Source organism: Scyliorhinus canicula, chromosome 27, assembly GCF_902713615.1.
Source record: "Scyliorhinus canicula chromosome 27, sScyCan1.1, whole genome shotgun sequence".
NCBI lineage: Eukaryota > Metazoa > Chordata > Chondrichthyes > Carcharhiniformes > Scyliorhinidae > Scyliorhinus > Scyliorhinus canicula.
In genome coordinates this window covers 7908886-7977197 of record NC_052172.1, presented here as the reverse complement: position 1 = coordinate 7977197, position 68312 = coordinate 7908886, and the positions used below count along the sequence as shown (strand labels likewise).

Sequence of the window (68312 nt, the reverse complement as noted above, 5' to 3'; positions counted from 1 at the left end):
CCCCCCCCCACCCCCCCCCCCCCCCCCCCCCCCCCCCCCCCCCCCCCCCCCCCCCCCCCCCCCCCCCCCCCCCCCCCCCCCACGATCAATGGAGAGCTGAGCCTCTCTCCTTCCCCCAATTGTGAGCTCAGCCGGTGCCGAAAACAGGAAACAGCAGTGGGCCGACGCCAGCAGTTCCTCTCGGCACAAGTTTCCCTTTTGCAGCCTGTGTGCTCTGACAAGATTCAGCCCCCGAATGCATTCTTGGGCCCGTTGCCCTGAGCGATTGCAGATGCCGGGGGGGGGTGACGCACTCAGCGACTAATCCCAAACTTCCTGAGCATCGGACTGAATCGGAGAAATCCAACGGGGGGGGGCCTCCGCTCTGCGGGCCCACCGGCGAGGGGTGTTTAGCACCAAGCCCTTTGCCACCGCTAACCGTGACATTCAACACCGCCTGCTCTCCGGGACGAACAATCCCTCAAGCCTTTTCCACGCTTGTATTTCCCATTCCCACTACCTCGACAAGTCCGGCGTCGCAAGGGTATCCAAGGCGATCGTTAAAAATATGGGGACACACTCGACCAGTATTGGTGTCAACCACAAATCAACAAATCCCAGTCTCCAGATCCCTCCACAACACTGCCGTCAATGCATTATCCATTTTAATCTTAAATACTCCCAGGTCCTTGCTCGAACCCCACAACCTCACACTCTCTGCATCAATACATTACACATGACACTAAAGTGCAAATTCCTCATATTGTTTTTTGTATTGGGGACAACAACAACTGGCGACGTATCTATCAATGTTTTTTCCACATACATCTATAGTCATACCCAATAATCACCCCATGCCAGCCACTTAGTGTGTTTAGGACCCTTACCCCAGTGAGAGTCAGTCTGTGGGACACGTACCCCAGTGAGAGTCAGTGATTGTGGGACACGTACCCCAGTGAGTCACTGTGTGTGGAACCTGTACCACAGTGAGAGTCAGTGTGTGTGGGACCCGTACCCCAGTGAGAGTCAGTGTGTGTGGAACCTGTACCCCAGTGAGAGTCAGTGTGTGTGGGACCCGTACCCCAGTGAGAGTCAGTGTGTGTGGGACACGTACCCCAGTGAGAGTCAGTGTGTGGGACCCATACCCCTGTGAGAGTCAGTGCGTGGGCCCCGTACCCCAGTGAGAGTCAGTGTGTGTGTGACACGTACCCCAGTGAGAGTCAGTGTGTGTGGGACCCGTACCCCAGTGAGAGTCAGTGTGTGTGGGACCCGTACCCCAGTGAGAGTCACTGTGTGTGGAACCCGTACCCCATTGAGAGTCAGTGTGTGTGGGACACATACCCCAGTGAGAGTCAGTGTGTGTGGAACCCGTACTCCAGTGAGAGTGTGTGTGGGACCCGTACCCCAGTGAGAGTCAGTGTGTGTGGGACCCCAGTGAGAGTCAGTGTGTGTGGGACACATACCCCATTGAGAGTCAGTGTGTGTGGGACACATACCCCAGTGAGAGTCACTGTGTGTGGAACCTGTACCCCAGTGAGAGTCAGTGTGTGTGGGACCCATACCCCAGTGAGAGTCAGTGTGTGTGGAACCTTTACCCCAGTGAGAGTCAGTGTGTGTAGGACCCATACCCCAGTGAGAGTCAGTGTGTGCGGAACCCGTACCCCAGTGAGAGTCAGTGTGTGTGGGACCCGTACTCCAGTGAGAGTCAGTGTGTGTGGGACCCGTACCCCAGTGAGAGTCAGTGTATGTGGAACCCTTACCCCAGTGAGAGTCAGTGTGTGCGGAACCCGTACCCCAGTGAGAGTCAGTGTGTGTGGAACCCGTACCCCAGTGAGAGTCAGTGTGTGTGGGACCCGTACCCCAGTGAGAGACAGTGTGTGTGGAACCCGTACCCCAGTGAGAGTCAGTGTGTGTGGAACCCGTACCCCAGTGAGAGTCAGTCTGTTTGGGATCGTACCCCAGTGAGAGTCAGTGTATGTGGGACCTGTACCCCAGTGAGAGTCAGTGTGTGTGGGACCCATACCCCAGTGAGAGTCAGTGTGTGTGGGACCCGTACCCCAGTGAGAGTCAGTGTGTGTGGGACCCGTACCCCAGTGAGAGACAGTGTGTTTGGAACCCGTACCCCAGTGAGAGTCAGTGTGTGTGGGACCCGTACCCCAGTGAGAGTCAGTGTGTGTGGGACCCTTACCCCAGTGAGAGTCAGTGTGTGTGGGATCGTACCCCAGTGAGAGTCAGTGTGTGTGGGATCGTACCCCAGTGAGAGTCAGTGTGTGTGGAACCCGTACCCCAGTGAGAGTCAGTGTGTGTGGAACCCGTACCCCAGTGACAGTCAGTGTGTGTGGAACCCGTACCTCAGTGGGAGTCAGTGTGTGTCGACCCCTGTAGCCATCTCAGATGCCATCTACAAAGGACCATGGGAATTATGGCCAACCCAGGACTCAGACAGACTCAGAGCTTGTGTGTGTATTTGCAACCCAGATAGCTGGACGCGATCGAAACGCCCGCTCATTTGCATTCTAATGGCCCATTTCCCCAGAACAGAAGAACTGTACTCTCGGCGCCACTCCCTTTACTCAGGGAGCCCAAACAGCCAAGGTCAATGACCGCAAAGGACACGCCCAGCCATCAAGGCACCCGCCCCTTTATTGGCCAAAATCGAAGGCAGTGATGGAAGCCTGACGAATTATTGGGTCCAAGTTAAGGACCACCCCAAAGCGTGTGAAATCCCAGAGGGATAAGAAGAGACACAGCCATGTGCTCGGTCTCTCTTGGATCCAGGCCTATGCCAACCCAAGTGCAGCATAACAACCAGACAGACCAGTTCAAAACCAACGATCGCTACCAGACGGATGAGCCCAGCAGATACAGAGTCACTTCTTCCACCCAGCCACACAAGACCCGGACAAAGGCCTTGTCCATCTGCATAGAGCCGGTTGCCTTGAAGTTAAGTATAGGTTATTGTAGTTGTTAGGTGTAGTTTAACTTGTCGTGTTTTGTGTTGCATGTCGAAGTAATCCTTGTGTGTAAATAAACCACCTTTGAACTTGAACTGACTAACTGGTTGTGTGGTCCTTTGATCGATATCCGGTAAAGCCTTGCGGTGGTATCATTTGATACCTGGCGACTCTAAAGAGCGTCATTATTAATTGGCAACGTTATTGGCGACTCCGGTGCCGGTTTGCAACATTATTGGCGACATCTGACGAGACTCGAATTAGAAGTGATTTTGTCACTCCGCGAGAACCCACAAACTGAAATCCAATTGTATGAAAGAGAAAGAACCACAAATGTAAGCCCATATCAACCAAATCACCGAATTTCGGAAGTGTGTACTAACCTGCATGCGTACTAACAGGTAAACTATCGAGGGAATTGTGACCCGGAAAATAGCTTAGGCCATACCCGCAGTTCAAATCTCCGCCTTATCCCCCGTCCCAAATTAACGACAGGAAACAGAGATTAACGGTAGGAAAAGAGATATTGGAAGGAATGGCCACAAAAGCGATGGAATGTTTAATGAACCCACAGGAACCCGACGTCGCAGCGATCAACAGAGCAGAGCAGTGCCCCATATGGGAGGAAGAGTTGAGGAAGTATTTGAAGGGGAAAGGATGTCCCCTTTGGTCCGATTTTTGTTCAAATGAAGAGTCAGGTCCAGGAAGCAAAAGAGAAACTTGGTGGGACAACCTAACCGAGGTGCGTAAGAAAAATGCAGCTGAAAGTGCGAAAGCATTAGTGTCGTGTTTGGGCACTGTTGCGAGGCACAGAGGAGGTCATGAGGACGCTCCGCAGGCAGCTAGTTGAGAAAGAAGAGAAGAATGAGGGAAACAATAGTGAAAGCGAAAAGATTATCGAGCAATGCCGGGATCAGTTGGCAGCTGAAGATAAAGAGACGGCTGATGTGAAACGGGCACACCAATCTTGTTTAGTTCACCTTAGCAGCTTTCAGACCCAGTACGATAAAGCCTACCAAGATACACAGCGCGCAGTCTTGGTACGAGAAGAGACAGAACGGCAGGTTGCACAGTTAACGATTCAATGCGCGGATTTAAAGGCAGCTTTACGAGCGCTCCATAGCTCCACTACAGAACAAAGACAGCACAGTAGACCACGCTAAATGTAGACAGCAAATTGAGAAGAAGTTGCAGTCACTGCTTTCAGTGCAAAATGGATTTGGGTATACTTTCGGACAAAATTTAGATGAGGAAGATGCTCCCAATTGGCAAGAACTAAATGAAACCGCCCAGAGATATGTGGAGGACACAGAAAATCACAATAGAGCCCCCCCATGCCCTGAAAAGGAAAGCACCCGCACCACCGACTGCACAGGCAGCACACACCCCCATGAATCCAGTCACCACACAGCGCAAGTCATTGGATCGGGAGGAGCCCGATTGCGTTTACACCACCCCATTATCCATCACCCAGTTGAGAGATGCCTGCTCTAAAATTGATCCATTCGAATCCACCGCAGACCCGCATAAGAGTACGCCAGCAAAAGGTTATGTACGGTCTAGACGAAAGTGAGGAAGTTAAACTTATAGTAATGAGCCTTGACCAGTCCGTCAGCTCAGCTTTGCCAGAACCCCAGAATGTAGGAGGAGGAACCCTACAGGATGAAAACGGCCATTTTAGACGCAATCGGGTAAAACAAGGGAGACCTGTAGAAGGTTTAAACCACTGTAGGCAAAAGAAGGGAGAGCATCCGACCCTATTTGCAGGTCGCCTTTGGATCCATTTTAAAGCAGTATTTGGGGATTTGAACCGCGCATACTCAGATAGCGAAGACACAACTAAATGGTCCCGCACTTGCATGCCACAGAATCAGGTCAAAAGGCTTGTGTGAATTACGACCCCGCAGACCACACACATAATGAAGTTTGGATTTTAAAGAGACTCTCCATAACATGGGAACAATCCCTACACAGACAGGCAGATCAGGAACAGATAGAAGCAAATATACACCCAGTTATGACTAGTCAGGACCCAGCATGGATAAACGAGGTTAGACATGAAGGACAGCACCCCAGAGCACAGGCACCACGAGGTCGTTACAATTGTGGACACATGGATCATTACCCCCGCGAATGCCGACAGAACCCCCCGAACCAGGAACAATGTTCGGCCCATGCATACTGTTAGCGCCCGTTCAGGCGATTTAGTGGGCAACGCCACAGATTGACGGCGTTCGGACTCCCCAACTTGGGTCTGCGACGCACTCTGGGACAAATCAGGAAGACCAGTAGTTACAGGCACAGTCCTGGTACATCCAGTAGAATTTCTTTGGGACACAGGAGGGTCCCGCACCACTTTAAACTCCTCCACAATGTTCCAGCGTGACAAATGGCCCACCACAGACACCCTTATTGGATTTACCGGACACGTACAGCAGGGATACATCACAGTCCCCATAGATATTCCCGTACCAGCCTCCCCGGACAGGCGCCGGAATGTGGCGACTAGGGGCTTTTCACAGTAACTTCATTGAAGCCTACTCGTGACAATAAGCGATTTTCATTTTCATTTCAGATATTCAGATAGGAACCATAAGAACCAGACACCCCGTTGTTTTAGTCGACTTGCCCCCAACAGCCAAGCACATTCTAGGAATCAATTTTATGAGCTCCCACAACATTTCCTTTGATCCCGTGAATAGATGTGTATGGAAAATGGCCAAAACAGCAGAGAGCCCCGCTACGCTTACAGGAGGGGACTATGGACATAGGATTTGCTCAGTAGGAGACCATTGGTTTGATCCAGAAACAATTAGTACAGACCAGACAATTAGAGAGGTCCTCAGGAAACATAAAGCTTCCTCCGCCCAACACAAACACGATTGTGAGAAGATCCCAGGAATGGTCACAATTTCAGGTCCCGGTCCTGAGCCACAGAAGCAATACGGTTTCCCACAGCAAGCCGAGGGTGAAATTTCTAAAGTCATCAATAGTTCATTAGACCAAGGAGTAATTCGGCCCGTAGCGTCAACAAATAATGCCCCTATTTGGTCCGTAAGAAAGCCCAATGGTTCATGGCGATTAACGATCGACTACCGAGAACTTAACACGGTAACCCCTTTAGCAGCCCCCACAGTTGCCACGAGTCCCGAGACCATGCTCAAGCAGGGAGTACAGGCAAAGTACTTCACAGTGGTGGACATCAGCAATGGCTTTTGGTCCATCCCGTTAGACAAGACCTGTCAATATAAGTTCACGTTCACATTTCAAGGACAGCAGTATATGTGGCAAGCCTGCTCCACCATTCAATATGATCATGGCTGATCTGTGCCAGCCTCAACTCCTTTTCTGTGCCATTTCCCCATCGCCCTCTGTTCCTCGATCTCTGAAATATTTACCCACCCGCAGTTTAAATGCTCCTAACGGTTTAGCCTCCACCACCCCAAGGGGCAGAGAACTGCAAAGATTCACCACCCTGCTGCGAGAAGACGTTTCTACACACCTCAGTTTTAAACGCCCAGCCCTTTATCTTGTCGCTCTGCCCCCTTGTTCGAGACTCTTCCGCTAGTGACAACATCTCACCATCTACCCTGTCAAGCCCCGTCAGGATCTTCCGGACCGGATTCTCCACTGGCGGGATTCTCCGTTGTGCCGGCAGCGCACCCGCGCCCGGGGATTTCCTGACGGTGTGTGGGGCTGCCCCCATTGGCTGGCTGGCAGGATGGAGAATTATGCCCTACACGTTTGAATAAGGTCACCCATCACTCTTCTGAACCCCGAAGAATACAGACCCAGACTATTTAGTCTCTCTTGATAGGACAACCCTCTCATCCCAGGAGTTAGCCTGGTGAATCTCCTTTGGATTTCCTCCAATATTTTTTTTTTTAAATTCCTTCATCAGAGTTACAAAGCCAGAGCTCAGAGTGTGGACAGGGGCAAACCCCTAATCCAGCTCCTCGCCTGCTCCAAAAACCAATTCAAATTGAATCCGATTCATGGTCCCCCCACAAGGGAAAGGCATACCAGATCCAGGCATGAGGGGCTGGTTTAGCTCACTGGGCTAAATCGCTGGCTTTTAAAGCAGACCAAGGCAGGCCAGCAGCACGGTTCGATTCCCGTACCAGCCTCCCCGAACAGGCGCCGAATGTGGCGACTAGGGGCTTTTCACAGTAGCTTCATTGAAGCCTACTCGTGACAATAAGCAATTTTCATTTTCAATACACCCTTTTGATTCTTCCTCCCGAAGTGCATACTGAGCAGTATGGACCATTATCAATATCTGCCACTGCTCATCTACTTACTCAGTTCATCTTAGACAACTCCTCCCTCATACAATTATAATGGCCCTTATTTAAGTTGCAGATTACAACTCACTGCGTAACTTTAAAAAAAAACTTTTTTCAATTAAGGGGCAATTTAGAGTGGCCAGTCGAACTACTCTGCATCTTTTTGCATTGTGGGTCTCACCTGGGTATCGCTGGTTAGCCCAGCATTTACATAAGAACTAGGAGCAGGAGTCGGCCATCTGGCCCCTCGAGCCTGCTCCGCCATTCAATGAGATCATGGCTGATCTTTTGCGGACTCAGCTCCACTTTCCGGCCCGAACACCATAACCCTTAATCCCTTTATTCTTCAAAAAAACTACCTATCTCTATCTTAGATGTGCAGGGTAGGTGGATTGGTCACGCTAAATTGCCTTTTAATTAGAAGAAATTAATGGGGTTCTCTAAATTTAAAAAATAAAATTTTGAAAAAAGTCGCAAAAAGATTTAATGAAGGAGCCTCAACTGCTTCACTGGGCAAGGAATTCTATAGATTCACAACCCTTTGGGTGAAGAAGTTCCTCCTAAACTCAGCTTTAAATCTACTTTCCCTTATTTTGAGGCCATGCCCCCTAGCTCTGCTTTCACCCGCCAGTGGAAACAATCTGCCCGCATCTATCCTTTCTATTCCCTTCATAATTTTATATGTTGCTATAAGATCCCCCCCCCCCCCCCGCATCCTTCTAAATTCCAACGAGTACAGTCCCAGTCCACTCAGTCTCTCCTCGTAATCCAACCCCTTCAACTCTGTGATTAACCTAGTGAATCTCCTCTGCACACCCTCCAGTGCCAGTACGTCCTTTCTCAGGTAAGGAGACCAAAACTGAACACATATCAGTTAAATATGACTAGTTGCCCTTCAGAATGTGGTGGCGAGCCGCCTTCTTGAACCGCTGCAGTCCATGTGGTGTACGTACACCCACAGTGCTGTTAGGGATGGGGTTCCAGGGTTTTGCCCCAGCGACAGCGAAGGAACGGCCGATATATTTCCAAGTCAGGGTGGTGAGTGACTTGGAGGGGAACCTCCAGGTGGTGATATCTGCTGCTTTTGTCCTTCTAGACGGTAGCGGTCGTGGGTTTCGAAGGAATCTTGGTGAGTTACTGCAGTGCATCTTGTAAATGATACACACGGCTGCCACTGTTTGTCAGTGGTGGAGGGACTGCGTTCTCTTTTTCTCATCTTTCGATCAACCTACTCTTTCTCAGCCTGTAGGCCTTTTTGCCTGTAGCTCTCTCATTTCCCACTGCACCCTCCCCCTCCACGCTACACCCATCCCACCAACACCACAGACTCCAACCCACGCTCCCGCCCCTATTCACCAGCACTGCAACCTGCACGATGCCTCAATAATATCTGCTGCAAGATTGAGAATGAATAATCCGGTATGGGAATTGAACCTGCGCTACTGGCCTTGCTCCGCATCAGGAACTAGACATCCAGCCAACTGAGCTAAACCACCTCCCACTGCAAATGTTCGGTCATTAAGTATGTTCAAGGCTGGAGGTGGAGGAGTCGTCAGTGGAGGAGCTGAAGGCTAAATGGGAGGAGGAACTCGGGGAGCAGATAGAGGACGGGACTTGGGCGGAGGCCTTGGAGAGAGTCAACTCCTCCTCCTCATGTGCGAGGCTTAGTCTCATCCAATTTAAGGTGCTGCACCGGGCCCACATGTCCGGGACTAGGGTGAGTAGGTTCTTCTGGGGTGAGGACAGGTGCACCAGATGTTCGGGGAGTCCTGCGAACCACACCCATATGTTCTGGGCATGCCCAGCACTGGAAGAATTCTGGAAGGGGGTGGCGGGGACGGTGTCGAGGGTGGTTGGATCCAGGGTCAAACCAGGGTGGGGACTCGCGATTTTTGGAGTTGCGGTAGAGCCGGGAGTGCAGGAGGCGAAAGAGGCCGGTGTCCTGGCCTTTGCGTCCCTAGTAGCCCGTTGAAGGATTCTGTTACAATGGAAGGATGCAAGGCCCCCAAGCGTGGAGACCTGGATCAGTGACATGGCGGGATTCATAAAATTGGAAAAGGTCAAATTTGCCCTGAGAGGATCAATACAAGGGTTCTATAAACGATGGCAGCCTTTTCTGGACTTCCTGGCTCAGAGATAGGTAACTGGGTCAATAGCAGCAGCAACCCGGGGGGGGGGGGGGGGGGGGGGGGGGCATTATTGTAGTGTTTATTCTGTAACTTTATAGTCTGTTCATTTGCGTTGTTGTTAAAATGCTGGGTTGTTCATGGGGATGGGGCGAATGTATATGATTGTTAATATTATTGTTATTTTCGGTATTTTACTAAGGTGCGTCAATGTTGTATAAAATCAAAATTTCTCAATAAAAATTATTTAAAAAAAAAAAAGTATGTTCAAGGCTGAGAGAGACAAATTTTTAATCAGTATGAGAATAGGGGGTTTTGGGAAGGTGGGGGGGGGGGGGGGGAGTTGAGTGGAGGATTAGTAAATCAGCCATGAGCACATTGAATGGCAGAGCACACTTGATGGGCCGAGTAGCCTACTTCTGCTCCTATACAAGGCCACACCTGGAATACTGTGAACAGCTTTGGTCCCATCAACTGAGGAAAGATGCTCCGGCATTGGAGGCAGTCCAGAGAAGGTTCACTACGTTGATCCCGGATCGGAGGAATTTTCCAATGAGAAGAGGTTGAGTAGGTTGGGCCTGTGCTCATTGGAGTTTAGAAGAATGAGAGGCGACCTAATTGAGACATATCGGATTCTCAGGGGGTTTGGCAGGGTGGATGCTGAGAGGTTGTTTCCCCTTGTGGGAGAGTCTGGGACCAGATGGCAGAATCTCAGAGTGAGGGGGTCGCCCCATTTCAGACAGAGATGAGGAGGAATTTCTTCTCTCAGAGGGGAGTGAATCTGAGGAAATTTTTACCGCAGAGAGCTGTAGAGGCCGGGGTGTTAAGTATGTTCAAGGCTGAGAAAGGGTTAAGGTGGGAAAGTGGAGTTGAGGATTGTCAGATCAGTCATGATCTCATTGAATGGCGGAGTAAACCCAATGGGCCAAATGGCCTACTGCTGCTCCTCCGTCTTATGGTCTTTACTCAATGTAGAGATTTTTAGAATGACAACAGAGCGGGTGATTCATAGCGAGCTGAATGGGTCGCAGCAACCTGGACACCAGCCCTTGAGGCAGGTCCCTAATAGTCCTGGAACTGAGTGTCTCGCTCAACCATGTCAGAGGGGCAGTTAAGAGCCAACCGCATTGGTGTGGGTCTGGAGTCACGTGTCGGCCAGACCTGGTAAGGAAGACAGATTTCCTTCCCGAAAGGGACATTTAGTGAACCAGGTAGGTTTTTACAACAATCGATGATGGTTGTGCGGAGACAAAATAGGTTTAGGATGGATAGCAGGTCAACCTTTACACAGGTAGGTGTGTGTGGTTAGTGGCATTCACGACCAGTGTTAATAGTCAAAGCAGAGAGCACCACAATCCTTAAGAGGCTAGATGGAAGGAGGGGTAGAAGGGTATGAAATGAAAATCGCTTATTGTCACGAGTAGGCTTCAAATGAAGTTACTGTGAAAAGCCCCTAGTCGCCACATTCCGGCGCCTGTTCGAGGGAGGCTGGTACGTGAATTGAACCGTGCTGCTGGCCTGCCTCGGGCTGCTTTAAAAACCAGCTCTTTAGCCCTGTGCTAAACCAGCCCCTGTATGGGAAATGGGAAAAAGGGAGGATTAATGAATCGATTCACAGCTTTGGCAAAGGGAAAATGCCAGCATGGTGTCAAGGGATTTGCAAACGTTTGTTACTGCACTTTGGGAATTGGCACGTCATTTCCCCTCCTCCCATAAGTAAGCATTCCTCCACAGGGCGCGTTCAAATTATAGCATCTAGTCTCTATCTGTGTGCTGGAGGTCTCGTGGTGTAGTGGGCGGCGTCGCGACCTCTGGGCCACAAGGCCTGGGTTCAAGTCGCACCCAAGGACCTGATGGCCACGCAGGTGAATTCAAATGTGGCCAAACAGGCCCATTATCAACCAGTACATCCTTCCAATGGGAGAGTCTCCTGGTCAACTACTGATGTCCCCTCAAGCTACTGGCGACAGATTAGTGACCTGTTCCAGGGGCAAACCTAGCCACGGGAATTGACACAAACAAGTCTTGTCTCTCGTTTTAAGAGAATTGAGAGAAGGACGAAAAATAAACCCCAAAGTTCGGCGGTGTGTCTCAGAGAGCAAGACAGTGCATGTCTGTCTGTAAATCACGTGTGTCTGTCTGTAAATCACATGAGTGTGTGTGTGTGTGCGTAGCTCAGAGAGCAAGAGTGTGTGAGAAGAGAGAGAGAGAATCCACTCTGCTCTTTGCAGACATACTGGAGCAGGGGTTGGGAAAGAAATAACTAGCTATTTTTGTAGCATTACTCAGCTGATAATAACTGAAAACACATTTACTGGAAGACTGGAACGGAGTTAGTAATGTGCTGGGAACGCATTGACTCATTGTTTTTCTTTAAAACTTACATTTGATCCAACACAAATGATGCAATCATTTTGGTTGCAAAATAAAAAAGAACATTTGAAACATGTGTGGCTCAAATGTCAGCTTCTCCTTGGGGATTGCTAAAAATGCAGCGCACTGAAGCACAGAGAGCAAGATTGGGATATTAAACTCCTCTGTACCTCCCACGCGATCCAAGTCTCTAAATAGCCACCGACGCCATTCCTCCCCCACCCCCAAAAAGTCTGGGCGTGACCCTTGCACACAAGACTTCCTTGTTTTAACTCTGGGCACTTTGCCAGAGTGCAGAATACTGTGCTTGTGAAACAGTTGGGGGTGGGGGGGGGGGGGGGGTTAAACTGTACCAGCAGAGGATAGACACGCAACAAACACACGTCGCCACAGACCCGGAGGAGAGGGGGCTGACTGGTGGCGATTTAACCCGAGGGTCACCACACCTCAGGCGAGGGGCAAGGTTGAGAGGGCGGGGCCTTCACGAATAACCTCAGCCGGTACGGGGAATTGAACCCGCGCAGTTGGCATCGCTCCGCATCACGGACCAGCCGTCTGGTCAACCGAGCTCCACCGACCTCCTCCCCTTCCCCCCACACGAGGACTGGCAGGTGAGAATGCCTACCAGCAAGTTAAAGCTTTACCCCTCTCTTGCCACCCACCCCAAAACACAAGTGGTTCAGGTAACCTGCATATGGCACAGGGCTGTATTTGCACCAAGCTAGCAGGATGTTGTGCACCTTGTACCATAGTTAATTATTAGTTAACAACAAGTGATGACGGAGAGTTTCCATAGCTACCCGACTGTGCGTAGCACTCAAGGTAATACATATATATATATATATATATATATATAAAAAACCACAAATGGCTGGGTGCAGGGGTAAAGTTCAACTGACTAGAATTATCGCTGGACGCACACACGCTCAAATATTTCCAAAACTAGAGAGACCATAAATCTTCTGTTTCACTTGTGAGATCAGAAAAAAAAGCACCGGCAACATTTTAAACAGATAAGAAAAGGTCAGAACCTTTCCATTTATTTATTTTTTATAAAGATCATAAATTATCTAATAAAATATATATCGCTATATCATTAAATATACAAAACATTCCAAAAAATCTTCAATAAATAATTTAAATAAAATCTATATTGTGCAGTAAACGCTTAGAAAGTTGTTTTTTTTTTAAAAAAAATACTTGGTACAAGTAGATGTATATATATAATATTGAAAATGGGGTGTTTCTCCCTGACTGCACTTGGATCACAAGAGAGTTTCCAACCTGTGCATTTTTAAGAAGGTGATTCACAGTTTTTGCTACAACAATATCCCATCCTGCAGGAATCCAGACCCCTCCACCCCCCCCCCCCCCCCCCCCCGCCCTTCCCCTCCCGTCACCAGCAAAAGGTAGTCAGTGGAATATAGGGGGCAGGTCCTTCACCCCTTAACGCCTGCCCCACATTTCGATAGGGTCGCAACTGGTCTGGTTGTGGTCTCAAACCTCCACTTTCCCCTCTGTCCCTCCCAACGCCCTCGACTATCGAAAAACCTGCCTCGAATGAAGACCCAGGGAAAGACAACTGTAACCAGTTCTTGGCTTATGAGGTGAAACTGGAGGAAGGGGCAGCGCCCACTTTGCCAGTCTCCAAGCAGAATTCAAACAGAAACACCAAACGAAAATTGTCCCCCAGGCACACTTTTTCACTCGTCTGACACGGAGATCCTGCTGAAGATGGGGAGGCGTCTGTTCGGGTCGAAGATGGGAGATTCGGAGCCACTGCTGCTGTAGTCCTCTTGGTCAGAGAGAGAGTCTGCGTAGGGGCTCCTGAAGGAGCTGTCTGCTTGAGGCTGGGCCGCAGGCTTCAGGTCCTTGTGGCAGCTGGAGCAGGTGAGCTTCATGACCCGGGCGAATTCCTGGCTGACGGCCTCTCGCAGCGAGCCCCAGTCGGGGAGGTCAGAGCAGGGCGGCGGCGAGAGGGAGAGGGAGCCTCGGGAGCCCGGGCAGAGCCCCGCCAGGCGGTCTGAAGAGGAGAAGCCCGAGAAGCTGGTGCTCTGACGGAGGCGGGGGCGGGCTGGCAGCGGGCGGGATGCCCGCTCTTCCTCCGGGTTGTGAACGAAATGGCAGCGGGCGCCGTAGGGGCAAATGCCGCAGGAGTGGAAGGTGCGGCAGAGCTCGGTCTTGTACTTGGGGTGGCGGCTGAGAATCCGGAGCTCCCCCAGGCCGTGGGCGAACTGGCACTTGTCCCCGTAGCGGCAGAAGCCGCTCTCCTGGAAGGGCCGGCACAGCTCGGTCTTGTAGCGGGGGCTCGGCTGCTGCTGGGCGGGTTGCCTCATGTCAGGGGCACCCATGGCAGATTTGCCAAATTCCTCCAGCGAGTTCCCGTGACTTAGGCAGCATCCCAGACCCGGGGGGCAGGAGCTGTCGCCTTGGGCAAGGGCTTGGCATCTCCCTGGGGGCACCAAGCTGGTCGAGTGTCGGCGGAATCCAGCTGGGGGCTTGACCGTTCGATAGTCCAGTCTGAGTTGAATGGGGCTCAGGTCATCCGAGTCCAGGAAGCTCAACTAGAAAGAAAGAGAGGAAAGAATCAGAAACAGGGTCCAAAAACACCACCGAGTTTGGGGGGGGGGGGGGGGGAGATAATCCCAAATCTCTGCCTCACTCACCCCTTCTTTGACTCCCTCACTCCCCCTTCCTGGTATCCCCCTCTCCCCAAAAAGTTGTGGATTTGCAATCAGTGTAGAAATGTGGGCAAACAGCAACCCACAAAGTTAACCCACGGAGGGAAAGCCAGACATAAAAAGACCCCAAACACTTTTATCTACCCTCACCTAATCCCGGCAGTGCAGAAGGAGGCCACTCACCCCATCGAGTCTGCATCGACCCTCCGAAAGAGCACCCTCACTGGGCTCAAACCCCCGCCCCTGTAACCCCGCCGAGCCTTTGGCCGCGAAGGGGGAATTTAGCCCGGCCAAATCCACCGAACCGGCCCATCCTTTCCGTCGGAGGAAACCCACGCAGGCACGGGGAGAACGTGCAGACTCCGCACGGACAGTGAGCCAAGCCGGGGAATCGAACCCGGGTCCCTGGCGTTGTGAGGCAGCAGTGCTAACCAGTGCTGGTATGCTTCAAAAGATACATATTTATCTCCCCATTTAATCGCCCCGATTCACATGCAAAGGAAATCTGAAGCAGCGGGCTGTTTGTGGGATCTTGCTGTGCACAGGGGGGCTGGGTCAGTCACTCACCCCGGACACTAGGTCGCACAAATCCTTCAAGCCGCTCATTGCTGCTCCTGTGTTCACACTCAGTTCCTGTGTTCACACTCAGCTCCTGTTCACACTCAGCTCCTGTGTTCACACACTCAGCTCCTGTGTTCACACACTCAGTTCCTCTGTTCACACTCAGTTCCTCTGTTCACACTCAGTTCCTCTGTTCACACTCAGCTCCTCTGTTCCCACTCAGCTCCTGCACACACTCAACTCTGCGCTCTGCTGCGGCGCCCTGCTCGCTCAGCCTTTTATCCCGGGCTGGCGGGGCGGGGCGGGAATCTCGCCGGCAGCCCCGCCCGCTCTGACGCACAACAGCAGCCGGGAACACGGGGCAGTGAGTCACCGGCAGGCAGGCAGCCCGGGAAAGGCCGCCGGAGGGCGGCAGAGGGTCAGCGGCTTGGCCCGGGGAGGGGAGGAGGGGGGGGGGGGGGCACAGCTGGGGGGAGGGGGACACACAGCTGGGGGACACACAGCTGGGGGGGCACACACAGCTGGGGGGGCACACAGCTGGGGGGCACACACAGCTGGGGGGGGCACAGAGCTGGGGGGGCACACACAGCTGGGGGGGGCACAGAGCTGGGGGGGCACAGAGCTGGGGGGGCACAGAGCGGGGGGGGGGACAGAGCTGGGGGGGCACACACAGCTGGGGGGGCACAGAGCTGGGGGGCACACACATCTGGGGGGGCACACAGCTGGGGGGACACACAGCTGGGGGGGCACAGAGCTGGGGGGCACACACAGCTGGGGGGACACAGCTGGGGGGGCACACAGCTGGGGGGGCACAGAGCTGGGGGGCACACACAGCTGGGGGGCACAGAGCTGGGGGGCACACACAGCTGGGGGGCACAGAGCTGGGGGGCACACACAGCTGGGGGGCACACACAGCTGGGGGGCACAGAGCTGGGGGGCACACACAGCTGGGGGGACACACAGCTGGGGGGGACACAGCTGGGGGGCACACACAGCTGGGGGGCACACAGCTGGGGGGCACAGAGCTGGGAGGGGGGCACAGAGCTGGGAGGGGGGGAGAGAGGGACAGTGTGACGGCCCTGGAGAGGGGGCACAGAGTCCGGGGGGGGGGTGGTAGAGGGACTGCGTGACGGCGCGGGAAAGTGGGGGGAGAGGGCGCACAGAGCCGGGCAGGGAGGGCACAGAATCCAGAGGAGTGGGTGGGGGGGCACAGAACCTTGGGGGGGGGCATAGTGCCCAGGGAGGGGAATGGGGGGCACAGAGCCTTGGGGGGGGGCATAGTGCCCAGGGAGGGGAGAGGGGGGCACAGAGCCTTGGGGGGGGGCATAGTGCCCAGGGAGGGGAGAGAGGGGCACAGAGCCTTGGGGGGGGGGGCATAGTGCCCAGGGAGAGGAGGGGGCACAGAGCCTTGGGGGGGCATAGTGCCCAGGGAGGGGAGAGGGGGGCACAGAGCCTGGGGGGGCATAGTGCCCAGGGAGGGGGGCACAGAGCCTTGGGGGGGGCATAGTGCCCAGGGAGGGGAGAGGGGGGCACAGAGCCTTGGGGGGGGGCATAGTGCCCAGGGAGAGGAGGGGGGCACAGAGCTCTCCCCACTCCGTCTCTCTCAGTTCCAATCACTGTGACACTGATCAATGATCAAACACAATAAAATCTCCAAAGTAAACAAGTTGAAACTTACCCAATTAAAATGTTGTCAAATTTGGTTTGTCATCTGTCTCTTCCTTTTGTGTTAGATCATCCCTCTCTCCCTCTCCTCTTCTCCAGGAATGTCTTCCCTCTCTTATGTCTATCCCCATGAGTAAGTTTCTGTGTGTGGATAAATGTGTTCAGTAACTTCACACGGTTATCTCCGCGTGCCTGACTTTGTGTGTCATTATATCTGTTTCTATTTGTGTGTGTGTGTGTGCATGTTCCTGTGTAGGTTTCTCATGTGGTCCTGTCGCTGTGTCCCTCTCTCTGTCTCCATCTCCCCGTTGTGTGAAGCAACTGATGTGTCTGTGGGTCTCTAGCTGTGTGAAGTGATCTCCGGCATCAGAGAGTACAGGAGGAGGTCCAGTCCTGCGTGTCGGATGTGGTTCGAGAGCACTCCGCGGATGGAAGGGAGCCTGGTCTCGAGGGGATGCAGCAGAGAGGGGGGTTAATGTGAGTGGGGCAAAGGGATATCGCAGGGCAGAGCCACGGTCCACACACCTTCAGGCAGAAGTGTCAAGTGGATGATGCTTCTCGGCCTCCTCCTGAAATCTCCACCACCTCACAGAAGCCAGATTTCAAACAATTCGATCCACTCCAGGTGATGTTAAGTAACGGCCGGAGGCAGTGTTACTGCAAAGGCAATGGGGCCCTGACAACATTCCCCCAATAGTACTGATGGGTGGCACGGTGGCACAGTGGGTTGGCACTGTTGCTTCACAGCGCCAGGGTCCCGGGTTCGATTCCCAGCTTGGGTCACTGCGGAGTCTGCATGTTCTCTCCGTGGCTGCATGGGTTTCCTCTGGGTGCTCCGGTTTCCCCCCACAAGTCCTGAAAGATGTGCTGTTAGGTGAATTGGGAATTCTGAATTCCCTCTCAGTGTACCCGAACAGGTGCCAGAGTGTGGCGACTAGGGGCTTTTCACAGTCACTTCATTGCAGTGTTAATGTCAGCCTACTTGTGACAATAATGAAGATTATTATTATTAAGACTTGTGCTCCAGAACTTGCCGCACCCCTAACCGGCCACAGCACTGGCATCTCCCCGCCAATGTGGAAAATTGCCCGGGTGCGTCCTGTAGACAAAAAAGCAGGACAAATCCAACCCAGCCGATGACCGCCCCATCGATCGATCCTCCATGATCAGTGCAATAATGGAAGGCCCCTGACAGTGCTCTCAATATACTGTTCCTCGTTATGCTTTCCCTTAATTTGCTCTGTTTTAATCACCTTTGCTCAAGAGTCGCCAGGTATCTTTCTGATACCACCACAGGGTTCAAAGCCAAGTGCTGATCAATAACTCAATACACCAGATAGTAAGTTTGAAATCAATGCACATTTATTTACACACACAGTCAATTATTACTCATGCATAAACTCTATTCGCTAAACTACAACTACTACTAAAAGCCTATACTTAGCTTCGAGTGGCCCACCCAGTCAGAGGAAGAATGGCCGTTGTCCGGTTCTGATACTGCTGGCTTCGAACTGGTATGGAATAGTAGTCAGGAGCGTCTATCTCGTAGCGTGCGTTAACCTTAGACTTACTTGGTTGATGCTTGGCGGCCTCTCTTCGCTGAGAGCCAAGGCCAAGGTGAGAGTTCTTCCAAGAGCTTCCAAGAGCCTCCAAGAACTTCAAAGAGAGCGAACTGAACTTGGGGACTCTGTTTTTAAGCCCCCAGGGGTTTCGGGCCCTTCTGGGCGGACCCCGGACTTGGTCCCAATTCATTGGACCACGTCCCAATCGTTCGTATTGATTCTCTCCAATACCGGAGTTGTTCCCTGATCGCTGGGCGAGCCCTATGTAACCGTTGGCCTGCCTTTGTTTTAGCTCCCACTGGCGCCGGGGAGTCTGTCCTGGTCTCGATTGTTTCAATGTTTCCTTTTTGTCCCTAGAGATAGCTCATTAATATGTTAATGGCTATTAGTTTCAGTTCTGTCTGGGTTCTGCAAATCTTAATACACAGGAAACCTTGCACCTGCTTGTTTTCTCTAGTGTTGTCCGTTTTTCCCTGCACTCCTTGCGAGTGTCCATTTTGGAATCGGGACGTGGCCACCCCAGGTGGCCACAATACTCAGCAATAACCTGCTCACTCACACTCAGGTTGGGTTCTCGCCTGGGTCACTCAGCTCCTGACCTCATTACAGCCTTGCTACAAACATGGACAAAGGAGTTGAATTCTAGGGTGAGGTGGTGACTGCCCTTGACATCAAGGCAGCGTTCGGCCAATTCCAAAGATGTGCAGGTTAGGCGGATTGGCCATGATAAATTGCCCCTTGGTGTCCTGGGGTGTGCAGGTTGGTTTACGGGGATAGGGTGGGGTGGAGCGGGGGTGGACCGTGCTCTTTCGGAGGGTCAGTGCAGACTTGATGGGCCAAATGGCCTCCTCCTGCACTGTAGGGATTCTATGATTTATGAAGTGTGACATCAAGGAGCCTATAGATTCCATAGTAGTCTGTAGCCCGAGGAAAATTAAAGTGAATGGGAATCGGGGGAAACTCTCCGCTGGCTGGAGTCATACTTGGCACAAAGGTTGTGGTTGTTGGTCAGTCACCGAGGACCGAGGTCCGCGGCAGTTCCTCATGAGTTCCTCGGCCCAAACATCTTCAGCTCCTTCCTGAGTGACCTTCCCTCCATCATAAGCTCAGAAGTGGGGATGTTCGCTGATGACTGCACAATGTCCAAACCCCCTCCCCCCCCCGCCCTGAATTTGTTCCTACACTTTGACATCATTTGCTTTCAGCAGCATTCACCCGACGTCAACGTCGCCCAGTTCCAATCATTTTGTCCATCGTTTGATGTCAGCTCAATCAGCTGGCTGTCATTCTACTTCACTTTCACTCAGAGCCATATTAGGCCGCGTCAAATGATAGTTATCAACTGACGCCATTCTCACCAATTGTGTGTGCCACAAGGACGTGTGGTTATACATACAGCCGAGACATTGCAGCTGGTTATGTACGCAGTGGGTAGGATCAACCCCCCAACACACAGACCACCCCCCCAAACCCCCACCCAACCTTTCTCTTGCCTTCTTCCCACCACACCCCTTAAACTACTCTTATTCCTCTACCCCTTCGTCCCTCTCTTTCTCCCCCTCTTGCTATCCCCTTCTCTTTCCCTCTCCCCCTCCCCTCCTTCCCCTCCGCTCTTTACCCCTGCCCCCTCCCCTCTTTACCCCTGCCCCCTCCCTCCTTGCTCCCTCCTTTCTCTTCCTATTCCCCCCCCCCCACCCCCGCCTCAACCAACTGAAGATCTGTTTACAGGGCCCGCTGGAAACCGAACGCAATGTTTTCCGGGGTGTCCCCTGTCCAGATTTGAAGTCGGAGCAACGGGTTATATGTTGGGAAGTCGTGGGGGGGGGGGGGGGGGGGGGGGGTAGGGAGGGTTTGGCAGAAGCTGGTCATGGGGTGGGGGGGGGGGGGGGTGGGGGGGGAGGGGGTTCGAGGAAAAGAGCCTGGAGGGAGGGGAAGGGGCTGGAGGGGTGGAATTTGCTGAGCGTATTTGATAGCTCTGAGTACACGAGGTAACTTTGAGCGCACTATCAAATTTTATGTCAGATTCATTCCAAATTAGAATTCTTGATGTCAAATTGTAATTGACAGCATTAAGCACACTTGAAAGCGAAAATTATGATAAAATATTCATGAAGGGCGATAATAATTTTAATAATCTTTATTATCACAAGTAGGCTTACATTAACATTGCAATGAAGTTGCTGTGAAAATCCCCTCGTCGCCACACTCGGGCGCCTGTTCGGGTACACAGAGGGAGAATTCTGAATGTCCAATTCACCTAACAGCACATCTTTCGGGACTTGTGGGAGGAAACCGGAGCACCCGGAGGAAACCCACACAATCACGGGGTGAACGTGCAGACTCCGCACAGACAGTGACCCAAGGCGGGAATCAAACTTGGGACCCTGGAGCTGTGAAGCAACAGTGCTGACCACTGTGCTACCGTCCATATTCACAACTCCTCAGGCATTGAAGCAGTCCGGGAGGTCTACATACAACAAGACCTGGACAATATCCTAATATACTGGGTTAGACGAGAAACTAGGGCTGTGCCAGCCATATAAATACCGTAGCTGCAGGAGCAGGTTAGAGGCTGGGAATCGGATTTTATTAAGATTTTGATGAGAAACGAATTCAGCTTCTTGGCTCTGAGTCCGAAGGTTCCTGGTTCACGGTTCACTCCGGAAGTTTGATTGCCTACTCCAGGAGCATCATAGTTCAGCCGCTGGTGAGAAGGGTCGGTCCTGTCAGATCCTTCAGCGCGCCTGGAGTCTCACCACCACTCCCCCGCTCGCGCGCCGCCCCCACTCCGCACGCCACCCTCAAGGTTGAGGGCGTTGGGCGAGGGGCACGTTCAAAGCTCACTGCAGTGCAGAGAATGCGAGTTGACGTCCTCTGCTGTTGACTTCAGCCGCTTTGGGGAGGAGACCGCGTTGTCCACCTCCGTCTTTGAATGTGCCTGTGCAATGAAAGTCCGGGGAAAGGCTTTCGTTGGGGTTCGCCCCCCGAGGGGCTCCGCAATGCAGGACTCTGTGATCCACCGGCTGTTCTCAGGGACTCAGGCCCAGATGAACTAGGGGCCTCACGGTAGCATGGTGGTTAGCATCAATGCTTCACAGCTCCAGGGTCCCAGGTTCGATTCCCGGCTGGGTCACTGTCTGTGTGGAGTCTGCACGTCCTCCCCGTGTGTGCGTGGGTTTCCTCCGGGTGCTCCGGTTTCCTCCCACAGTCCAAAGATGTGCGGGTTAGGTGGATTGGCCATGCTAAATTGCCCGTAGTGTAAGGTTAATGGGGGGATTGTTGGGTTACAGGTATACGGGTTACGTGGGTTTAAGTAGGGTGATCATTGCTCGGCACAACATTGAGGGCCGAAGGGCCTGTTCTGTGCTGTACTGTTCTATCTATCTATCTATCTATGAACTCACGCCGACTGTAGCTGGAGGGTCACCAGCTCAGTGAAAGACATTCTTCAGCCTGCCTGGAACTCGTTGGCCTTCCAGTGCACAGATCTGTCCGTGGCTGACGTGTGGCAGGCTGGCGTACTCCAAGATCCAGGACTACGCGCTGGCGAACACACTAAAGCTTGGGGCAACCGCGGCAGAGGTTGAATGGGGAACGGCTGACGTCTAAGGGTCTGCCCCAATTGGATAGACAGGATTGGAACCCTTGTAAACCCCCTTGAGGTGAACACAGCAGAGAATGTTTGACATGAAATGCAGATTGTAAATATAAGTATATGGCCTCAGAATGCCATATATTGTACTGAAAGGAAATAAACAAATTTCATGAATTAAGGATATTTTTGGCAAGAGAAAGAAAATGGCCCGACGCTCAGTGCCACACTGCTGGGGAGCGCTGGCTCCCACATGAGGCATTAAACTAAGGCCCCGTCACGTGGGCGGTTAAACGTTCCGTGGTATCCTGGGCACCTTGCTCATCACTCAGCCACCATCTCCGGAACATTATTCGGCCATTTGTGGCATTGCCATTAGTGGGATCTTGCTGTGCGCCGATGCACGCTGCAGCAGTGACCAGACACCCACCGGAGGTTCCTCATTGGCTGCAAGGCCCTTGGGGGAGGGTGGGGGGGGGGGGGGGGGGTGGGGGCGGGGGTGTCCTGAGGTTGTTGCTGGGAATTGTAGAAATTCCAGGCTTTGGTGACGATTTTGATCCCACACTCGGCGTGGGCAGGAATGGCGACGTGGGCGGGAAATTCCCACTGGGATCGGGAACCACGAGTCCCTCCGGATAGACCGCGTTTCCCAATTCCCTCCGCTCCTCGCCGGCGACGGCGCGAGGTTCACGCCTGCATGGGGCGAGGGCCGAGTTTTCATACATTTGCGTGATTTTAAATATTATTTTTAAAATTAATTTACAGTATCCAATGGTTTTTTTTTTCCAATGAAGGGGCAATTTAGCGCGGCCAATCCACCCAACCTGCACATCTTTTGGGTTGTGGGGGCGAAACTCACGCAGACCCGGGGAGGATGTGCAAACTCCACACGGACAGTGACCCGGGGGCTGGATCGACCCCGGGTCCTCGGCGCCGTGAGGCAGCAGTGCTAACCACCGTGCCGCCCAGTTTTAATTATTATTAACAGGCCCCTTGCCACGTGATCCCCCCTCCCTTCATTAAATAAAACATATCTCACAATGGCGAAGTTCACAATAGATTTGACCAAACGAAAAACAATCGTGGGCGCAGGGGTAAGAATAACCCCCGGTGGCAGGGGGGGGGGTAATTAAACATGCCTGGGCATTGCCCCTGCTGCAGATTGGCAGTGGCCAACCTGGCAGTGCCAACCTGTGCCAACGATGATTGTCGGGGTGGGAAGAAGATCCCATGATGGGGGCTGGGGGCCGTTAAGCGGGACGATGATCCTTTTAAAGATGGCGCCTGATCTTGCTCAATCCTTGGGAGCGAAACCCGATCTGTGCGACTGGAGAGTGACACACCAGTTTTAAATCTGAACCTGACACAGTGCCAAGTTCCGGACAGATCCAATCTTTTATTTGTGTCTCTGCTGAGTGAGTGATTCAGGGCTCTCCGTTGGCACGACACCTGAAGGTGACGAGGTCACATGTCTTTCCTGAATTAAATATGTGGGAAATTCTCAAGTCGGAACTTGAGCTTTAAACACGGCCCCGACTCAGCCGTAAGCCCTGCCAGAGTTCACTGTGTTGGATTTGGCTGCGTCCGTTTCCCTCTTCAAGGGCTGGTGTCGGGGTCGGCCTACTAACTCCTCAGCTCTCGGTGAATCACCAGCTCTCGGTGAATCAGTCCACGATCCTGGGCTTTGAGCTCGGGGCAGGATCACAGCTCACTTCCGAGCAGAGAATGCAAGTTGAAGTCCTCCGCTGTTGCCGTTGGCTGCCCCGTAGGGGCCCTTTCCGACAGAGTCACAGGAGTGTGGGGGTGGGGGGTGGGGGTGGCTGTTCGTTGACCAATATCACGAGCGGTGTGCGCACCAGACCAGACCGAGAGTAACTAAACCACACCAGGGGTAAAGCTCCCTCTACGCCAGTGGTGCCACACAACCCCTACGGCGCAGAAGGAGGCCATTCGGCCCATCGAGCCGGCACCGACCCGCTGAAAGAGCACCCTACCCAGGCCCACGTAACACCACCAGCACGTCAAGGGGCAATTTAGCACGACCAATCCACCTAACCCGCACACGTTTGGACTGTGGGAGAAAACCTGGGGCACCCGGAAGAAAACCCACGTAGACACGGGGAGAACGTGCAGACTCCGCGCAGTCACCCGAGGTCGGAATCGAACGCGGGTCACTGGTGCTGAAGGCAGAAGTGCTAGCTGCTGTGCCGTCCCCAATTGAGTGGGTGGTAGGAAATGGCCATTTGGCCCATCGAGTGCTCTGCCATTCAATACGATCATGGCTGTTTTGATTGTAACTTCAACCCTGCATTCCCGCTCCCCCCCCCCCCCCCAATAATACCCCACGACCCCTCCTCATTAATCAAAAATCTATCTACTCTTGGCGCATAAAAATATTCAGTGACCCTACCTCCACCCCTCTCTGGGGAAGAGCTTTCCAAAGACTCACGACCCCCGAGTGAGAATAAGTCCCCTTCATCTCCTTAAACGAGAGACCCCTTATTTTTAAACCCATGTCCCCTGGTTCTAGTCTTCCCCCCCCCCCCCCCCCCCCCCCCCCCCCCCCCCCCCCCCCCCAGAGGAAACGTCCTCTCAGCCTGCACCCTGTCAAGTCCCCTCAGGATTCTAAATGACAGGGAAGCGCGGTGGCGCAGTGGGTTAGCGCTGCTGCCTCACGGCACCGAGGTCCCAGGTTCGAATCCCGGCCCTGGGTCACTGTCCGTGTGGAGTTTGCACCTTCTCCCCACAAACCAAAAATGTGCAGGTTAGGTGGGTTGGCCACGCTAAATTTCCCCTTAATTGGAAAAAATGAATTGGGCACTCTAAACTTGTTAAAAAAAGGATTCTAAATGACTCAGTAAGGTCATCCCTCATTCTCCGAACCTCCATCAGATACAGGCCCATCCTGTCCGACCTTTCCTTGTAGGATGACCCCACCCGCCCCCCGATTCTAGGTACCAGTCGAGTACTGTACTGTGAAGAGGCATGAGAAAGGGCACTGAAGGAGTCACAGGTTATGAGAGTGAGGTCAAAAGAGAAAGGCTAAAAAGAGAGGATTTAAAAATAAATATTGGTTTATATTGGGTGTGGGAGTTCACTAACAAGGTCAGCATTTATTTTCTATTCATAGAATCCCCTACAGTGCAGAAGGAGTCCATTCGGCCCATCGAGTCTGCACTGACCCTCTGAAAGAGCGCCCGACCTAGGCCCAATCCACCTGCCCTATTCCCACGACCCCACCTAATCTGCACATCTTTGGACACCAAGGAGCAGTTTAGCACGGCCAAGCTACCTAACCTGCACATCTTTGGACTGCGGGAGGAAACCGGAGCACCCGGAGAAAACCCACGCAGACACAGGGAGAATGTGCAGACTCCGCACAGACAGTGACCCGAGGCCGGAATCGAACCTGGGACCCTGGCGCTGTGAAGCAGCAGTGCTAACCACTGTGCCATCGTGACACCTTTATCCGTACTACATCCTTAAATGCTCTTACATAGCTTACATAGAATTTACAGAGCAGAAGGAGGCCATTCGACCCATCGAGTCTGCAACGGCTCCTGGAAAGAGCACCCTACCCAAGGTTAACACCCCCACCCTATCCCCATAACCCAGTAACCCCACCCAACACTAAGGGCAATTTTGGACACTAAGGGCAATTTATCATGGCCAATCCACCTAACCTGCACATCTTTGGACTGTGGGAGGAAACCGGAGCACCCGGAGGAAACCCACGCACACACGGGGAGGATGTGCAGACTCCGCACAGACAGTGACCCAAGCCGGAATCGAACCTGGGACCCTGGAGCTGTGAAGCGATTGTGCTATCCACAATGCTACCGTGCTGCCTCTTGATGGAACAGTCTACATCCTATAAAAAGGGAAGAGGAAATTGCTTAGATAACCTGGAAAGTAAAATCGTCAAATACTGCAGTGCACAAACAATGGAAAATAGTTAAGGAGTTGGCCGGGGTTACACACTGGGTTTGTTTTAAGATTGTTTAAAGGAAGGTGCAGCTATGTCCTTGAGTGAGTAGAGGATTTTTTTTTTAAACCCGAAAATAAGGTCATGATGATATGAATGTGAGTCTTTCTTTCCGCTGCTGATTCTTCATGGCTCTGTTCGCCTGCTGCTTTCTGATTGCCAATACTATTTTTAAAATGCAAGGCGGAGGCAAAAAATGCATTTGTGTAGTGAAGAAACCATCAATTCACGCAACGCGTGGTTAGAAGCGAACAGTGGTTTTAATCGTCTTACAACAGAGCCTGCCTGTGACGAGATGAACTCCAGATGAACTGGCAGGCAGGCTCACAACAGCAACCTTTGTACTCCCGGTTAGGGGGAGGAGCCATGGGCGGAGCCATGGGCGGAGCCAAGGGTGGAGCCCAGTACAAGCTCCTCATCTCCCCCTATGGGTAGAGCCGCGCAACTACACGTGATCTACTACAAGGTACAGGCTCAACCCACGTTGTACAATACAGTGTGGATTATTAGTGTTTATAATTCACCACATAATTCTCCACGGGTGGAGCTGCCCAAGGTGCTTCACAGGAGCGCTGTCAAACCAAACACGGCACTGAGGCACACAAGGAGATGTGGTGGTGGCCAGCCTAAAGTGCGCTCAAAGAGGCAGCTGTCGAGGACAAAGTGAGGTACAGAGACGGAGAGGAGCAAGGTAGGAGCTCCCTACTTGGCCCCATTCCCCTCTCCTTTCCCTAGAGCCTATTAGGTATTTCCTTTTGCAATACCAAATCCCTTTTAAATGGCAATTATGTCCCCGTTTCCATGGATTCCACACCATCGATCAAAACTCTTAACAAAAGAAACTTGAAGCAGCTGAGGCTCCTTCATTAAATGTTTTTAAGGTAAAGATAGATAGTTTTTTGAAGAATAAAGGGATTAAGGGTTATGGTGTTCGGGCCGGAAAGTGGAGCTGAGTCCACAAAAGATCAGCCATGAGCTCATTGAATGGCGGAGCAGGTTCGAGGGGCCAGATGGCCGACTCCTGCTCCTCGTTCTTATGTTTCTAAACCAGAACGAAAGTAACTAAATCAGACCAAAGTAAATAAACCAGACCTAGTTATTCCCATTAAACCGGGAATAATTAAACCACACTGGGAGAAATAAACCGGATTGGGAGCAACTAAACCAGGCAAGAGTCACTAAACCAGACTGAGAGGAACTAAAAAAGCCAGTAGTAACTAAATGAGACAGGGAGTAACTAAACCAGACCCGGAGTAACTAAACCAGACCAACTGCAAACAAGAGCAGACCATGATTTTACTGGGCGGGATTCTCTCACCCCGGGGCCGGGCCGGAGAATCGGCGCGGATTGCGCCAACGCCGCCCGGACGGCGGGATGCGATTCTCCAGTGAGCGGGGAATTGGCGCCGGCGAGGTCGGCGCGGCGCTGGTCGGGGGGCGCATTACGGGCATCCCCCCCCCCCCCCCCCGCCGCTTCTCCGCCCTAGATGGGCCGAGCGGCCGCACAAAAAAAACCCGAATCATGCCGGCGCCGTTCTGACCTGCTCTTACCCGGCGGGACCTCGGCGTGGAAGGATCCGGGGGTGGCCTGTGGGGGGGGGGGGTGGGGGGGGGTCCAACCCCGGGGTGGGAGGGGGTGGCCTCACCAGCTGGGGGCCTCCTTTGTTCCACGCCGGCCCCTGTAGCCCTACCCCATGTTGCGTCGGGGCCGGCGCGGAGAAGGGAGACACCGCGCATGCGCGGAAATTGTGCCGGTCCCACTGCGCATGCGCAGACCCGCGGCGCCCATCTGACGCCGGGATCAGCAGCTGGAGCAGCGTGGGACGCTCCAGTGCCGTGCTGGCCCCCTGTAGGGTCAGAAACGCTGCTCCTGAGGCCATCTTGTCGCCGTCAGGAAACGCGACGGCGTTTACGACACTTAGCCTCAGGATCAGAGTATCCCGCCCACTATCCTTGTTACATAGGGTGAAATGGAAAGAATTTAGTTTCAGAATCCAGCTCCTGCTTCTGAACATTTCAGAAACTGACTGGAGACTGATCAGAAACTGACAAGAAGTCACATGAAACTGACCAGAAAGCAACCAGAGGCTGACCAGAAACTGACCAGAGATTGATGAATGCCTGACCAGAAACTGACCAGGAACTGACCACAGACTGACCAGAGACTGACCAGAAACTGACCACAGACTGACCAGAGACTGACCAGAAACTGACCAGCGACTGACCAGAAACTGACCACAGACTGACCAGAGACTGACAAGAAACTGACCACAGACTGACCAGAAACTGACCACAGACTGACCAGAAACTGACCACAGACTGACCAGAGACTGACCAGAAACTGACCAGAGACTGACCAGAGACTGACCAGAAACTGACCAGAGACTGACCAGAAACTGACCACAGACTGACCAGAGACTGACCAGAAACTGACCAGAGACTGACCAGAAACTGACCACAGACTGACCAGAGACTGACCAGAAACTGACCAGAGACTGACCAGAAACTGACCAGAGACTGACCAGAAACTGACCAGAAACTGACCAGAGATTGACCAGAAACTGACCAGAAACTGACCAGAGACTGATCAGAAACTAACCAGAAACTGACCAGAGACTGACCAAAAACTGACCAGAGACTGACCAGAGACTGACCAGAAACTGACCAGAGACTGACCAGAGGCTGACCAGAAAATGACCAGAGACTGACCAGAAAGTGAGCAGAGACTGACCAGAGGCTGACCAGAAAGTGACCAGAGACTGACCAGAGACTGTCGAGAAACTGACCAGAGACTGATCAGAAACTGACCAGAAACTGACCAGAGATTGACCAGAAACTGACCAGAAACTGACCAGAGACTGACCAGAAACTAACCAGAAACTGACCAGAGACTGACCAGAAACTGACCAGAGACTGACCAGAGACTGACCAGAGACTGACCAGAGACTGATCAGAAACTAACCAGAAACTGACCAGAAACTGACCAGAGACTGACCAGAGACTGATCAGTAACTGACCAGAAACTGACAAGAAGTCAACCAGAAACTGACCAGAAACCAACTAGAGTCTGACCAGAGACTGACCAGAAAATGACCACAGATTGACCAGAGCTGACCAGAAACTGATCTGAAACTGACAATAAATTGGGACGCTCCAGTGCTGTGGTGGACCCCTGTAGGGGTCAGAATTGCTGCTCCTGAGGCCATCTTGTCGCCGTCAGGAAACGCGACGGCGTTTACGACACTTAGCCTCAGGATCAGAGAATCCCGTCCACTATCCTTGTTACAAAGGGTGAAATGGAAAGAATTTAGTTTCAGAATCCAGCACCTGCTTCTGAACATTTCAGAAACTGACCAGAAACTAACCACAAATGACCAGAAACTGACCAGAAACTGACCAGAGACTGACCAGAAACTGACCAGAGACTGACCAGAGACTGACCAGAAACTGACCAGAGACTGACCAGAAACTGACCAGAGACTGACCAGAGACTGACCAGAAACTGACCAGAAACTGACCAGAGATTGACCAGAAACTGACCAGAAACTGACCAGAGACTGATCAGAAACTAACCAGAAACTGACCAGAGACTGATCAGAAACTGACCAGAGACTGACCAGAGACTGACCAGAAACTGACCAGAAACTGACCAGAGATTGACCAGAAACTGACCAGAAACTGACCAGAGACTGATCAGAAACTAACCAGAAACTGACCAGAGACTGATCAGAAACTGACCAGAGACTGACCAGAGACTGACCAGAGGCTGACCAGAAAGTGACCAGAGACTGATCAGAAACTGACCAGAGATTGACCAGAAACTGACCACAGACTGACCAGAGACTGACCAGAAACTGACCACAGACTGACCAAGACTGACCAGAAACTGACCACAGACTGACCAGAGACTGACCAGAAACTGACCAGAAACTGACAAGAAGTCAACCAGAAACTGACCAGAAACCAACTAGAGTCTGACCAGAGACTGACCAGAAAATGACCACAGATTGACCAGAGACTGACCAGAGGCTGACCAGAAAGTGACCAGAGACTGATCAGAAACTGACCAGAGATTGACCAGAAACTGACCACAGACTGACCAGAGACTGACCAGAAACTGACCACAGACTGACCAAGACTGACCAGAAACTGACCACAGACTGACCAGAGACTGACCAGAAACTGACCAGAAACTGACAAGAAGTCAACCAGAAACTGACCAGAAACCAACTAGAGTCTGACCAGAGACTGACCAGAAAATGACCACAGATTGACCAGAGCTGACCAGAAACTGATCTGAAACTGACAATAAATTGGGTCGCTCCAGTGTCGTGCTGGCCCTCTGTAGGGGTCAGAATTGCTGCTCCTGAGGCCATCTTGTCGCCGTCAGGAAACGCGACGGCGTTTACGACACTTAGCCTCAGGATCAGAGAATCCCACCCACTATCCTTGTTACAAAGGGTGAAATGGAAAGAATTTAGTTTCAGAATCCAGCACCTGCTTCTGAACATTTCAGAAACTGACCAGAAACTAACCACAAATGACCAGAAACTGACCAGAAACTGACCAGAGACTGACCAGAGACTGACCAGAAACTGACCAGAGACTGACCAGAGACTGACCAGAGACTGACCAGAGACTGACCAGAAACTGACCAGAGACTGACCAGACTGTCGGGAAACTGACCAGAGACTGACCAGAGGCTGACCAGAAAGTGACCAGAGACTGACCAGAGGCTGACCAGAGACTGACCAGAAACTGACCAGAAACTGACCAGAGATTGAACAGAAACTGACCAGAAACTGACCAGAGACTGACCAGAAACTGACCAGAGACTGACCAGACTGTCGGGAAACTGACCAGAGACTGACCAGAGGCTGACCAGAAAGTGACCAGAGACGGACCAAAAACTGACCAGAGACTGTCAAGAAACTGACCAGAGACTGACCACAGACTGACCGAAACTGACCAGAGACGGCTCAGACACCCAGGACACAATCCTTGCTCTGGAATGGAATCCTGAAATTCAAAGTGTGTGTTACCCTGCCCGATTGGTCTCAATGACGGACTACATTTAGTTTGTCCATTGAGTCACCACAAGGATTCACTTTCCGTTTTCAGTTTTGTGTTTGAGTTGCCCCTCTGGACTGGCTATTGTGTAAGTCTGAGGAGATTGAGCACGTTCTCTCCTACACCTGCACAGCACTGCTGTAAACATCATTCATAACTCAATTAAACTCACCAACCCCCAGTAAACCGCAGAGGCTGAGCAATGTAACTTTATCAGCAACACATTTTCAAACTGATTCATGCACTTTGTGTAGTACAACTAACATTGCAGGAGTTAAAGACCATTCAAATGAAAAACATCCAGAGTAAAGCTCCCTCTACACTGTCCTCATCAAACACTCCCAGGACAGGTACAGCTCGGGGTTAGATACAGAGTAAAGCTCCCTCTACACTTTCCCCATCAAACACTCCCAGGACAGGTACAGCTCGGGGTTAGATACAGAGTAAAGCTCCCTCTACACTGTCCTCATCAAACACTCCCAAGACAGCACGGGGTTAGATACAGAGTAAAGTTCCCTCTATACTGTCCCCATCAAACACTCCGAGGACAGGTACAGCACGGGGTTAGATACAGAGTAAAGCTCCCTCCACACTGTCCCCATCAAACACTCCCAGGACAGGTACAGCACAGGATTAGATACAGAGTAAAGCTTCCTCTACACTGTCCCCATCAAACACTCCCAGGACAGGTACAGCACGGGGTTAGATGCAGAGTAAAGCTCCCTCTATACTGTCCTCATCAAACACTCCCAGGACAGCACGGGGTTTGATACAGAGTAAAGCTCCCTCTATACTGTCCTCATCAAACACTCCCAGGACAGGTACAGCACGGGGTTAGATACAGAGTAAAGCTCCCTTTACACTGTCCCCATCAAACACTTCCAGGACAGGTACAGCACAGGGTTAGATACAGAGTAAAGCTCCCTCTCCACTGTCCCCATCAAACACTCCGAGGACAGGTACAGCACGGGGTTAGATACAGAGTAAAGCTCCCTCTACACTGTCCCCATCAAACACTCCCAGGACAGGGTGTATAAGGTGTTAGTGCGGCCACACCTGGAGTATTGTGTTCAGTTTTGGTCTCCTTACTTGAGAAAGGACGTACTGGCACTGGAGGGTGTGCAGAGGAGATTCACTAGGTTAATCCCAGAGCTGAAGGGGTTGGATTATGAGGAGAGGTTGAGTAGACTGGGACTGTACTCGTTGGAATTTAGAAGGATGAGGGGGGATCTTATAGAAACATTTAAAATTATGAAGGGAATAGATAGGATAGATGCGGGCAGGTTGTTTCCACTGGCTGGTGACAGCAGAACTAGGGGACATAGCCTCAAAATAAGGGGAAGTAGATTTAGGACTGAGTTTAGGAGGAACTTCTTCACCCAAAGGGTTGTGAATCTATGGAATTCCTTGCCCAGTGAAGCAGTTGAGGCTCCTTCATTACATGTTTTTAAGGTAAAGATAGATAGTTTTTTGAAGAATAAAGGGATTAAGGGTTATGGTGTTCGGGCCGGAAAGTGGAGCTGAGTCCACAAAAGATCAGCCATGATCTAATTGAATGGCGGAGCAGGCTCGAGGGGCCAGATGGCCTACTCCTGCTCCTAGTTCTTATATTCTTATGACAGGTACAGCACGGGGTTAGATACAGAGTAAAGATCCCTCTACACTGTCCCCATCAAACACTCCCAGGACAGGTACAGCACGGGGTTAGATACAGAGTAAAGCTCCCTCTACACTGTCCCCATCAAACACTCCCAGGACAGGTACAGCACGGGGTTAGATACAGAATAAAGCTCCCTCTACACTGTCCCCATCAAACACTCCCAGGACAGGTACAGCACGGGGTTAGATACAGAGTAAAGATCCATTTACATCTGTGTCGGTGCTGTTTATGTTCACTCTCGGTAGTTGAAAGGAAGATGGGAATATTGTCTTGCATTTACATATCTCTTCACACAACCCCAGGATGTCTCAGAGCGCTTTATGGGACAGGGTAGTCACTGCTGCAACATAGGAAGCAGAGCTGCCAATTTGTGCACAGCAAGAACTGCAATCCTGATTTTTGTAACCTCTGATTGAAGTAGAAACTTTGGCCAGGAGTTCCCCTCTTGCTTTTTCTCACAGAGTGTTTCAGAGGATCGTCCCTTCCCACCTCGAAGGGCCTTAGGTACACATGTCACCTGAGAGACAGCACCTCCAACAGTGCAGTCCAGTCCCGCAGCGGAGCGTTGGCTTCGACCTCTGCAACTCAAGGCCCTGGATTGGGGCCCACAACTCAGGGACACAGAAGTGAGAGTGTTACCAAGCAAGCCATGGCACAGATGTCAGCCAACTCGCTATATCTATCTGCTGTATACATACTTTGCATATGTGCCACAGATATAAAGTATTGAATTTTACATATGCATGTTCTCTGTATAATCCCCCTTGGCAGCACTGTTGCTTCACAGCGCCAGGACCTGGGTTCAATCCGGCCCTAGGGTGACTGCGTGGAGTTTGCACGCTCTCCCCGTGTCTGCGTGGGTTTCCTCCGGGTGCTCCGGTTTCCTCCCACAGTCCAAAGGTGTGCAGGTTAGGTGGATTGGCAGCGATAAATTTCCCCTTAGTGTCAAAAGATGTGCAGGCTAGGTAGATTGGTTGTGCTAAATTGCCCCTTGGCATCCAAAGATGTGCAGGTTAGGTGGATTGGCCATGCTAAATTGCCCCTTAGCATCCAAAGATGTGCAGATTAGGTGGATTGGTTGTGCTAAATTGCCGCTTTGCATCCAAAGATTATTAGAATTAGAATTAGAACAGTACAGCACAGAACAGGCCCTTTGGCCCTCGATGTTGTGCCGAGCAATGATCACCCTACTCAAACCCACGTATCCACCCTATACCCGTAACCCAACAACCCCCCCCCCCTTAACCTTACTTTTTAGGACACTATGGGCAATTTAGCATAGCCAATCCACCTAACCCGCACATCTTTGGACTGTGGGAGGAAACCGGAGCACCCGGAGGAAACCCACGCACACACGGGGAGGACGTGCAGACTCCGCACAGACAGTGACCCAGATGTGCAGGTTCGGTGGATTGGCCATGCTAAATTGCCCCTTAGCATCCAAAGATGTGCAGGTTAGGTGGATTGGTTGTGCTAAATTGCCCCTTAGCACCCAAAGATGTGCGGGTTAGATGGATTGGCCGTGCTAAATTGCCCCCTAGCATCCAAAAAAAGTTAGGCGGTGTTACTGGCTTACGGGGATAGGGTGCAGGCGAGGGCCTGGGTCAGGGTGCTCCTTCCTGGGGTCGGTGCAGACTCGATGGGCTGAATGGCCACCTTCTGCACTGTATGATTCTGTGATGTGGTGCCGTGTGTGTGGCTGATAGGGCGTGGGCTGTTAATATTAAACAGGAACATGTTCCTCAAGACTGTGATGTGTTGCATCAGTCCACAGCTCACCACGGTAACCACACATAAACTGAGTGCCTGAGGCGTCTCGTTTGACGCTGGGGCACCGATGTTATCGCATTCAGCCAGCTGTACGTGCAGCTCCGCGCAGCTGTCATGTCAGCTCTAGAACTCAGTGAGTCACAACCCATTCCGCCACATTCCACACTCCCTCCTCCAGACCCGATCCAGCTGAACAACTTCTGGGAAAACATCGAGAGGGAGGCTGCGGGCGGGGAGGAAGGGATTAAATAAACTGCATCCGACAGCGCTTCAAAAAAAAAAACAGCTTCGGAATAAAACCTACTTTGCCCCGGCGGAAGTGGACAGTAAGGATCTGCCGTACGGAAAGAAAGGATGGCTCTGTGCAGTGACACGGAGTAACCCTTGCCCTGCTGAATTAGCAGCAACTCTGTGCTGTTACGCAGAGCAACTGTGGCACCACCAGGGTGCCCGGGTGGCAGTGCCAAGGTGCCAGCGGGAATGCCCAATGCCCGATCACTGGGGGTCTCTAATGTCCTGGTAGAGCCCCCCCACCCCACCCACCCCCGCCCCCCACCAGGTGCTATTATGCCCCGTCCGTGTTTGTGGAGACCCCAGGCGCGGCCGTGTATTCCTGGGCACCGGGGGAATCCAGCGCCGACCTATTGGGGCTGTTTAGCACAACGCTAAATAGCTGGCTTTGAAAGCAGACCAAGCAGGCCAGCAGCACGGTTCGATTCCCGTAACAGCCTCCCCGAACAGGCGCCGGAATGTGGCGACTAGGGGCTTTTCACAGTAACTTCATTTGAAGCCTACTCGTGACAATAAGCGATTTCCAAATGAGATGCCACGCCTGGCGAGGTTCAGTCGCCTGGCGAGAGTCAGCGGCCTCATCGCAACGCCGAGTGGGGTGCCCGCCGGGACTGAATAGCGTGCCACTGGCGTTTCCTTTGGCCTGGGGATGGGCGCAATCCGTCCCGCGAGTCAGGACGTGCAAATGGGCCAGAGCGGATTTTATTTCTGAAAGCATTTTTGTTGGATTGTTCACATTTTACCTCGGCAGTTACAGAACCAAACCAAACCCACGCATGCGTCAAAATTTGCAACAGTGGTTTCAGTTTTTATACACGGTCTCGACACGTAAAACTTATATTGCGAGGACGCTTATTTAGCCCCAAATGAAAGACGATAAAGGATGCATAAAATAGAGAAAGCAAGAAGGCAGCTGGGCACCAGCTGGGTCAGGCGGGGGCCCTGAGGTGGGCCCCCTAGGTTGTGTCGGACGATGGCCGACTGTTCGCCTGGGAGGGGCTATCGTACGGTCATGGGGAGCCCCCGTTTGGGAGCCCCCAGCGATCGGCCGTTCCCGCCGAGCGGCCTTGCCCCCCTCCCACGGCCTTGGTTGTCTCCTGGCACTGAGCCATGCTCGGGGGGGGGATCTGCTGGGTGCGCTCGTCACTGTGGTCGCTTTCGCTTATTGCCCTTTGTCCTTCTTGCTTCTCTCCTTCCATTTGTCTTGCATTTCCCTTGTTGTCTACTCCCGTTCATTTCCCAACCTCCCCCTCCCCCCAACAACCTGCACCCCCTCCCCCCCCTCCCTACTCCCCCCCCCCCCCCCCCCCCCCCCCCCCTTCCAGCGTGAATTGTAAGCAATTCCCAGCCCAGTGGTCGGTGTAACGCTGAAGGGACAGACAGGCCTGAGCTGTTTGTAAATGCTCCACTCACCACACACTCATTGCAGCCGCAAAGCTGGCTCAGGGAAGTCATGCCACCCCCCAACCCTCCTCCACGCCCCCCCCCCCTCCCCCCACCCACCCACCCCCCCACCCCCTCCAAACCCCCAACCCCTGCCACGTTCGGGAGTCTGAAGCAGACCCACTGCTCAATGCCATTGGGGAGCGGAGGGACACCCTCTTCCCAGGGTAGGCCCAGACTCCAGTCTGCCCTCCTGAACAGCGCCTGGGAGGAGGTGGCAGAGGCAGTCAGTGTCTGCCAGCCTCACCAGGTGGAGATGGCTCTGGTGCTGAGGGGTTGGTGGGCGAGGGTGTCACCGGTGAGGCCTCTGCCCAAGAGAGGAGCAGAGAACCAGGCAGGGCTCAAAAGGCCACAGTGCAGCTGGGGGCGGAGCTCTTTTAACCCCCTGCTTCCTCTGCAATGGGTCTGCACTTCTGAGGAGAGCCAACACCTGGTGGGCCAGTCATTGAGCTTGGCCACGCCCATCCCCTTGATGGTACCTCTGGGGTATGAGGGTGTCCAGAGAGATGGCCTGGGTGGGCTCCCAGATGACCAGAGGCCTTCTGAGCATTCACAGGACATGGTGAGCACTCAGCAGTGCGAGCAGTATGAAAACAGGCCCTGCCCAACCTGTCCATGCCGCCCAGTTTTTCCACTAAGCTACTCCCAATTGTCTGCATTTGGCCCATAACCCTCTATACCCATCTTTCCCATATAACTGTCTAACTACTTTTTAAAATTGTACCCGCCTCTACTATTGCCTCTGTTCTAGACACCACCCTCTGTGTGAAAGAATTGCCCCTCTGGACCCTTTTGTGTCTCTCCCCTCTCACCTTAAACTACGCCCTCTAGTTTTAGACTCCCCTACCTTTGACAAAAGATGTTGACTACCTACCTTATCAATGCCCCTCGTTATTTTATAGACCTCTATAAGATCACCCCGAAGCCTCCTACGCTCCAGGTAAAAAAAGTCCCACTATATCCAGCCTCTCCTCAGACCATCAAGTCCAGCATCCCAGTAAATCTCTTCTGCACTCTTTCTAGTTTAACAATATCCTTTCTATAATAGGGTGACCAGAACTGAACACAGTATTCCATGTGTGGTCTTACCAAAGTTTTGTACAACTTCAACAAGACGTCCCAACTCCTGTATTCAATATTCTGACCAATGAAACCCAGCATGCTGAATGGCTTCTTCACCACCCTGTCCACCTGCAACTCCACACCTTCAAGGAGCTATGAACCTCTACCCTTAGATCTCTTTGTTCTGTAACTCTCCCCAACTCCCTACCATCAACTGAATAGGTCCTGCCCTGATTTAATCTACCAAAATTAATAACCTCACACTTATCCAAATTAAACTCCATCTGCCATTCATCTGTCCATTGGCCCAATTGATCAAGATCCCATTGCAATCCTAGATAACCTTCTTCACTGTCCAACATGCCACCTGCATTGCTGTCATCTGCAAACTTACTAAACTTATTAACATTGGTGTCATCTGCAAACTTACTAACCGTGCCTCCTAAATTTTCATCAAAATATGAATATAAATAACAAATAACAGTGGACCCAGCACCGATCCCTGAGGAACACCGCTGGTCACAGGCCTCCAGTTTGAAAAATCACCCCCCTCAACCACCTTTTAGAATATAGAACATAGAACAGTACAGCTCAGAACAGGCCCTTCGGCCCTCGATGTTGTGCCGAGCAATGATCACCCTACCCAAACCCACGCATCCATCCTATACCCGTAACCCAACAACTCCCCCCCTTAACCTTACTATTAGGACACTACGGGCAATTTAGCATGGCCAATCCACCTAACCTGCACATCTTTGGACTGTGGGAGGAAACCGGAGCACCCGGAGGAAACCCACGCACACACGGGGAGAACGTGCAGACTCCACACAGTGACCCAGCTGGGAATCGAACCTGAGACCCTGGAGCTGTGAAGCATTTATGCTAACCACCATGCTACCATGCTGCCCCTTTTGGCTTTGGTCGCCAAGCCAACGTTGTATCCAATTGGCTACCTCACCCTGGATCCCGTGAGATTTAACCTTATGCAACAACCTGCCATGCGGTACCTTGTCAAAGGCCTTGCTAAAGCCCGTGTAGACAACGTTGACTGCACTGCCCTCATCTACCTTCTTGGTTACCCCTTCGAAAAACTCAATCAAATTCGTGAGACATGATTTTCCACTCACAAAGCCGTGCCGACTGTCGCTAATCAGTCCTTGCCTCACTAAATACCTGTAGAACCCTGGCTGGATTCTCTGTTTTTGAGACTAAGTCCCCACGCCAGCAGGAAAACTGGTGTAAAACGACCACCGAATCCCCGTTTTGCTGGGGGCTAACAGGGAGGCAGCTTAGAGCTCGCAGTTCCAGCTGCCGATACGCCCTCAGCACTTCCGGTTCAGAGGCAGCGGCGTGCTCCATGGTGGACTCAGCTCGCGGACCTGGACCGCCAAAGTAGTGGCCCTTTTCAGCCGCTCGCGTGCCCTAGACCGGCCGCCCACATAGCCCCCAGCCCCGAATGAAGCCCCTCCTCCCTGCCGATCGGCCCTCCCCCGACTATGTCGGCCCCGGATTAGCCCGCAGCCGCCGTGCGAGCTTCCCGGACGGTGTGAACACACGTAACCCGCACCATCGGTAATTCGGCCGGTCAGGGATGGAGCAGCGCAGGCCGGGCCTCGGGGGCGGGGAATTAAGAAACAGGCGGCGCTCCCGGTTTCGGCGCCAAAGCGGATTCTCCGCCCTGTTGCCGAATGCGATTTTGGTGTTGGGGAGCAGAGAATCCAGTCCCCTGTCTCTCAGAGTACCTCCTAACAACTTACCCACCACAGGAATTGGGCTGACCAGTCTGTAGTTCCAGTCTTTTCCCTGCGGCCCCTCTTTTTTTTAATAAATTTAGAATACCCAATCCACCTTTTCCAATTAAGGGGCAATTTAGCGTGGCCAATCCACCTACGTCTTTGGGTTGTAGGGGCGAAACCCACGCAGACACGGGGAGAATGTGCAAACTCCACACGGACAGTGACCCAGAGCCAGGATCGAACCTGGGACCTCGGTGCTAACCACTGTGCCACCGTGCTGCCCTCCCTGCGGCCCTGCTTAAACAAAGGCACAATATTTGCTACTCTCCAATCTTCAGGCACCTCACCTGTGGCTGTCGACGATTCAAAGATCTCTGCTGGGGGACCCGCAATTTCCTCCCTGGCCTCCCTCTATGTCCTGGGATACATTTCATCAGGTCCCGGGGATTTATCTACCTTGACGCGCTTTAATACCTCCAACACCTTCTTCTCTGTAATAGGCACACTCCCCACGACATCACTATTTATTTCCCCAATCTATTTATTATCCGTGCCTTTCTCTTTTTTTTATTTTTAATAGTACCCAATTTTTTTTTTCCAATTCAGGGGCAATTTAGCATGGCCAATCCACCTGCCCTGCACATCTTTGGGTCGTGGGGGTGAGACCCACACAGACACGGGGAGAATGTGCAAGCTCCACAGATAGTGACCCAGAGCCAGGATCGAACCCGGGTCCTCAGCGCTGTAAGCAGCAGTACTAACCACTGCGCCACCCTGCTGCCCCATCCATGCCGTTCTCAACAGTAAATATCGATGAGAAATATTCATTTAGGACCTCACCCATCTCTTGTGGATCCGCGCATAGATGACCTTGTAGATCCTTAAGGGGCCCTACTCTCTCCTTCGTTACTCTTTTTGGCCCTTTGTGTGATTGTAGAAGCAAAGCAGAACCAAAGGGGTGGGTTTAAATGACAGACTGCAATAATGGCGATCTGAGCCAGGCCACTCCGGACACCCCGAGTCCTCCGATTCGGCACCACCTTATTCCTCATCCCCAGCCCAGGCAATCATCCCACCCCTCAGAAAGCCAGACAATCTTTGAGAGGTTTTTTTAGCCTCTAGCTCCCCCTCAACAGCCGTGGGGCCCAGGCCACCCTTGTGAATACTCATAGAACATAGAACATAGAACAGTAGAGCACAGAACAGGCCCTTCGGCCCTCAATGTTGTGCCGAGCCATGATCACCCTACATGATCATCTTAATAAATTTAGAGTACTCAATGTAGGTTTTCCGATTAAGGGGCGATTCAGAGTGGCCTATCCACCTCCCCTGCACATCTTTGGGTTGTGGGGGCGAAACCCACGCAAGCATGGGGAGAATGTGCAAACTCCTCACGGACAGTGACCCAGTGCCGGGATCGAACCTGGGACCTCGGCACCGTGAGCAGTGCTAACCACTGTGCTGCCCCTCCCGCTTATGAATACTTGCACAAATTCATGCCCAGGTGACTCCTGCCAGAGAGGGGTGGCGCACGGCATTTGCAACCCGATAATGAGATTTAAATCCATGCCTTCGTGCAGGGTGTGGGGCGAATATTTCACCAACACTGGTGCAGAGCGTCGGAATCGGCGCCAGGCGCAAATCGGGATTTGTCACTTGCGTGCCGTTCTCCACCCGATCGCGAGTCTCGCTGCCGGAAACGGGAAGCGGAGAATTCAGCGCAGTCACTCTGTACAGTCAGACAGAGGAATCCTTTCCCTGCCGAATAATGTCGTCACATGTGAATGGAATAGGAACAGGAAGACCAGATCATTCCTGTGGAAATTCGCAGCCGCTCTTTGATTGCTGGGTACGAGCAGTTTCTCAACACCCAAGGAACTCGTAGCCACAACATCTTCACACTGGTCTGCTGACGCGCCCTCGTTGGAATAACTTGCTCGTTGTGGTCTGACGCATCTCGCCAGCAGCCAGCCCGGCCACTCAGGAACCATCACTTCCTTGCATCGACTGTTGGCACCCGCAGCGCTGGGTGATGAAGGAGGAGCTGGGGGGGGGGGGGGGGGGGTGCAGAGGGGCAACGATGGGGGGGGGGGGGAAGTGAGCAGATGGAAGGAAATTGGTGAAGGATTTGTACTTTCGCAGGCCGATTGGTGTTTAAAGCTGTGCGGAGAGATGCACGCTCCTATCTTCCACCGCCTGTAAACTCCCGAACTCTGCTACCCGCCACCCGATCATGTCCCATCCGCTGTGCTCTCTGATCTGCATTGGTTCCTTGTCCAACAGCATCTGTAATGCTCAATAAATAAAAGCAAATCTCAGCAGGTCTGGCAGCATCTGTAGGGGAGAGAAAGGAGCCAGCGTTTCAAGTCCGATGACTCTTCGTCAAAGCTTTGTCAAACCATCTATAATGCTCACCCTTGCGATCAAATTCCTCCAGGATCTCACCCTTCCCCATCTCCGCTAACCCCCCTACTCCCCAAATCGCTCTGAGATATTTGGACCGGATTTCTCCGGCGGTTGGGTTTCTCGGGTCCCCGCGGATTTCCCGGGAAATCCCATTGACAAGCGGTGGGAAGATAGAACCTGGTGCCAGCGAACATCTCCTCCAATCCCCGTCTCTCTTCGGATCCCCCAGTTTTCCTCATTCCGCCATTGGAATCCGTACATTGAGCAGCAGGCCCCAATATGTGGAAGTACCTCCCTGCGTCTCTCCCTCCTGCCTCTCCCTCCGCTCCTCAAACTCTCTCTCTCTCTCCCTCTGAGCAAACTTTGAGGCGCCTGTCCTCAACCCCCCCCCCCCCCCCCCCACCGTGTCCAATTCCAATGTCAAACCCAACCGGCCACAAATGGGCCTATTCCAATTTTAACCTCGCTGAATTTGGAAACCGGCCTGGAGGGAAAGGCTTGCAATTCCATGGTACCCTTCTGACGTCAGGACACTTTACTGACAAAAATCTCCCACAAACACCAACGTGATGATAAGCTTGGTGCTGTTTTTACCCTCTTCAGCGATGTTGATCGCTGAACGGCAGCACGGTAGCATGGTGGTTAGCATAAATGCTTCACAGCTCCAGGGTCCCAGGTTCGATTCCCGGCTTGGGTCACTGTTTGTGTGGAGTCTGCACATCCTCCCCGTGTGTGCGTGGGTTTCCTCCGGGTGCTCCGGTTTCCTCCCACAGTCCAAAGATGTGCGGGTTAGGTGGATTGGCCAGGCTAAATTGCCCGTAGTGTCCTAAAAAGTAAGGTTAAGGGGGGGGGGGGTTGTTGGGTTACGGGTATAGGGTGGATACGTGGGTTTGAGTAGGGTGATCATGGCTCGGAACAACATCGAGGGCCGAAGGGCCTGTTCTGTGCTGTACTGTTCTATGTTCTATGAAGGATTAATATTGGCCAGGTCACCACAGAGACTTCCTCTGCAGCTCTCTGGAATAGAGCCATAGGGTATTTCTTTTGATACGGGCGATGGGTCAGAACACCCCCCCCCCCCCCCCCCCCCCAGTGCTACGCGCCCTCAGCCTCGCACTGGGCACGTCAGCCTCCACCCTGTGCTCAACGCGGGACCCAAACTCACAAATCTTTTGACGATCGACCCGAGAGAAGACTAGTCACTGAAGTCAGACTATCCAGCCTGTGGGGTGCTGAGCAATTTAACACAGTGATTAAAAAACAAAACCACACACACTATCGACATCACTGACGCCAATGTCAGACCTCAGTCACATCATGCGTGCCCTACTGAGTCACCATGGTAACAGCTGCCCTCTTGAGTGCCGCAGAGGCCTTCATCAGGCAGAGAGATAGGCCTGCACAGTGCCATCAGTAAAAGGCCTCAGTGACTGAACACAAGCCCCAGGACAATGGCCAAGCTCTCAGTTTTTAAAAAGATTTTCATTTATACAGTGCTTTTCGATGGACATCTCAAAGTGCTTTCCAGGTGACTAAATATTTTTATGAAGTGCCATCGCTGTGTCAATCAGAGGCCTTGTGGGGCAATGGGTTAGTGTCCCTGCCTCTGAGCTCCGGATGCCCTGGGTTCGAGCCCCGTCCCCGGACCTGACGGCCAAGGGAAGGTGCGATCATAGCGCGGCCAAGCAGGCTGCGTGCGTCAACCTGGAAATCATTCCGAACACGCCTGTGACGAGCGGGAAGAGTGGGAGAGACTCCGGTGTCAGCCACACTTGACGTGGGGCGGGGCGCCCCCCCCTCAAGCTATAAGCCTCTGGCGACAGACTTAGCGACCTGCTCCGGGGAATAACGAGCCACGGGAACGGACGAACGTCTGCCTCAAGTCACCACTCGCAGCGGGAAGGGTCGTGGAGGAAACCCAGCAGCCAATTTGCGACCAGCAAGATCCCGGGAGCAACAAATGTAGTGAGCAGCTAACTGCGCAGGTTTGGAAAATCTCAAACTCCAAGGATCAATAAATTCCCCCCCCCCACCCAACACACACACTTCTTCAAAGCATTGATTCCCCTGACAGTACACACATGTGGAGCCCATTCACGCAGCCTGAGCAGGAATGCAAAGTGTTTTGTCCCGAACCGATGATAGCGTTCTTCCCAGAAATTGCTGTGGGAAGGAGAATCCGGGGAAATTAGAAAGTTCTACTCTCTGGGAAGTCTGCATCCCTCCCAGATAAGAGAGAGAGAGAGCGGGAGGGAAAGCCCTCTCACGCGCACTAAAATCCCCGTTTCCACATCGCGCAGGATGTGAGGAACTTTGTGCCACTTTGAAGTAAATAATCCAGGCCGCTCAGTTCCCCCTCACGGATTTGGCCCCGAGCCCATTCCGTGACGCACTCCCCAGAGCTCATGCAAGGCCCTTTGTTCAGACATGTGCCAAAGAATTCATCCACACGAGCCAACTGCTGGCTTCGGTCTTAATTCAGCCACCGCTCCCCCCCCTCCCCTCCCGCCAAGTTACTGTGCGAGTGTGAACATGCCAGAAAGTGTACTCTGCTCTGTCGCTGTGCTTTCCAGCTAATAGCGTCGCAGGATTGGCTCATCTCCAGGTCGTCGTGAGCAACAGGACAAAAATCGCATCGCAAATTGCTTTGGTTGTTTGTCACGTTTAATTCCAACACGGTTGCTCGTTATTTATAAAACAATATTGGACAATGGTGGTAGGCAGGGTGTGTGTGTGTGGGGGGGGGGGGGGGGGGGTGGTAAAGAGGCTATTTGACTGGAGGGGGCAGTTGGAGCCAGAAACTTTTTGTTTAAATTTAGAGTACCCAATTATTTTTTTCCAATTAAGGGGCAATTTAAGTGTGGCCGATCCACCTACCCTGCACATAGAACATAGAACAGTACAGCACAGAACAGGCCCTTCGGCCCTCGATGTTGTGCCGAGCCATGATCACCCTACTCAAACCCACGTGTCCACCCTATACCCGTAACCCAACAAACCCCCCCCCCCCCTAACCTTATATTTTTTAGGACACTACGGGCAATTTATCATGGCCAATCCACCTAACCCGCACATCTTTGGACTGTGGGAGGAAACCGGAGCGCCCGGAGGAAACCCACGCACACACGGGGAGGACGTGCAGACTCCGCACAGACAGTGACCCAGCCGGGAATCGAACCTGGGACCCTGGAGCTGTGAAGCATTTATGCTAACCACCATGCTACCGTGCTGTCCTATTTGAGCAGTGGGAATGAAGCCCACGTGAGCGCATGGGGGGGTGGGGGGGAGAATGTGCAAACTCCCCGTGGACGGTGACTCGGGCCGGATTCAAACCCGGGTCCCCGGCGCCGTGAGGCAGCAGTGCTAACCACTGCGCCACCCCGTGCCACCCAGGAGCCCAGACCTTTGTCATTAAATCTCCAGCAGTATCCAACTAGCACCGACGACCCTATTTCATGACGTGCCGCTAGGTTATTTACCATTCAATATCACACAGCGAACACGAAGGTCGGGAGACTTATAGGCCATTCAGCCCCTCATGCCAATTCTGATATTCAGTCAGGTCATGCCGATCATGTTTCTTTACCCCATTTACCCAGCTTGGGTTCCATTTACCACAGTTTCACAAACAAAAATCTGTAATTTGAAAAGTTCCATTTATTAATTTAATAAGAAACTTCAGCGATGAGGAGAGATTGAAGAGTTTGGGACTGTTCCCCTTGGGGAGAAGAAGGCCGAGAGGAGATTTGATCGAGATGTTCAAAATCATGAGGGGGCTGGACAGAGTAGACGGGGAGAAACTGTTCCCGCTCGGAAAAGGATCGGGAACGAGAGGTTTAAAGTGATTTGGGGAAAAGAAGAAGACGCGATGTGAGAAAAAAACTATTTCACCCAGCGAGTGGTTGGGGTCTGGAATGGGCGGCCTGGAAGTGTGGTGGAGGCAGCTTCAATCGAGGCCTCCAGAGGCCATTGGAGTAGAAACAATGTGCAGGGGTAATTGGCACTGAGTCACGATGCTCGTCTGGAGAGATGGTGCGGAGACGACGGGCCGAATGGCCTCCTTCTGCACCCGCGACAATTCTGTGATTCTGTGACCCGCCCCAGTCTTTTGGGGGAGGGCGTTCCAAATTTCCCGTCACTGATGGGCTGGCTGGTCCTGGGCTCCCAAATCTTATCCTATCAAAATCCATCAATCATTTAGCTGACCCCCGAGTCTTTACACTCGAGGCAATACAAGCATGTCGTCCAGGCAACTGTCCTCATAATTAAAAAAAATAAAAAATTTAGAGTACCCAATTCATTTTTTTTTCCAATTAAGGGGCAATTTAGCATGGCCAATCCACCTACCCTGCACATCTTTGGGTTGTGTGGGCGAAACCCACACAGACACGGGGAGAATGTGCAAACTCCACACGGATAGTGACCCAGAGCCGGGATCGAACCTGGAACCTCGGCGCCGTGAGGCAGTAGGGCTAACCGTGCTGCCCTTACTGTCCTCATAATTTAACCCTTTTAGTTCCAGCGTTGTTCTACCAAATGTAACCCCTCCTGAACCGGCTGTGCCCAAAACTGAACACGTTTACTCCCTGTGTCTCTGGAGCTGAGGCCTCCCTTTTATACCCTAGTCCCCTTGGGGTAAAGGCCAACATCCCATAGGCCTTTACACTGACTTTTTTCGGTTTATTCACAAGTCTTGATTTCTGCCTTGGGCCCCCTAATCTCTCGGCTCCCACGCAAGTTCACGATTTAGCAAATATTCTGATCATCCGTCTCGCGTCCCGAGGGGTCGACCTCACAAATCACCATACTGAGCTCCCAACTCCCAATGCCTGAGCTTTGCCCATTCCCAGCAACACAGCAAACTAGTGGAAAGCACAGTCACGTAGCAGAGTACTCGCTCTGGCATGTTCCCAACTCCCAATGCCTCAGCTTTGCCCATTCCCAGCAAACTGTCTCTCATCATTGATATACTCCGACGGGCTGCCCTGTCTCTTCCCTCATCCAAGTCAGGGTTGTCTTTGGCTGGTGGCTGAAGGAGGCCTGGGAATGGCAAATCCCACATCCCATCCCATTATTGCTGCTTCCGCCTCACAGCCAATTCCTCATCACTGAGATATTTAATACAGTGTCGTGGGCTTTATTAATCGAGGCATAGACTTCAAGAGCAAGGAGGTTGTGCTGAACTTAGATAAGACACGAGCTAGGCCTCAGCTGGAGCATTGTGCACAGTCCTGGGCGTCACATTGGAGGAAGGATGTGATTGTATTGGAGCGAGCTTGGAGTGTTTGTCCATAGATCTCTGAAGGCAGCAGGGCAGGTTAATCGGGTGGCGAAAAAAGCATATGGGACATTTGCCTTTATCAATTTAGGCATAGATTACAAAAGCAGGGAGGACATGTTGGAGTTGTACGGAACTTTGGTGGGGCAACAGCTTAGGGTTTGTGTTGGATTTAGGTTCAGGGTTGGATTTAGGGTAAGGGTTGGATTTAGGGTAAGGGTTGGATTTAGGATCTGGGTTGGGTTTAGGGTCTGGTTGAGTTTAGGGTCCGGAGAGTGTTTGATGGGGACAGTGCAGAGGGAGCTTTACTCTGGATCTAACCCCGCGCTGTACCTGTCCTGGGAGTGTTTGATGGGGGCAGTGTAGAGGGAACTTTACTCTGTATCTAACCCCGTGCTGTACCTGTCCTGGGAGTGTTTGATGGGGACAGTGTAGAGGGAGCTTTACTCTGTATCTAAACCCCGTACTGTACCTGCCCTGGGAGTGTTTGATGGGGACAGTGTAGAGGGAGCTTTACTCTGTATCTAACCCTGTGCTGTACCTGTCCTGGGAGTGTTTGATGGGGACAGTGCAGAGGGAGCTTTACTCTATTAAACCCCGTGCTGTATCTGTCCTGGGAGTGTTTGATGGGGACAGCGTAGAGGGAGCTTTGTATCTAAACCCGTGCTGTACCTGTCCCGGGAGTGTTTGATGGGGACAGTGTAGAGGTAGCTTTACTCTGTATCTAATCCCGTGCTGTACCTGCCCTGGGAGTGTTCGATGGGGACAGTGTAGAGGGAGCTTTACTCTGTATCTAACCCTGTGCTGTACCTGTCCTGGGAGTGTTTTATGGGGACAGTGTAGAGGGAGCTTTACTCTATTAAACGCCGTGCTGTACCTGTCCTGGGAGTGTTTGATGGGGACAGCGTAGAGGGAGCTTTGTAACTAAACCCGTGCTGTACCTGTCCCGGGAGTGTTTGATGGGGACAGTGTAGAGGTAGCTTTACTCTGTATCTAACCCCGTGCTGTACCTGTCCCAGGACTGTTTGATGGGGACAGTGTAGAGGGAGCTTTACTCTGTATCTAACCCCGTGCTGTACCTGTCCCAGGACTGTTTGATGGTGACAGTATATAGGGAGCTTTACTCTGTATCTAACCCCGTGCTGTACCTGTCCTGGGAGTGCTTGATGGGGACAGTGTAGAGGGAGCTTTACTTTGTATCTAACCCCGTGCTGTACCTGTCCTGGGAGTGTTTGATGGGGACAGTGTAGAGGGAGCTTTACTCTGTATCTAACCCCGTGCTGTACCTGTCCTGGGAGTGTTTGATGGGGACAGTGTAGAGGGAGCTTTACCTTGTATCTAACCCGGTGCTGTACCTGTCCTGGGAATGTTTGATGGGGACAGTGTAGAGGGAGCTTTACTTTGAATCTAACCCCGTGCTGTACCTGTCCTGGGAGTGCTTGATGGGGACAGTGTAGAGGGAGCTTTACTTTGAATCTAACCCCGTGCTGTACCTGTCCTGGGAGTGTTTGATGGGGACAGTGTAGAGGGATCTTTACTCATTATTTAACCCCGTGCTGTACCTGTCCTGGGAATGTTTGATGGGGACAGTGTCAAGGGAGCTTTACTCTGTATCTAACCCCATGCTGTACCTGTCCTGGGAGTGTTTGATGGGGACAGTATAGAGGGAGCTTTACTCTGTATTTAACCCCGTGCTGTACCTGTCCTGGGAATGTTTGATGGAGATAATGTAGAGGGAGCTTTACTCTGTATCTAACCCTGTGCTGTACCTGTCCTGGGAATGTTTGATGGAGATAATGTAGAGGGAGCTTTACTCTGTATCTAACCCCATGCTGTACCTGTCCTGGGAGTGTTTGATGAGGACAGTGTAGAGGGAGATTTACTCTGTATCTAACCCCGTGCTGTACCTGTCCTGGGAGTGTTTGTTGTTCCTTTCTGTAATGATGTGTGAGCTGTCTAATGTGGCTTTGGTGTTAGGACAGATATAAATAGAGGGTGTGTCAATTATATAAAGGAATATTCATCAGCAAAAAGTCCCTTGGCTGATCAATGGAGCAAACCTGTTTGGGCTATCAGGGATTGTTAGAAACCAGGAAAACCAGTTTCGGTTGACCGATTAATAAACTGGTTCCAGAACGTCACCTGCCTCATTTCAAGACAAAGCAATTATTCGTTTCCAGTCATCTTGCTTGTTGCTCCTGTCGGATATTGTGACTGCACATTCCCGGAACCTGCCACAGGTGAGGTATTATACCACCAGGTAGGTAGTGGCCACAATGACTGCACGGCTGCTAAAGGGGCGGGGCTGCTTGACTGACAGTCGAACATCGTCCAATTGGGCAAGAAGTCTTTTTGCTTTCTGATTGGCGTAGGAAGGCCGCGCGTCACGAGGACGGACTTGCTGGCCGAGTAATGGCTGGAGTGTTGCCGGGGGGGGGGCAGGTCATGTGATAACTTTGAGAAGATGGCGACAAGACACCTGGCGGTGGGGGGACGTCCCTCGTGATGTTTAGCCAACTCTCCGGCACCGTAAAGCGGTTTGCTCGACCCTTTCAGAATAAGCTGCATGGTGTGGGCTGGGAGTCACGTGGAGGCAAGACCGGGTAATGACGGCCGGCCTCCTGCCCTGAAGGCCATTAACGAACCAGGTGGGATTTTGTGTTAATCAAGTAATTTACTACGGCACGGCGGTTAGCACTGCTGCCTCGCAGTGCCGGTGCCTTGGGCGACTGACTGCATGGAGTTTGCGCTTTCTCCCCTTTTCTGCGTGGGTTTCCTCCGGGTGCTCCGGTTTCCTCCAGAGATGTGCAGGTTAGGTGGATTGGCCACGATAAATTACCCTTAGTTTCCGAAGATCTGCAGGTTAGCTTGGGTTAGAGCAGGGGTGGGAAAACTACGGCCCGCGGGCCGCATGCGGCCCGCCAAAGGTCTTTATGCGGCCCACCAAGTCATTAAAAAAAAAAAATTTTTTTTTTAAACTTTTTTAAAAAATTTTTTTATTATTTTTTTAAGGTTAATGGGGGGGGGGGGGCTGTTGGGTTACTTACTAGTATAGGGTGGATACGTTGACTTGAGTAGGGTGATCATTGCTCAGCACAACGTCGAGGGCCGAAGGGCCTGTTCTGTGCTGTACTGTTCTATGTTCTATGTGAGGCGCCCAGAATCATAACCGGGTGAATTAATTATTTTACTTAATATACTATGCGGCCCTTTAAAATTGTGAATTTCTGAATGTGGCCCTTGCACGGAAAAGTTTGCCCACCCCTGGGTTAGAGGGATAGGGTGAGGGAGTAGGCCGAGGTAAGAAGCTCCTTCAGAGGGTTGGTGCAGACTTGATGGGCCGAATGGCCTCCTTCCGCACTGTAGGGGTTCTATGATTGTCCACCTGTTCACGATTTAAAAATTTTTTTTTCGAATTTAAATCCTCCCAGATGCCTTGTTGCCTCCAAGGTATGATAAAAGCCTCTGGATTACTAAGCCAGTCGTATTGCCATTATGCACCCATTCCTTGGGCTTGATCTCAGTTGAGTAAATTGGTTCGATCTGGAGCAGGCGTGGGGTAGGATTCACTGTCCCTCTGCCCAATGGCAATCCAGGAGGGTCATGGTATCCCGGGTGTGAGCAACAGGAACCTATAGCCAACCATGGCACTGAGTGCCGAGGTACCAACTTCACCCACGTGAGGGGCAGCACTGGCGCTGTGCTGCCAGCTATCGGCCTCGATCACTCCGAACTGTTTGAAGCCTATCTTATCTGGACCTTTTCAAAGTGACGCAACTCCAGCGCGATGTTTTCTTTTTCCAAGGTCCTGCAGAAAAAGCGTCACGCGCGCACACACACACACAAAGTTGTTGCGTAACCGAGCGTTGTTTTTCTTTCCACATCACTGAGTTGCTAAGTTGGGAAACGAGAAGTGAGAGCGTGAGAAGGGTCCGGTGACATCGGGCAGGGAGTGAGCCTGTCCGCCAGCGGACCAGCTTGATCTGCACAGCGCTTGGGCGCCCTGTCGCACCGTAATGTCCGTCAGCCCGTCTCCGCTTAGCTCCCCCTGTTCCAAAGAGCCCAAGGCAGACTCAACGGGCCACACGGCCACCTCAGGTGCTTTTATTGCACGATCAGCTTCCCGCACCCCCCCCCCCCCCACCCCCCCCCCCGCACCCCAACCCCTCAGTCCCGCCAACGGCCTGGCTTCTCATTCTTCTGTTTTTGTGGCCTGGGCCAGGACTGCCCTTAACTGGGCCTCAACCCTGACCCCGAGTGTTAAGCCCATGTTGCGTCCTACACACCTGAGGATCCCACACTTTGGTCTGGTCCAGGTTGACTGACCAGGGCTAGGTGCAGAGCCCTGACAAGCGGTTGGGTGAACTGGCTGATTGTGCATCTATGTCTCTGCATGTGTGTGTGTATGTGTGCCTGTGTGTGCATATATGTGTCTGTGTTTGTGTGTCTGTATTTGTGTGGGTCTGTCTATGGTTGCATGTGTGTCTGTGTATGTGTGTCTGTATTTGTGTGCAGGTTTGTGTGTCTGTGTGTGTATGTCTGTGTGTGTACGTGTGTCAGTGTTTGCGTGTTTGGTGTGTGTCTGTGTTTGTGTGTATCTGTGTTTATGTGTGTGTCAGTGTTTGTGTGCGTGTGTGTGTATGTGTTTGTGCATGTGTGTGTGCATCCGTTTGCATGTGTGTCTGTGTGTGTACCAGTGTTTGCGTGTGTCTGTGTATGTGTGTCTGTGTTTGGTGTGTGTCTGTGTTTGGTGTGTGTGTGTATGTGTGTCTGCAAATGCATGTGTGTCTGTGTCCATGTGTTTGTGTGTGTCTGTTTTTGCATGCGTGTGAGTTTGTGTGTCTATGTTTGCGTGTGTGTGTTTGTGTGTCTGTGTTTGTGTGTATTTGTTTGCATGTGTGTGTATATGTGCGTCTGTGTTTGCATGTGTTTGTATGTTTGCACGTGTGTGCATCTGTGTTTGTGTGCCTGTGTTTGTGTGTCTGCATATGTGTGTTTGTGTGTCTGTGTTTGATGATGAATATTGGTGTATGTGTGGCGATTATGAAGTACAAATAGAGTTTGGATGGATCTGAGTCCCACTCCCTCAGATTGAGCCGGATTTTGCACTCTCTCAGCAGGCCCGGTACTGTGGAGATACTGAGACGGCCCTTTCAGCTCAGCCAGCAGCATTCCAGCTGCTCCACGAGCTCATCACCCCCACAGTGTCGAGAATTTCCTGTTTGGTAAGAACATTGCCTTAAAAGGGATTGGTTTCTAGAAAAACAGCCGAGGTTTGGCCACGGATCAGCTGTCAGCAGGCAGCCTGAGGCTGCACGAACCTGTGCAGTTTACTGAGCGGGGAGTCCCGTACACTCTGTACCCAACTCCCAAAACCTGCATCATAACGGCAATTCCGACACCAGCAGGCCACTGGGATTAAGGAGGGGGGGGGGGGGGGGGGGGGGGGGGGGGGGGGGGGGGGGAATGGGGCCAAATTATCCAAAAATTAAAACAGATTCCAGGATCATTTATTGACGGCACCAAAATCTGAACATAATAGTCATAGAATCATAGAATTTACAGTGCAGAAGGAGGCCATTCGGCCCATCGAGTCTGCACCGACCCTTATAAAGAGCACTCTAATTAAACCCACATCTCCACCCTATTCCCATAACCCAGTAACCCCCACTTAACCTTTTTGGACACTAAGGGCAATTTAGCACGACCAATCCACCTAACCCGCACATCTTTGGACTGTGGGAGGAAACCAGAGCACCCGGACGAAACCCACACAGACACGGGGAGAAGGGGCAGACTCTGCACAGACAGTGACCCAAGGTGGGAATTAAACCTGGGGTACTGGAGCAGTGAAGTAACTGTGCTAACCACTGTGTTACCGTGCTGCCCCGACTTACACATACTGTCTCCATCAAACATAGATACAGAGCTAACCTCCCTCTACACTGTCCCCATCAAGCATTCCCAGGACAGGTACAGCACGGGGTTAGATACAGAGTAAAGCTCCCTCTACACTGTTCCCATCAAACACTCGCAGGATAGGTACAGCACGGGGTTAGATACAGAGTAAAGCTCCCTCCACACTGTTCCCATCAAACACTCCCAGGACAGGTACAGCACGGGGTTAGATACAGAGCAAACCTCCCTCTACACTGTCCCCGTCAAACACTCCCAGGACAGGTACAGCACGGGGTTAGATACAGAGTAAAGCTCCCTCTACACTGTTCCCATCAAACACTCGCAGGATAGGTACAGCACGGGGTTAGATACAGAGTAAAGCTCCCTCAACACTGTCCCCATCAAACACTCCCAGGACAGGTACAGCACGGGGTTAGATACAGAGTAAAGCTCCCTTTACACTGTCCCCATCAAACACTCCCAGGACAGGTACAGCACGGGGTTAGATACAGAGTAAAGCTCCCTCTACACTGTCTTCATCAAACACTCCCAGGACACAGCACAGGGTTAGATACAGAGCAAACCTCCCTCTACACTGTCCCCGTCAAACACTCCCAGGACAGGTACAGCACGGGGTTAGATACAGAGTAAAGCTCCCTCTACACTGTCCCCATCAAACACTCCCAGGACAGGTACAGCACGGGGTTAGATACAGAGCAAACTTCCCTCTACACTGTCCCCGTCAAACACTCCCAGGACAGGTACAGCACGGGGTTAGATACAGAGTAAAGTTCCCTCTACACTGTCCCCATCAAGCATTCCCGGGACAGATACAGCACGGGGTTAGATACAGAGTAAAGCTCCCGCTACACTGTCCCCATCAAACACTCCCAGGACAGGTACAGCACGGGGCTAGATACAGAGCAAAGTTCCCTCTACACTGCCCCTGTTTATGGCCTGTTTATGGTCAAATACTCTTGAATGTTAGATAGAGTGGGGTGAGTCCGGAATTAAGTGTGTCATTTCCTGATTGACTCCACCGCCCATCCCCCCCTCGCCTGCCTGAGGTTGACCTGCCGAACCTGAATGCTTGTCTCTGTGTGCACGATCCCAGCTGATGTAATCCTTATCGAGTTTTCAGTGAGTGCTCGGCCTGGCAATTTGAACAAGAGTTTCAGATTCGGCTCCTGGGCCCAGCGATCCCCTGAGGGGTGGGGGGGTGTGTTGGGGGTGGGGGGGGTGAATTACAGGGCACATTCCGAGCGCATTCCTGCTCTCCACGCAATTCTCCTGGCCAGCGTCAGTCCCTGGAGATGTGCCTCTCACAAATCTGGGAATATCTCACACGGGATTAGGAGTGAGGCTGCGATTTATGCTCGGGCCTCTGTGACACTTCGCAGTTCCAGCCTCCAAAGCCTGTTTGCTTTTAGTTTTCCATTGAACCAGTGGACAGCAGATTCCCGGTGCCCCCTCCAAGCAATAACTCGTGTGAAATCTAACTGCCTAATTGGACAGTATCCATGGAAAGTCCAAAGCAGGAGATTATTGGCCCCGGCTCAACTTTGTCCCCGATACGTTACTCCCTCTCCTCAGTTGGAATGTTCCATATCCCCAGTGTCTGCATCAGGGACCGTCCACCACCATCTGTATCCTGGGGGCTCACTTGATGTCCCCACAGAACGCTCACCATCTCTCTCTCAGCGTATTGAAGACCCTCACCCTCCCTCGCTGAACTTATCGGCGACCCTCAGAGAACCATAGACATCGCAGGAGGAGGCCATTCAGCCCCTCTGACTCTTGAGCAGTGCTATCCGTCCCACTCCCACACAACCATAGAATCTCTACAATGCGGAAGGAGCCCATCGAATCTGCACCAACCCTCTGAAAGAGCACCCTCCCCTCCCCTATCCCCGTAACCCCACCTAACCTGAACTCCTTTGGACACTACGGGGCAATTTATCACGGCCACTCCACCGAACCTGCACATCTTTGGACTGCAGGGGGGAAACCGGAGCACCCGGAGGAAACCCGCTCAGACACGGGGAGAACGTGCAGACTCCACACAGGCACCCAAGGTTGGATTTGAATCCGGGTCCCTGGCGCTGTGAGGCAGCATTGCCAACCACTGTGCCACCGTGTCGCCCCCATGTCTATGGCTCGCTATTACACCTCTAACAAATTTCCCCCCGCTGTGTTTCAAGGACAACAACCAACCTCAGCTTCTCCACCATAACCTTGCGACGAGCCTTGCAAAGGCTCGGCACAACATCTCTGCTCACCTACTCTGAGCCTCCATTTATCAATCCCAAGATTCCCCCAGGGTTGCTGAGCGCTCTCTCAATGTGCCCCACCACCTTCAATCGATCAGTTCATGGGATCAGCCAGGTCCTTCTGTCCCTGCGCACTCTTCTAAACTGTGTCTCTCCCAATCCCCTCGCCTCACACTTCTCCCTATTTCTAGTCGATTTGGGGTAATATCTTCCATCGCCCCCCACCCCCCCCCCCACCCCCCGACCCCCGCCCCCCACACCCCATGGCATGTCTTCCAGTGGAAGATCTTCTAGTCCCACCGACGTCTCTGATGTTTTGCGTGGCTTTCCCATCTCGACCTGTTGCTGGGGAACCCGCTGCAGTGTGGCAGGGCTGCAGTGTGGCAGGACTGAAAGGTTCCTCTGGACGGACTGCTCGGAAACTTCCGCCCTCGATCGCACTCTCACTGTTTGTCACTCTTCCCCACTCAGCAGCATCGGCAAATTTTGATACCTTACACTGTATTCCAACATCAAGGCCATTTAGACATAAAGCAGTGGCTCTCGCACTGACCCTGAGGGGATACCAGCCCCCAGTCTGAAAAATAACCATTTACTTCACAATCCTTTGACTTTCAGACCTTTCCTTTCCATCTAAGCCGACAGTATTCCATAAGCCTCAATTTTTAAACCAACCTTTTACTTTGTCAAGACACTTCCTTAAAATCTGCATAGACAACATCCACCATACTCCCTTCATCAACCTTCTGAGGTAATGCATCAAAAAATTCAATTCGGTCAGTCAAACACAATAAAAAATCTATGCTGGCTCGCTTTAATAATAATAGTAAAATCAATCTTTATTGTCACAATTAACTCAAATCCCTCCAAGTTTCAAGTGCCTGTTGATTTATTTTACCTGGTTTAGGATTCCGAAACCTGACCCACCATTGATGTTACATAGAATTTACAGTGCAGTAGGAGGCCATTCGGCCCATCGAGTCTGCACTGGCTCTTGGAAAGAGGACCCTGCCCAAGGTCAACACCTCCACCCTATCCCCATAACCCAGTAACCCCACCCAACACTAAGGGCAATTTTGGACACTAAGGGCAATTTATCATGGCCAATCCACCTAAGCTGCACATCTTTGGACTGTGGGAGGAAACCGGAGCACCCGGAGGAAACCCACGCACACACGGGGAGGATGTGCAGACTCCGCACAGACAGTGACCCAAGCCGGGAATCGAACCTGGGACCCTGGAGCTGTGAAGCGATTGTGCTAACCACAATGCTATCGTGCTGCCCTGTTGAACTGACCGGCCTGTGGTTTCTAGGACTGTCCTCGCGCCCTTCCTTGATGTGGGGGGTGTCACATTTTCTGCCACTCTTCGATCCTCTGATACTGCTCCCCTCGCCCCCCCCCCCCCCCCCCCCCTCCCCCGCCCCCCGCCGGCCTCTAAGACAAGCCTTTCAGCTATCATCGGGATCTGATGGCTTATCATCTCTGTTGCGTAGTCGCCTTCCCGGTGTCTCTTCCTTTTCAGTTTTCACCCCATCCATTACCTCTACCAGGAGGACTTTTGGCACAGTGGGTTAGCATCCTTGCCTCTGAGCTAGAAGCCCCCGGTTCGAGTCCCACCCAGGATTTGACAGCCAAGGACGGTGCGCTGATAATGTAGTCAAACCGGTTGAGTGTGTCAACCAGCAAAATCCTTTCGAAACGCGCCAATGGCTGGCGGTAAGGCGGGAGAGACTCCCAGTCAGCCATACTTGATGTGGAGGGGCTCCCCCACCAAGCTAGAAGCCCCTAGCGACAGACTAGCAACCTGTTCCAAGAATAACTAGCTACGGAAATGACAAAACTCTGTTTAGTGCAGAATTGGAATTGAAATTACGTCAACCATCTCCGCTTTTACCAGTATTGTGTCAAAACTTCCTCTTCCATAGTAGACATCCTGACAAAGCACTGATTAATTATTCTACCCTTGCCCTGTACCCTATATATCACCCTCTTGGTCCCTAGAACATAGAACATAGAACAGTACAGCACAGAACAGGCCCTTCGGCCCTCGATGTTGTGCTGAGCCATGATCACCCTACTCAAACCCACGTATCCACCCTATACCCGTAACCCAACAACCCCCCCCCAACCTTACTTTTTAGGACACTACGGGCAATTTAGCCTGGCCAATCCACCTAACCTGCACATCTTTGGACTGTGGGAGGAATCCGGAGCAACCGGAGGAAACCCACGCACACACGGGGAGGACGTGCAGACTCCGCACAGACAGTGACCCAGCCGGGAATCGAACCTGGGACCCTGGAGCTGTGAAGCCCTAGTAAGGCCCACCTGGGCCTGGCCATTGTGGACCTCCCCCCTCCCCCCCCCCCCCCCCCCCCCGAGACTGGTACCCCTGCCCCTCACCAGGACGGCCAACGCAGCCGCGACGTCGAGTTCCCGCCGGGTGGAGCCATTCGAGAACCTCGCCGGCGGGAACTTGGCCGGTCAACCGCAGAGAATCGCCGCGGGGGCCTCTTTCAAAGGCCCCCAACCGGCACCATGTCGACCGTGCGCGCGCGGCTGGCGCCGATTCTCCGGTCGCCGGAGACTCGCGCAAAGGCGTCGCGTGTCCGTGTCCGACGCCCCGTTCTCCGCCCCCGCACCGAGCACGGGGGCTCGGTGAAGCTTATTCACGGGGTCACGGTTAGGGAACAGGCCCGATTTCAATCCTGCGGACTACTGAGATGAAGGAGGGCCTCTCATGCGGCCCAACCACTCGCCGAGGTCGCCCATCGCTGCAGTAAGGGCCTTTTGGGGTTCTCTTCAACCTTGATATATTCTCATACTCTCCCTTCGTTAGTAGTATTCATTCTCTTTATTTTCTCTCACAATTTATTGGGCTGCAACTTCTGGAGAGCGGCAATCTCACTCCCAGTTGCTGACCTGCAAATGCAGCCGCTCCTTTCTCGCCAGGCCAGCAGAGTGGGTCCGGACGAGAGCAGAGACGCACAGCGGGTTCACGAGGCCTTGTGTCAAGGGCCGGAGAGTCGGAGGTAAGGCCTTCCCCTTTGTATCACGGTACTAACTTCTGTAAAGCCGGTAAGTTTAAAGGTCCCAGCCACTTTGAGAAGCCAGGGGAAAGGGCCGTGAGATACGGGCGTAAGATCGGGCGGGGAAGGTGGGGGTGGCGGGGGTGGGAGGGGCAAGCGGGTAGCTGTTGGTGAGGGCGGGTGGTCAGTTGCGGGGGTTGCCAATGGGTGGGAGACTGGGAGCTCAGTGGGGGTGGTTAGTAGGAGGGATGGGGCTCGATGGTCAGGGGTGGTCAATGAGGGGGTGGTGAGTGGGGTGGTTGGTCGGGTGCAGGAGATGTTTGGGAGAAGGTAGAGGCAGTCCTGAGGTGGGGGAGAGGAGGGGGCGGTTAGCCGGGGTGGGGGGAGGAGTGTGATAGTCAGAGGAGGTGTAGCTAGGGATGCTGGGTAGTCAGAGAGGAAGTTGAGGAATCCCATAGGGCGTTTGGGGTGATAGTCAGCTAGTAGGGAGGGGTTGGGGGTTCGTGAGGGTTAGGGGGCAGTTTGGGGTTGGGGGGGTGAGGGGCGTCTTGTGGGGGGGGCAGGTGGGGGGGCAGGTTGGGAGATGGGGATCAGTACAATAGTTACCCACGAGTTAGAAGTGGCCTTAAATCTTCCAACCAATCCTGGGTAACTATTCGCTCTCAGACGGTCAGAACCAAATAATTTAAATCTGAGTTTTGGATGGTTCCCGTTGCAGAGTTATTCACCAATGGAAGTTCAAACTTCTTGGGAAGTTGCTGTGCAACCATGAGGTGGGGGATGTGATCACCCAGCACACCTTGGGGTACCCCCCTGGCCACACTACGCTGCAGGAAGTTACAGGCCGCAAGTATTTGGCCTGGTCCACACTCTTTGGTTGTTGTCTCATTACCTGATCCAAGGGGAGCCTGGTTTTACTTGGCCTCCCTTTCCATCGTGTTGGATGTACCTGGTCTGTATCTGAAGCATCTTCCCCTCATTGGTCCGTTTTACCCTGAGCATTCCCCTCACTCTCGCTCAATGTACCGGGGATTATTCAATTGACCAGGGACCCAGCCCCCTCTCTCCATCCATCCACCAAGCACCCTATCCACTCTTTCAGTCTGTCTGGCAGGGCCACCCCCCCATGCCTTCCCTCTCCCGGAGCTGGTGTAAAAACAGGGGAGATTTACTCCCGAAATTCCTTGAAAATAGTCAGGTGAATTCTTCGCCCCCGACGAGGGTGGGCCATGGACTGAGTGGGCAGCCGCCGCGCGAGCACCCCAGCCGGCAATAGATGGTTAGTTCCCCGGCTCCGGAAACCCGACGGTCGAGGGTGGAGGATTGACGAGGGGGCCTCTGGCAATGGGTCCCCGGTGGCGCGGCGTACTCCGCGGTGCTGCCGATTTTCGGTGCCTGGAGAATCGGCGGACCGGCGCCACGCCCAATTACGGTGTAGAACTGGATTCTCCGCCCCAGCGCGGCCGCGATTTCGGCATCGGGCTGCAGAGAATCCAGCCCCCTATATCCTCTCTCTCTCTACCTTTCTCAGCCTACCAGGGATCCTATCCCCCATCTCTCTCTCTTTGTCTGACTGAGACCCTAGCCCCTCTCTCTCATAGAGAATCACAGATCCTCTGCAGTGCGGAGGCGGCCATTTGGCTTAATTAAGTCGACACTGACCCTCTGATGCACAATCAATGGACAGTAAACGTAGGTGAAGTCCGAAACGAAAGGCTTTAATTAGCAAGAAGTGAGCCCGGCAGCAGACGTACAGGAAATGGCCTGGCTGCAGGGGGACACGGGTTATTATACCCCGCCTCGTCGGCGGAGCTACCTTCCTCTTAGCCAATAGGAATACGGAGAGCACGATACTTGGGCCAATGGGCAGCGAGCCCTCTGCACCAATGGTAGCTCATACTACCAGGTACTGTGGCCGCCAGAGCTACGTCGGACGCGTCGATCGCTCGCATCGTGGCCTTTGCAATATCTGCTTTGATGTGGCTAAAGGCCTGGTGGGCCTCCATCGACAGGGGGAACGTGACTGATTGGATGAGGGGACGGGCTTTGTCGGCGTAATTGGGGACCCACTGGGCGTAATATGAAAAAAAACCAAGACGGCGCTTGAGGGCTTTGAGGGAGTGGGGGAGGGGGAGCTCCATCAGGGGGCGCATGCGTTCCGGGTCAGGGCCTATTACTCCGTTACTCACTACGTAGCCGAGGATGGCTGGGCGGTCGGTGCTAAACACGCATTTGTCCTTGTTGTAGGTCATGTTCAGGAGTTTTGCGGTTCGGAGGAATTTACGGAGATTGGTGTCGTGGTCCTGCTGATCGTGGCCGCAGATGGTGACATTATCAAGATACGGGAAGGTTGCCCGTAAACCGTATTGGTCGACCATTCGGTCCATCTCTCGTTGGAAGACCGAGACCCCGTTTGTGACATCGGAGGGAACCCTTAAAAGGTGGTAGAGCCGTCCGTCTGCTTCAAACGCAGTGTACTTTCGGTCACTCGCACGGATGGGGAGCAGGTGGTAGGCGGACTTGAGGTCCACTGTGGAGAAGACCTTGTACTACGTGATCCTGTTGACCGGGTCAGATATACGGGGGAGAGGGTACGCGTCCAGCTGCGTAAACCTGTTGATGGTCTGACTGTAGTTTATGACCATCCTATTCTTCTCCCCGGTCTTTACCACCAGCACCTGTGCTCGCCAGGGGCTGTTGCTAGCCTCGATGACCCCTTCCTTCAGAAGCCGTTGGACCTCGGGCCTGATGAAGGTCCACTCCTGGGCACTGTACCGTCGACTCCTGGTGGCGACAGGTTTGCAATCCGGGGTGAGGTTTGCAAACAAGGACGGGGGATTGACCTTGAGGGTCGCGAGGCTGCAGACAGTGAGGGGGCCATAGGGCCGCCGAATTTGAATGTTAGGCTCTGGAGGTTACACTGGAAATCTAACCCCAGGAGTGCGGCCGCGCAGAGGTGGGGGAGGACGAATAGCTTGTAGTTTTTAAACTCTCTCCCCTGGACCGTGAGGTCTGCTATGCAGCACCCCGTGATCTGTACTGAGTGAGAGCCGGAGGCCAGGGCGATTTTTTGCTTAACCGGGTAGACAGGAAGAGCGCAGCATCTTACCGTGGTGGGGTGGACAAAACTCTCTGTGCTCCCGGAGACCAGCAGGCAGTTCGTCTCGTGGCTGTTGAGTAAAATCTTCGTGGTCGCTGTGGCGAGGGTACAGGGCCGAGACTGGTCCAGCGTGACTGAAGCAAGTCGTGGCAGATAGTCGGAGTCTTCATCAGGCAGGGAGTAGTCACCCGGGGGGTCCTCGGAGCCGATCCATGATGGCGGCGCCCGTCGGCCGCACATGGTGGGGGGTGGACAAAATGGCGGCACCCGTTCCCCGCACGTGGAGTCGGAGGTCCAAAATGGCGGCGCCCGGGGGTCGCACGTGGCGTTGGGGGATGGGGCAGCGAGGTCCGCGGGCCGCACGGGGCCCCTGAAGAGAGCGAGGGGGAACACCCGCGGTCGCTGCTTGGGACCGCAGCGACCGCCTTTGTCTGGCAAACGGCCACAAAGCGGCCCTTTTTCCCGCAGCCCTTGCAGGTTGCGGAACGGGCCGGGCAGCGCTGACGGGGGTGCTTCGCCTGGCCACAGGAATAGCAACGGGGCCCCGCGGGTTTTTCGGGGTGCCCTGCGGGGCAGGCCTTGGGGGGGGGGGGGGGGGGCGGGGGCAGGGGTCCGAGTCCCTGGGGGAGAGAGAGGCCGAGTTCCATGCTGCCCAGGGGAGCGCCGCGCGGTCAGGGGCGTACGAGCGAGCGTTTCGGTTCGCGACGTCTAGGGAGGAGGCGAGGGCCCGTGCCTCCGCGAGGCTTAAGGTTTCTCTCTCCAACAGTCTTTGGCGGATCTGCGAGGACTGCGTGCCCGCAACAAAGGCGTCTCTAATCAGGAGTTCGGTATGCTCAGCAGCAGACACCTGTGGGCAGCCCGCAGTTCCTCCCCAGCACGAGGAGGGAACGCTAAAAATCGTCCAGTGACTCACCAGGTATCTGCTGCCTCGTGGCCAGTAAGTGCCGAGCGTAGACTTGGTTCACCGGCCGTTTGAAATGTCCTTTGAGCAAGTCCATAGCCGCGTCGTAGTCTGTCGTGTCCTCTATGAGCATGTACACGGCGGTGCTGATGCACGAGTGGAGGATGTGCAGTTTCTGTTCCCTCGTCGGGACGTTTTCCGCTGTGCTCAGGTAACTATTGAAGCAAGCCAGCCAGTGTTTAAATGCAGCTGTTGCATTCGCTGCGTCAGGGCTGAGTCGAAGATGCTCCGGCTTGATGCGGAGCTCCATCCTTTAAAATCTTGCTAATCAAAGTGATGCACAATCAATGGACACGAAACGTAGGTGAAGTCCGAAACTAAAGGCTTTAATTAGCAAGAAGTGAGCTCGGCAAGAGATGTACAGGAAATGGCCTGGCAGCAGGGGGACACGGGTTCTTATACCCCGCCTCATAGGCGGAGCTACCTTCCTCTTAGCCAATAGGAATATGGAGAGCACGATACTTGGGTCAATGGGCAGCGAGCCCTCTGCACCAATGGCAGCTCACACTCCCAGGTACCGTACGACCCCTAGTCATACTACCACACCCTCTGAAAGAGCATCCTAACGAGGCCCCTCTCCCGCCCTAACCCTGTAAACCCATAACCCGACCTAACCTTTGGACACTAAGGAGTAATTTGTCACGGCCAATCCACCTAACCCGCACATCTTTGGACTGTGGGAGGAAACCGGAGCACCCGGAGGAAACCCACGCAGAAACGGGGAGAACATGCAAACTCCATACAGTCACCCAAGGCTGGAATTGAACCTGTGTCCCTAGTGCTGTGAGGCAGCAGTGCTAACCACCGAGCCACCCTTCTCTCTCAGTCTACATGGGACCCTATCCTCCCCCCCCCCGTCGCTCTCTCTCTCTCTCTCCCACTTTCTCTCTTTGCCTCTCTCTGTCTACCAGAGACCCTTTCATCTCTATCCCTCTCTCTCTCTCTCTCCCTCCCCATTTCTCTCTGTCTCACAGTCTACCAGGCCAGGGAGTCTCTCTCTCTTTCTCTTTCTCAGTTTACCAGGGACCCTATCATCTATCTCTCTCTCTCTCTCCCTGTTTCTCTCTCTCTCTCTCAGTCTACCAGGGACTCTCTCTCTCTTTCTCTTTCTCAGTTTACCAGGGACCCTATCACCTCTCTCCCTCTCTCTCTCTCCCTGTCTCTCTCTCTCTCTCTCTCTCTCTCTCTCTCAGTTTACCAGGGACCCTATCACTCTCTTTCTCTCTCGCTTTCTCTCTCTCTCTCTGTTTACCCCCTATCACTTCTCTCTCTCTCTCAGTCTATGCCCTCTCTCGCTCAGGCACCTAGGGACCCCTTCCCCAACCAGGGATTATTCCATTTGTGGTAAACACCACTTAATGAAATCCCTCACGAACGTGTGTTTGCCTTCCCTTGGAAGTCTACCTCCGGGGTCTCGCTCCCAACATGGCTGACAGTTCCTGGACCCGTCCTCCTCCGGAAGCATGTGCCGAGCCATAAATCTTGGTTGAGAAAGTCGACCACCTCCATGCGAACCCACAGTACGCCTACTGGCACACCCCGACGGGCGACAGGACACCATCTCCCTCTGGGACCTGGCATTCGCTGGGTCCCCACCCAAAACCTCCGACCTGATACCGCTCCCCCCCCCCCCCCCCCCCCCCCCCCCCGGTTGTCTCATTCACCCCTGCGCCGCCCACCGTCCCACCAGCGAACCTCACCGCAGCCCCCACCCCAGCTGGATCCGTGCCCCCACTGGATCCACTACCGGGTGACGATGGAGAGGACAACACGCTCCTGGAGTCGCAGGTGACCACATCGGCGCCCACACCACCACCAGGACTGAGGCGATCGCAGGGGAGGGTCAAAGCCCTCGACAGACTAAATCTGTAATGTTGTTCTTCACCCCCGCCGGACTCTTTTTTTTTGAACAGGGGGCGAATGTGGTGAACACCATTGGGAACGCACTACGCGTATAACGGTACTGCCCATGTATTACAGGTACCACAGTAATCCCAGCCTGCTGGCTCCTCCCAGCAGGCGGCGTATAAAAGTGTGTGCTCTCCTGCGCTGCTCCCATTCTGGTTCCAGCTGCAGGAGGCACAACATCTTGTGCAATAAAGCCTCGATTGTTTCACCATTCTCGTCTCGTGGTCATTGACGGTACATAGACCATAGAACAGTACAGCACAGAACAGGCCCTTCGGCCCTCGATGTTGTGCCGAACAATGATCACCCTACTCAAACCCACGCTATACCCGTAACCCAACAACCCCCCCCCCCAACCTTACTTTAAGGACACTACGGGCAATTTAGCATGGCCAATCCACCTAACCCGCACATCTTTGGACTGTGGGAGGAACCGGAGCACCCGGAGGAAACCCACGCACACACAGGGAGGACGTGCAGACTCCACACAGACAGTAACCCAGCCAGGAACCGAACCTGGGACCCTGGAGCTGTGAAGCATTTATGCTAACCACCATGCTACCGTGCTGCCCCCCAATGGTACATCACCATTCCCCCCTCTCTCTCTCTTTTAGTCTACCAGTGGCCACCATCTTTTCCTCCATGTATCTGTGACCCTCCCCCATTCTTGGTGTGCCTTGCCCCCCCCCCCCCCCCCCCCCCCACCCCACCCTCGCCCCCGGCCTCAAAATCTCCGGTGTAGCTTTCTTTCACATTCCGACTTCGAAACAAAACTGCCTGAGAGGTGCGGGTGGCCACAAGCGGCTGCCAAAAGGATAGAGGGAGTGAACCGAATATAGAACCTGGAATAAAAAAGTCCAGGTACAGGGAGAGTTCAGTCTGGGTGACACCACGGTTTGAGAATTTACACGACTGATGCAGAACATCATGGGTTAAGATGGCTGCCTCTCTGGGAACTTGTGAGAGGGGAGTTTGTTCTGAAGTAGAGTCAGTTTTGGACAGGGGAAGTTCTGTGACCACACATTCACTGTAAATCTCAGACATATAAAGGAATGGCGAACCCCTGCCAGAAATAGTACAGCCTGCGTGTGGTCATAAAGTTCCTCTTTCAATAACTCACATCCCCTTTCAGCTGCCCTGCTTCATCAAATCTACACGCAAAACTCTTCACCCCCGTCAGTCGCAGGCGGCCATTTTAGAAGTCCACCCTCCGGAGAGGGTGCAGAGGAGGTTCACCGGGGTGTCGACTGCGCTGGAGCGTTTCAGCTCTGAAGAGAGGCTGGTCAGGCCGGGATTGTTTTCCATAGAGCAGAGAAGGCCGAGGGAGGAATCTGACTAAGGTGTACAAAATTATCAGGAGTATGGATAGGGTAAATAGGGAGAACCTTTTGCCCTTGATGGAGGGGTCAATAATCAGGGGGCATAGATTTAAGGTAAGGGGCAGCACGGTGGCGCAGTGGCAACACAACAGTCTCACGGCGCCGAGGTCCCAGGTTCAATCCCGGCTCTGGGTCACTGTCCGTGTGGAGTTTGCACATTCTCCCCGTGTCTGCGTGGGTTTCGCCCCCCGCAACCCAAAAGATGTGCAGGGTGGGTGGAATGAGCATGCTAAACTGCCCCTTAATTGGAAAAAATGAATTGGGTACTCTAAATTTAAAAAAAAAGTAAGGGGCAGGAGATTTAGAGGGGATCTTGAGGAAAAACCTTTTCACCTGGAGGGTGGTGGGAATCTGGAAGGGTAGTGGAGGCGGGAACTCTCACAACGATTTAGAAGCGTTTAGATAAGCACTTGAAATGCCATTGTGTACAAGGCTACGGACCAAGATCTGGAAAATGGGATTTGAATAGATAGGTGCTTGATGGGCTGAAGGGCCTATTTTTGTGCTGTATAAAAGTGAATGACTCAAACAACCTTCTCTCCATCATAAGGTCAGAAGTGGGGATGTTCATTGACGTGAAGTTATGCACTTTGGGAGGAAAAATAAAGGAGTGAATATTATTTAAATGGAGGACTGCAGAAATCTGCAAGGCAGAGGGATCTTTTATTGTAAATTTAGAGTACCCAATTCATTTTTTCCAATTGAGGGACAATTTAGCGTAGCCAATCCACCTACCCTGCACATCTTTGGGTTGCGGTGGGCGAAACCCACGCAAACACGGGGAGAACGTGCAAATTCCACACGGACAGTGACCCAGAGCCGGGATTGAACCTGGGACCTTGGTGCCGTGAGGCAGCAGGGCTAACCCACTGCGCCACCGTGCTGCCCAGCACAGAGGGACCCGGGGGTCCTCGTGCATAAATCACACAAAGCTAGCATGCAAGTTCAGCAGCTAATTGGGAAGGCAAATTGAATGTTGGTCTTTATTTCAAAGGGATTGGAGTATAAAATAGGGAAGCCCTGCTAAAACGATACAAGCCATACCTGGAATACAGTCCAGGGAAGGTAATCCTGGGCATGGAAGGATTTTCTTATGAGGAGAGGGTGGGGTAGGTTGGGCCTGTACTCATTGGAGTTTAGAAGAATGAGAGGCGACCTTATTGAGACATATCGGATTCTCAGGGGGTTTGACAGGGTCGATGCTGAGAGGTCTGGTCTGGGATCAGAGGGCTCAATCTCAGAGTGAGGGGTGGCCCATTACAGACAGAGATGAGGAGGAATTTCCTCTCTCAGAGGGGAGTGAATCTGTGGAATTCTTTACCGCAGAGAGTTGTAGAGACTGGGTCGTTAAGTATGTTCACGGCTGGGATAGACAGATTTTTAATCAATGAGAGAATGAAGGGTTGCGGGGACAAGGCGGGAAAGTGGAGTTGAGGATTATCACATCAGATCAGTCATGATCTCGTAGAATGATGGAGCAGACTCGATGGGCCGAATGGCCTAATTCAACTCCTACGTCTTATGGTCCAAAGGGTTTTCTGTTTAAGGTGGATGATCATTCGTCTCTGGAATTCTCTTGCTCATATGAGAGTGGACGCTTGGCCGTTGAATGTATTCTGGACTGAGTTAGACAGATTTTCCATTGACGAGGGAGCTAAGGGGGAGGCAGGACCGTGGAGTTAAGGCCACAACCAGACCAACAATGATGTTAATGGATGGTGGAGTGGGCCCGAGAGGCCAGATGGCCTACTCCTCCTCCCATATTTTGCGTTCTATGAGTGATCCAGTCATGTGGGAATGGAAAAAGACTGAGATCCAGCTAAAAATACATCTCAGAATGACCTTGTCTTATGAGGGATGTGGGTGGAAATATTTTGGCTCTGTCATCGTGCAACAGTGACCCTCCAGTCTCGTCATTCCTGATTCGCGGAGAAGTACATTGAGCACCAATCAAAGATTGACTTGGTTACCTTTACATGAAATGATTGAGATGTATAAGATTTTGAGGGGCATAGATAGACAGGAAGAAACCTTTTCCCCTTGATGGAGGGATCAGTAACCAGGAGGCACAGGTTTAAGGTGAGGGGCAGGAGGTTTAGAGGGGATGTGAGGAAAAACCTTTTCACCCAGAGGGTGGTGGGAGTTTGGAACTCGCTGCCTGAAAAGGAGGTGGAGGCAGAGACCCTCATAACATTTCAGAATATTCCCAGGCAGGCCAAGGGCTGGAAATGGGATTAGAATAGTTAGGTGGCTGTTTTTAAAAAATAAATTTAAAGTGCCCAATTCTTTTCTTTTCCAATTAAGGGGCAATTTAGCGTGGCTAATCCACCTGACCTGCACATCTTTGGGTTGTGGGAGTGAGACCCACGCAGACACGGGGAGAATGTGCAAACTCCACACGGACAGTGACCCAGAGCCGCCATTGAACCAGGGTCCTCAGCGCCAGGAGTGCTAACCACTGCGCCATCGCGCCGCCCCGAAGGCGGTTCATTTTCACCGGCGCAGATCACGGGGGCTGAAGGGCCTTTTCTGTGCTGCAGAGCTCGATGACTCGACAAGGTTCGAGGAAATTGGAGTGAGGGCAGAACAACGAGACAATGAGATTGCTAAACAGTGAGCTGCGGGTTGGGAGGCCATTGGGCCACTTCCTGTACTCGATCCAGGGTCACTACGCTGATTTCAGCTACCACCACTGCCCCCCCCCCCCCACCCCTGCCCCCTCCACCCCACCACCCTATCCATCCATGGCTCCCTCACCACAGCTCTGACCTCGCCAGTACTAGGAAGCAGCATCTCCACCCTGACCCTCGCAGCCGACGGGCCTCTCTGAATCTTGGCAGACTTGCCGCTTCTTAACTCTTGTCACAAAATATTCCCCGCTCCCTCCTACCTTGAGCCCAACTCCGCCGAAATCTGCCTTGCCATTGGCCTTTGAGATGGAATCTCAAATGCGTCCACGCATTTCCCTCGACGCTCAAGCGTTGCCAGCGAGGAGCCCCCCCCCCCCCCCCCCCCCCCCCCCGCAGGGGTCAAGTGAGGCATCGCAACGCAAGTGAAAAATTCCCACCCGCCTGCATTTCGTGCCCACCCGTGAACCCCCAACCCCGCGCCAAACCCTGCCTCCCATCAGAGACCACACCCGCCGTCACAATCCCTGCAACATCCGTGTCGCCTTATTGGCAGCCAGTGTTCTCTTTGCCCTGATATTTTCCCCCATTGAAGTCACCCAAGAATTAACACGGCACTCGGATAGTGAAACATACGGGTTGGTTGGCTAAACGCGTT

General features: G+C 52.8%; 1 protein-coding gene across 1 annotated transcript; it reads right to left on the bottom strand.

The window, feature by feature from the left end:
* Positions 1-12907: 12907 nt before the first annotated feature.
* Positions 12908-15234, bottom strand: LOC119957950 (mRNA decay activator protein ZFP36L2-like). The gene is made up of 2 exons (XM_038786172.1): positions 14967-15234; positions 12908-14282 (listed from the first exon to the last, which is right to left on the bottom strand). The coding sequence occupies exons 1-2, from the start codon at positions 15003-15005 to the stop codon at positions 13422-13424; spliced, it is 900 nt and encodes a 299-aa protein (XP_038642100.1). The 5' UTR covers positions 15006-15234; the 3' UTR covers positions 12908-13421.
* Positions 15235-68312: the final 53078 nt, after the last annotated feature.

Coding starts and splice junctions, on each gene's coding strand:
- LOC119957950 (XM_038786172.1), bottom strand. CDS start 15,005: ATGAGCGGCTTGAAGGATTTGTGCGACCTAGTGTCCGGG. Junction 14,283..14,966: donor TGTGCGACCTAGTGTCCGGG/GTGAGTGACTGA, acceptor CTTTCTTTCTAG/TTGAGCTTCCTGGACTCGGA.